The sequence below is a fragment of the Nomascus leucogenys genome, chromosome 10 (genome assembly GCF_006542625.1).
Source record: "Nomascus leucogenys isolate Asia chromosome 10, Asia_NLE_v1, whole genome shotgun sequence".
NCBI lineage: Eukaryota > Metazoa > Chordata > Mammalia > Primates > Hylobatidae > Nomascus > Nomascus leucogenys.
The window spans coordinates 51,052,974-51,125,062 of record NC_044390.1 but is presented as its reverse complement, the minus strand read 5'-3'; the positions used below and the strand labels follow the sequence as shown (position 1 = coordinate 51,125,062).

At 42.1% G+C, this 72,089-nt stretch overlaps 1 protein-coding gene across 1 annotated transcript; it reads left to right on the top strand.

The window, feature by feature from the left end:
* The first annotated feature begins 16,905 nt into the window (after positions 1 to 16,905).
* LOC100592035 (zinc finger protein 93-like) lies at positions 16,906 to 49,560 on the top strand. The gene is given in 5 exon segments (XM_030820304.1): positions 16,906 to 17,105; positions 31,830 to 31,956; positions 33,089 to 33,184; positions 46,240 to 48,614; positions 48,616 to 49,560. Coding segments are annotated over 5 exon segments (2,790 nt in total). The 5' UTR covers positions 16,906 to 17,102; the 3' UTR covers positions 48,805 to 49,560.
* Positions 49,561 to 72,089: the final 22,529 nt, after the last annotated feature.

The following is a 72,089-nucleotide window of genomic DNA, read 5'->3' as shown; positions in this document are numbered from 1 at the left end:
TACTAGTGACAAAGGGACAGACAGCCAAGGAAGAATCCCACTCCACCTGCTGAGGGGAGTTGGCTCCTAAAATCCTGTCCGACCCAAAAGCAGAGGATTCATGGCAAGAAATGGTGCCAGTGGCCCCTGCTTTCACCAAGAAGGGAGGCCTCCCACCCTGAGCCCACTGTGCCCGAGCTTCCACAAGGCCTTCATACCCCTAGGCCACCCAGAGTAGAAAAGAAAGGATGTGAGACCTCGGGAGAAACCCTTCCCTTGGCAGCCCATTTGAGTCCTAGAACTGGGATACAAATGCCCCTGAGAGAGCAATGGTATACTGGGATAGATGAGGATGGGCATATGGTGGAAAGGCATGCCTTTATGTACCAACCCTTTACCTCTGCCAATCTCCTCAATTGGAAAAACAATATCCCATCCTATACCGAAAAGCCTCAAGCTATAATTGATTTGCCTCAAACTATTATCCAGACCCACAACCCCACCTGGGCTGATTGCCACCAGTTGCTTATGTACCTCTTTAACACAGATGAAAGGAGGTGAGTGCCCCAGCAACTAAGTGGCTGGAAGAACATGTTCCAGCTGATTACCAAAACTTTCAAGAGTATGTGAGGATCTAATTACCAGGAACAGACCCACAGTGGGACCCAAATGAAAGACAGGGTATGCAAAGGCTAAACCGGTACAGGGAAGCCCTTCTGGAAGGGTTAAAGAAGGGAGCTCAGAAAGCCACAAATGTAACAAAGTCTCTGAGGTCATTCAAGGAAAAGATGATAGGTCGGCACAATTCTATGAGAGAATATGTGAGGCCTATTGTATGTATACTCTTTTTGATCCTGATAGCCCTGAAAATCAGTGCATGATTAACATGGCTTTAGTTAGCCAAAGCGCAGAAGACATTAGAAGAAAATTGAAGAAACAGGCTGGGTTTGCAGGTATGGATACTTTACAGTTATTGGAGATAGCCAACCAAGTGTTCGTGAATAGAGATGCACTAAGCCGCAGAGAGAACCACAGAGAGAGCAAACACCAAGCCCGCTGACCTGCCAATCGCAGCTATTAGAGGGGTCCCCCCCAAAAGGGGCAAGAGAAGGGGGCCCCAGGAATAATACCCAGTCTGGCCGTCCATGCTTGCATCATAACCAGTGTGCTTACTGTAAGGAAATAGGACATTGGAAAGACTAGTGCCCCCAGTTGAAAGGGAAACAAGGCGACTCTGAGCAGGAGGCCTCAGACAAGGACGAAGGGGCCTTGTTCAATCTGGCAGAAGGGTTACGGGATGAGGGGGATGAGGCTCATGTACCCCCAAAGAGCCCATGGTCAGGATGACAGTCTGGGGCAAGGACATTGAGTTTCTTGTCAATACTCGCGCTGAACATTCAGTAGTAACCACCCTGGTTGCCCCCTTATCCAAAAAGATTATTGATATAATCAGAGCTACAGGCATTTTGGCAAAGCAAGCTTTCTGTTTGCCCTGGACCCGCACTGTGGGGGGTGGGGGGCATGAAGTGATTCACCAGTTTCTGTACATGCCTGACTGCCCCTTGCCTTTGCTAGGAAGGGACCTACTTAGCAAGCTGAGAGCCATCATCTCTTTTACAAAGCAAGGCTCTTTACAGCTAAAGCTACCTGGAATGAGAGACATCATGGCCCTTATGGCTCCTCAGGAGGAGGAATAGAGACTTCTTAACTGAGCCAGGCCAAGAGATAGGACCAGCTCTGGGTAAGCAGTGGCCACTGGTGCGGGCAGAAGACAACCCTCCAGGGTTGGCAATCAAGCAGGCCCCCGTACTCATAGAAGTTAAGCCTGGGGCCCAGCCGGCCAGGCAAAACAGTAGCCGGTCTGCAGAGAAGCTTTTGAAGGTATCCAGGTCCATCTCAAGTGCCTGAGGGCTTTTGGAATTATAGTCCCTTGTCAGTCTACATGGAAGTCTCCCTTCCTGCCTGTTCCCAAGCCGGGGACCAAGGACTACAGGCCAATACAGGATTTGTGCTTGGTCAACCAAGCTATAATGACTTTGCACCCAATGGTACTTAACCAGTACATGTTGTGGGTGTTGCTGCCAGCTGACGACAGCTGGTTCACCTGCCTGGACTTGAAGGATGCTTTCTTTAGCATCAGACTAGCTCTTTGAGAGCCAGAAACTGTTTGCCTTTCAGTGGGAGGATCTGGGGCCAGGTGTCAACACTCAGTACACTTGGACCTGGCTTCCCCAAGGGTTCAAGAACTCCCTCACCATCTTCAGGGAGGTGCTAGCTCGAGACCTCCAGAAGTTTCCTGCCAAAGACCTAGGCTGCGTGTTGCTCCAGTACATCGACGACCTTCTGCTGGGACACCCCACAGCAGTCAGATGCGCCACGGGAATGGATACCCTACTCCGGCACCTGGAGGACTGTGGGTATAAGGTGTCCAAGAAGAAAGCTCAGATCTACAGACAGCAGGTACATTACCTGGGATTTACTATCCGACGGGGGAGTGCATTCTGGGATCAGAAAGAAAGCAGGTCATTTGCAACCTACCAGAGCCTAAGATCAGAAGGCAGGTAAGAGAATTCTTAGAAGCCATGGGGTTCTGCAAGTTATGAATCCCAAACTTTGCAGTAGTGGCCAAGCCCCTGTATGGAGCCACAAAGGGGGGCAACAAGGAACCTTTCGAATGGGGGTCCCAACAGCAACAAGCTTTTCATGAGTTAAAAGAGAAACTCATGTTGGCCCCAGCCCTGGGGCTGCCTGACCTGACAAAGCCATTTACACTATATGTGTCAGAGATAGAAAAGATGGCGGTTGGAGTTTTGACCCAGACCGCGGGGTCCTGGCTAAGGCCGGTGGCCCACCTCTCTAAACAACTAGACAGGGTTTCTAAAGGTTGGTCGCCATGTTTGAAGGCCTTGGCAGCAACTGGCCTGCTAGCACGAGAAGTGGATAAGCTAACTCTTGGGCAAAACCTGAACATAAAGGCCCCCCCATGATGTGGTGACTTTCATGCATGCCAAAGGACATTGTTGGCTAATGAATGCTAGACTAACTAGGTACCAAACTTGCTCTGTGGAAATCCCCACATAACCATTGAAGTTTGCAATGACTTGAACCCTGCCACCTTACTCCCAATATCAGAGAGCCCAGTTGAACATAACTGTGTAGAGGTGTTGGACTCAGTTTATTCTAGCAGGCCCAACCTCCAAGACCATCCTCGGATATCAGTAGACTGGGAGCTGTATGTGGATGGGAACAGCTTTGTCAACCCACAAGGAGAGAGGTGTGCAGGTAACCCTGGACGCTGTCATTGAAGCCAAATCATTGCCCCAGGGTACTTTAGCCCAGAAGGCTGAACTCTTTGCTTTAATTCAGGCCTTAGAGCTAAGTGAAGGTAAGACTGTAAACATTTATACTGAAACTTGGTATGCCTTCTTAACCCTCCAAGTGCATGGGGCGTTATACAAAGAAAAAGGCCTGTTGAACTCTGGGGGAAAAAGACATAAGTATCAGCAAGAGATCCTGCAATGATTAGAGGCAGTGTGGAAGCCCCAAATGGAGGCAGTCATGCACTGCAGAGGACACCAGTGAGCTTCCACCTCGATTGCCTTGGAGAACTCCCGAGTTGACTCAGAGGCTCAAACAGCAGCATCCACCCCCTACTGGGCATCAGTCACAGCTCCCTCAGGCATCTGACATTGTACCTACTTATTCTAAAGAAGAGAAGGACTTTCTCCAGGCAGAGGGAGGGCAGGTGATAGAAGAGGGATGGATCTGGTTATCAGAAGAAAAGCCATGCCACAACTGCTAGGAGCCGCAGTTGTACTGGCTGTCCCTGAGATCACCCACCTAGGCCAAGAGTCGCTTGAAAAGTTGCTAGGCCAGTACTCCTACCTCTTGCATCTCTCAGCCCTTGCCAAAACAGTGGTGCAGCAGTGTGTTATCTGCCGGCAGCACAATGTTAGGCAAGGTCCAACAGTCCCGCCCAGCATACAAGCTTATGGAGCAGCCCCCTTTGAAGATCTCCAGGTAGACTTCACAGAGATGCCCAAATGTGGAGGTAACAAGTATTTGCTAGTTGTAGTGTGTACATACCCTGGGTGGGTGGAGGCCTATCCAACACGAACTGAGAACACTCATGAAGTAACCCATGTACTTCTCTCATCCCTAGGTTTGGACTGCCCTTATGTATCAGCACAATGGGCCAGCGTTTGTGACTGACTTGGTACAGAAGACAGCAAAGGTATTGGGGATCACATGGAAACTACATACCGCTTACCAACCACCGAGTTCCGGAAAGGTGGAGCAAATGAATCAGACTATCAAAAATAGTTTAGGTAAAGTGTGTCAAGAAACAGGATTAAAGTGGGTACAACTCTCCTTATGGTAATGTTTAAGTGTACCCCTTCTAAAAAGAACAGGATATTCCCCTCATGAAATATTATATCATAGGCCTCCTCCTATACTACGGGGACTCCCAGGTACTCCTCATGAGCTAGGTGAAATTGAGTTACAGAAACAGCTACAGGCTTTAGGGAACATAACACAAACAATTTCAGCCTGGGTAAATGAGAGGTGCCCCGTCAGCTTATTCTCCCTAGTTCACCCTTTCTCTCCAGGTGATTGGGTGTGGATCAAGGATTGGAACATAGCCCCCTTGTGGCCATGGTGGAAAGGACCCCAGATTGTCATCTTGACCACTCCCACAGCCATAAAGGTAGAGAGAATCCCAGCCTGGATCCACCATAGCTGCGTAAAACCTGCAGCACCTGAGACCTGGGAGGCAAGACCAAGCCCAGACAACACCTGCAATGTGACTCTGAACAAGATGACAAGCTCTGCTCCAGTCACACTCAGAAGCTGACTGGTGCTGGGCACGGTGGCTCACGCCTGCAATCCCAGCACTTTGGGAGGCTGAGGCGGGCGGATCACGAGGTCGAGAGATCGAGACCACCCTGGCCAACACGGTGAAACCCCGTCTCTACTAAAAATACAAAAAAACATTAGCCAGGCATGGTGGCAGGCACCTGTAATCCCAGCTACTTGGGAGGCTGAGGCAGGAGAATCGCTTGGACCTGGGAGGCGGAGGTTGCGGTGAGCCGAGATCGTGCCATTGCACTCCAGCCTGGGCAAAAAGACTGAAACTCTGTCTCAAAAAAAAAAAAGAAGCTGACTGGTCCATGCACGGCCAAAGCATGAGGATAGTTAGAAAGATGACAAAGCCGGCACATGTGCCTGTGCAGGATGAATGCAGTGGCTGAACACCAGGAAGGAATGTGCACTTGGAGTCTGGACATCTAAAACTTGATAAGACTAGTCTTTGAAACTTGGTCACTCCATTTGAGCGGAAGTGTGGCCTGATCACCCATGGCGTGCCTTTATTGGCACTTTGGTTTCGATTTTGGCTTGGACTTGGTTTGAATTGCTTGACAGGACGGATCTTCAGAACTTGCCCACTCCATCTGCGTGGAAGCGTGGCCTGATCACCCACGGAGTGCCTTTATCAGCACTTTGGTTTTGGTTTTGACTTGGACTGCTTGATACTTTGGTTTTGGTTGTGACCTGGCTTAGATTTCTGGATACTCTGATTTTGGTTTGGTGCAAACTGCAAAAGTGTGTGTGTGCCCTTTTTACCCATTCTTTGTTTTGTGGTGTGCGTGTAGAGTGACTGTGGTATTTTGTCTCTAAGCAGTGTAGGTCAGACAAAAATAAGCCCATCCTACTAGGAACTACCTTGAAAAATTTCAAGAAAAGGCCAGGCGCGGTGGCTCACGCCTGTAATCCCAGCACTTTGGGAGGCCGAGGCGGGTGGATCACAAGGTCAGGAGATCGAGACCATCCTGGCTAACACGGTGAAACCTCGTCTCTACTAAAAATACAAAAAATTAGCTGGGCGCAGTGGAGGGCGCCTGTACTCCAAGCTACTCGGGAGGCTGAGGCAGGAGAATGGCATGAACCAGGGAGGCATAGCTTGCAGTGAGCCGAGAGTGCCACTGCAGTGGCACTTGCTCCAAGCAGAGCTTGCAGTGAGCTTGCAGAGTGCCACTGCAGTCCAGCCTGGGCGAAAGAGCGAGACTCCGTCAAAAAAAAAAAAAAAAAAAAAGAAAAATTTCAAGAAAGAATTTAAGGGAGACTATGGAGTACTATGATACCAGGAAAACTTAAAACTTTGTGTAAGATAGACTGGCCAGCATTAGAGGTAGGTTGGCCATTAGAAGGAAGCCTGGACGGGTCCCTTTTTTCAAAGGTATGGCACAAGGTAACCTGTAAGCCAAGGAACCCACACCAGTTCCCGTACATAGACACTTGGTTACAGCTGGTTTTAGACCCCCCCATCCCCAACACACAGTGGTTGAGAGAACAGCAGCATAAGTGGCTGGCAGTGGCAAGGAAAGACCAGCAGAGAGAGAGAGAAAGGAAAGAGAGAGGAAAAGAGGCAAAGAGAGAGAGGAAAAGACAGACAAAGAGGGAGTCAAGAAGAGAGAGAGAGAGAAAGAAAGAGGCAGAGAGAGGAGGAGACAGAGGCAAAAGGAAAGTCAAAAAGAGAGAGACAAAGTCAAAGAGAGAAAGCAAGAAAGAGAGAGAGATACAAGTAGTTAGAAAAAAAAGTGTACCCTATTCCTTTAAAAGCCAAGGTAAATTTAAAACCTGTAATTGATAATTGAAGGTATTCTCCGTAACCCTATAACACTCCAATACCACTTTGTTGTCAGTGTAAACAAGGGCGTATCCCGAAAGCACTGAGGCCTTCCTATCAAAAATCCTTAACCCAGTAACCCCCGGATGGCCCAAATGGTTCAATCTGTAGCGGCAACTGCTTTGCTAACAACAACAAAAAAAGTAAAAAGAATAACTTTTAGAGGAAACCTCATCGTGAGCACACCTCGCCAGTTCAAAAATATCCTAAGGAAAAAAAGGGGGGAGGGTGGAATTTATATAAAAAGAGTATTATATGGTATACTCTTGTCCTGAAATAAATTAACTGGTTGTTTAAAGAAAGAAATATTTGTAATAAGTCAGAAAGTTGAGGCATGTCAAAGAATTGTCTGTGAAATTCAAGAAAGAGAAAAATGTTATAAAAAAGAATTTATTCAAAAAACGTTGTAGAACTCAAAAGTAACTAGGCCTCCTGAATGTAAAACTATTAAAAAAAAAACCAGTTTATGTGCAAGGTGTATAAGAAAAGTAAAATATACCTTTGGTAAAAGGATTATTATAAGGAGGCATAAGAATGTACATTTTTACCTACATTAAAAAGTTAAAAAAGTTATTGTTTTGAAGGTTTAAGCAAGTTTTAAAACATTAATTATAAAGAAAATTCTGTGTGTAAACATATTAGCTAAAGTTAAAGAAGTATCATCCAGTTTTTCTGTGAACTGGATATTAAAGTAAAAGCATAACAGGTTTTTCTTAAAGTACCAACCTGCTCTTTAGCAAAAATTATAAAAGGTTAAAAAGAGTCTATAAAATCTTACCTTATGGTCAAACATTAAAATTAGATAAATACGTCTACAAGGTTTTATTAAAATTAGGTTTAACATCAATAACACACTAATATAAAGACAAAATTTAGCTTATCTGGTATAAAAATCATACAAGAAGCATTGTTAAATGTAAAATGGTATTTGGCTTTCTTTCATTTAAAAACGAATAAAAATAGGTGCTAAAGGAAATTTCTCAGTAAAAAGACACTAAGGACTATAAAGTCCACTGCCAAGGTCCCCATATTTAAAACAGAAGGTCAGTTTCTTAAAAATTATATACTTGGTTTACCTTCCACTTTCCTTTCTCTCAAAAACTAAAAGTCTTTTAGCACATGTACCACCCCTAGAATTTCCGGTAAATCAGCACCAGCCTGAAGATCACGTTCTCATCAAAGGGTGGAAAGAAGGAAAACTTGAGCCAGCCTGGGAAGGACCCTACCTTGTGCTGCTAACCACCAAGACTGCTTTTCCTACAGAAAAAAAAAAAAAGGATGGACTCATCACACCCGAGTCAAGAAAGCGCCACCCCCTCCAGAGTCCTGGGCCATAGTCCCAGGGGAAAACCCTACCAAACTAAAGCTAAGAAAAGTTTAACTATTTTCATCTATTCTATTACTCTTTCTTCTTTCCTCATCCTATTGCTGACCATCTAGTTACTAACATAACCAAGTCAATTTCCCCGCAAACTATTGCATTTAATGCTTGCCTTGTTATACCCTGTGTAGACTTGCCAAATCAAAGACAGCTCTCTACTTCAGAAAAGTACTTCTGTCCCTCCTGACTCTCCTCAGACTGGGCATTAGTAAGCTAGGACCATTTAATCCAGGGAGATTTTGATAAAGACCCCAAGGTCAACCAGGAGTCTTGCCCCCCAATGTAGAGCTTTCATGCCATATTTGGTCCAACGTTCTGTGGACCACTAAAGAGCAAGGATGGACTGCCCCAACCAGTTTTTGTAATTTCCTAAAACCATACAACAGCAATGAGCTTTTCATGAGGCAGTTGGAGTTTTAACCCAGACTGTGGGGCCCTGGCCAAGGCCAGTGGCCTATCTCTCAAAACAACTAGACAGGGCTTCCAAAGGCTGGCCCCCAGGTCTAAGGGTCCTAGCAGCAACAGCCCTGTTAGCACCATTCATTTTACTAGAGGATCATAGAAGTTAAAGACTTAAAACAAACTTTAGCAATTAAGACAGGATACCAAGATGCTAACGCCTGGTTAAAATGGATCAAATATTCCATCTGCAGGTTAAACAAAAGCAATTGTTATGCTTGTGCACATGGCAGGCCAAAGGCTCAGATTGTCTCCTTTCCACTAAGGTGGTCCTCCAGTTGACCAGGTGTGGCCTGCATGGTAGGCTCTTTTCCAGTATTCTACAGCCTGGAGTAATAAGTCGTGCCAAGCTCTCTCTGCTATATCCCAAATTCTGGCACCCTGAGGGTCAGCCCCCAAGGGGCATCCAGCCTCTGTCTCCCAGCACTAAGTTCACTTCGTGTCTCTCACAACAGGGAGGAAACTTAGCATTCCTTGGAGACCTGAAGGGATGCAGTGAGCTTAAGAATTTTCAAGAGCTTATCAATCAGTCAGCCCTTGTTCATCCCTGAGCGGATGTGTGGTGGTATTGTGGTGGACCTTTACTGCACAGTCTGCTGAATAACTGGAGTGGCACTTGTACTTTAATCCAATTGGCTATCCCTTTCACCCTGGCATTTCATCAACCAGAAGGAAAAAAATAAGACATCGTAAAATGAGAGAAGCCCCTTAGGGGTGTTTTGACTCTCATGTCTATTTAGATGCAATTGGAATCCCATGAGGAATACCAGATCAATTTAAAGCCTGACATCAAATAGCTGCAGGATTTGAGTCAATATTTTGGTAGGTAACAGTTAATAAAAATGTAGATTGGATAAACTATATCTATTACAACCAACAGCAATGAGCTTTTCATGAGGCAGTTGGAGTTTTAACCCAGACCGTGGGGCCCTGGCCAAGGCCAGGGGCCTATCTCCCAAAACAACTAGACAAGGTTTCCAAAGGCTGGTCCCCAGGTCTAAGGGCCCTAGCATAATGGCCTTGTTAGCACAAGAAGCAGATAAACTAACCCTTAGGCAAAACCTGAATATAAATGCCCCCCATGCTGTGGTAACTTTAATGACTACCAAATGACATCATTGGTTAACAAATGCTAGATTAACCAAGTACCAAAGCTTGCTATGTGAAAATCCCCACATAACCACTGAAGTTTGCAACCCCCTAAACCCCACCACTTTGCTCCTGGTATCAGAGAGCCCAGTTGAACATAACTGTGTAGAGGTGTTGGACTCAGTTTATTCTAGTAGGCCCAACCTCCAAGACCATCCTTAAACATCAGTAGACTGTGAATGGTACATGGATGGGAGCAGCTTCGCCAACCCCTGCAAAGTGACTCGGAAAAAGACGACAAGACCTGCGTCAGTCACACCCGGAAGCTGACTGGTCCACACACAGCTGAAGCATGAGAAAACTCATTGCGGGACTCATTTTCCTTAAAATTTGGACTTGTACAGTAAGGACTTCAACTGACCTTCCTCAGACTGAGGACTGTTCCCAGTGTATACATCAAGTACTGAGGTAGGACAAAAGGTTGCTATGGTCCTATTATTATTATGATTTTTTTTGAGTTCCCTTAGTATTTATTGATCATTCTTGGGTGTTTCTTGGAGAGGGGGATGTGGCAGGGTCATAGAATAATAGTGGAGAGAAAGTCAGCAGATAAACACGTGAACAAAGGTCTCTGGCTTTCCTAGGCAGAAGTCCTTGCGGCCTTCCGCAGTGTTTGTGTCCCTGGGTACTTGAGATTATGAAGCATGCTGCCTTCAAGCATCTGTTTAACAAAGCACATCTTGCACAGCCCTTAATCCATTTAACCCTGAGTTGACAAAGCACGTTTCAGAGAGCACGGGGTTGGGGATAAGGTTATAGATTAACAGCATCCCAAGGCAGAAGAATTTTTCTTAGTACAGAACAAAATGGAGGCTCCTATGTCTACTTCTTTCTACACAGACATAGTAACAATCTGATCTCTCTTTCTTTTCCCCTCATTTTCCCCTTTTCTTTTTCGACAAAACCGCCATCGTCATCATGGCCCATTCTCGATGGTCACTGTCTCTTCGGAGCTGTTGGGTACACCTGCAGAAAGGCTGTCACTTCACACTTGGAAGGTTGCACTGCGGCCAGGCAGAGGTGCTCCTCACTTCCCAGACGGGGTGGCAGCCGGGCAGAGACGCTCCTCACTTCCCAGATAGGGGGCCGGGCAGAGGCGCTCCTCACTTCCTAGACAGGGTGGCGGCTGGGCAGAGGTGCTCCTCACATCCCAGGTCATGGGCGGCCGGGCAGAAGCGCTCCTCACATCCCAGATGGGGCGGCCGGGCAGAGGCGCTCCTCACTTCCCAGACGATGGGTGGCCAGGCAGAGACGCTCCTCACTTCCTAGACAAGGTGGCAGCCAGGCAGAGATGCTCCTCACTTCCTAGATGGGGTGGCGGCTGGGCAGAGGCTGTAATCTTAGCACTTTGGGAGGCCAAGGCAGGCGGCTGGGAGGTGGAGGTTGTAGCGAGCTGAGATCACGCCATTGCACTCCAGCCTGGGCAACATTGAACATTGAGTGAGACTCCGTCTGTAGTCCCAGCACTTCAGGAGGCCAAGGCGGGCAGATCACTCGAGGTCAGGAGTTGGAGACCAGCCTGGCCAACAGGGTGAAACCCTGTCTCCACCAAAAATACAAAAACCAGCCAGGCATGGTGGCGCGCGCCTGCAATCCCAGGCACCCGGCAGGCTGAGGCAGGAGAATCAAGGGAGCTCAAGGCAGGGAAGTTGCAGTGAGCTGAGATCACGCCACTACACTGCAGCCTGAGCAACAGAGGGAGACCGTCTCAACAAAAAGAAAGGAAAGAAAGAAAGGAACGAAGGAAGGAAGGACGGTCCTATTATTTTATAGTTATTATAAGTGTACTGGAACTCTAAAAAGAACTTGTTTGTATAATGTTATTCTATACAAGGTATGTAGCCCAGGAAATGACCAACCTGATGTGTGTTATGACCCATCTGAACCTCCCATGACCACAGTTTTTTAAATAAGATTAAGGACTGAGGACTTGTTGGGGCTCATAATTGATATGAGTAAAGTGTTAGCCAAAACAGAAGAAAAAGGGGTGCCCAAACAAGTCACCTTAAAATTTGACGCCTGTGCTGTCATTAATAGTAATAAGTTAGGAATAAGGTGTGATTCTCTTAATTAGAAAAAAGGCTATATAGCAGAAAATAAATACAACTGTCATAAATTACAACTGTGTGGAAATAAATGTAAATACTGGTCTTGTGTCATTTAGGCCACTTGGATAAAAAAAAAAATGAAAAAACCCAGCCCACCTTCAGAAAGGAAAAAATGGCCCTTCCTGTACTAAGGGACAATGTAACCCCTTAGAGCTAGTAATAACCAATTGCCTTGATCCTCGCTAGAAAAAAAGAGGGGCGTGTGACCTTAGGAATTGACGGGGCCAGACGGGATCCTCGAGTAAATATCTTGGTTCGAGGAGAAGTTGACAAAGGCTCTCCTGAGCCAGTGTTTCAAACTTTCTATGATGAACTAAATGTGCTAGTACCAGAAATTCCAGGAAAAACAAGAAATTTGTTTTTGCAATTAGCCAAGCATGTAGCCCAGTCTCTCAATGTCACTTCATGTTATGTATGTGGAGAAGCTGTAATAAGAGATCAATGGCCATGGGAAGCCCGAGAATTAGTACCAACAGCTCCTAATGAATCTTGGCTCAAAAGAATCACCCTGATAATTTCTGATCCTAAAAGCCTCAATTACTAAACAATATTGCATAGCTAGAGAAGGAAAATAATTCACTCACCCCGTAGGATGACTTAGTTGTCTGGGACAGAAACTGTATAATGGTACCACAAAAACAATCACTTGATGGAGTTCAAATCACACAGAGAGAAAATTTAGTAAATTCCCAAAGTTGCAAACTGTGTGGACCCACCTGGAGTCCCACTGGGACTGGACAGCCCCCACTGGATTATACTGGTTATGTAGGCATGGAGCTTATGCCAAATTACTGACCAGTAGGCAGGTAGTTGTGTTATTGGCACTATTAAACCATCTTTCTTCCTACTGCCTATAAAAACAGGCAAACTCCTTGGCTTCCCTGTCTATGCTTCCCATGAAAAGAGAATCATAGCTATAGGAAATTGAAAAAATGATAAATGCCCCCCTGAGAGACTCATACAATATTATAGGCCTGCTACTCAGGCACAAGATGGCTCATGGGGATACCAGACCCCCATTTACGTGATCAACTGAATCATATGGTTACAAGCTGTCTTAAAAATAATCACTAATAAAACTGGCAGAGCCTTGACTATTCTGGCCTGGCAAGAAACTCAGATAAGAAATGCTATATATCAAAATAGATTAGCTCTCGACTACTTGCTAGCAGCTGAAGGAGAGGTCTGTAGGAAATTTAACCTTACTAATTGCTGCCTACACATAGATAATCAAGGGCAAGTTGTTGAAGACATAGTTAGAGATATGACAAAACTGGCACATGTGCCCATGCAAGTGTGGCATGGATTTGATCCTGGGACATGTTTAGAAAATAGTTCCCAGGGCTAAGAGGATTTAAAACTCTTATAATAAAAGTTACAATAGTAATAGGAACCTGCTTACTGCTCCCTTGTTTGCTACCGTTACTTCTTCAAATGATAAAAAGCTTCATTGCTACCTTAGTTCACCAAAATGCTTCAGCACAAGTGTAACATATGTATCACTGTCAATCTGTCTTGCAAGAAAACATAGGTAGTAAAAATAAAAGTGAGAACTCCCACTATTGAGTGAGGGTCTCAAAGTGGGGGAATAAGGGAGGAGACCATCCCTCATATTGTCTTATGCCCAATTTCTGCCTCCAAAGAAAGAAAAAGTAAAAACTAAAAAGCAGAAATGAAATCCACAAGCAGACAGCCCGGCGCCACACCCTGGGCCTGGTAGTTAAAGATCAACCCCTGACCTAATCAGTTATGTTATCTATAGATTACAGACGTTATATAGAAATGCACTGTGAAAATCCCTATCCTGTTTTGTTCTGATCTAATTACCGGTGCATGCAGCCCCGAGTCATGTACCCCCTGCTTGCTCAATCAATCATGACCCTCTCACACGCATCCCCTTAGAGTTGTGAACTCTTAAAAGGGACAGGAATTGCTCACTTGGGGAGCTCAGCTCCTGAGACAGGAGTCTTGCTGATGCCCCTGGCCAAATAAACTCCTTCCTTCTTTAACTCAGTGTCTGAGGAGTTTTGTCTGTGGCTCGTCCTGCTACACCCTCTCCAGAATCATGGGCCATAGTTCCAGGGGAGAACCCTACCAAACTAAAGCTAAGAAAAGTTTACTTATCTTCCATCTGTTCTGTTACTCCTTCTCCTTTTTCCCCTTCTATTGCTAATCCTCTCGTTATTAATGTAACTAGGTTGGGCTCACCCTAAACTATTCCCTTTAGTGCTTGCCTCATTATGCCTTGTGAAAATCTCCAGAGTCAAAAACAGCTCTCAGCCTCAGAGAAATATCTCTGTCACTTTTGGACAAGAGGCTCCCCCTAACACAACTCTTGTTCTTTAACAAATGTGAAAAAAAAAAAAAACAGGCCTGCCACAGCTGGAATGATGTTTTATAAACAACCGAATATCAGGGCTGGACCTCATCAACAAGTGGTTGTATGTCCTTAAAGCCATATATTTGCTTTGCTAAAGGAAACACTCCTTCCAATTGCCAGTTTAACCAATGTAATCAGTGCAAATTTCTATTCTCACCCCAACTTCTACGGATCCTAACCCCACTTTGATTTGAGCTGCTTCTATGGCATAAGACCCAACTTGGCTGGCACAAATCTCAAAGGGTCTTTCAAAATGCGTTTAATCATCCCTCATGCTCTTCGCTCCCTTCCTTCTCTTCTCCTAAGCTCGTTTCTAACCAGACTGTCATATCTTCTATGCCCAGTGATAAGGCTAAAATAGATATCGTAAAAGTAACTAATTTAAGGCAAACTTTAACAATTAAAACAAGATACCAAGATACAAATGCCTGGTTAAAATGGATCAGATATTCTGTGCACACATTAAGCAAAAGCAATTGTTATGCTTGTGCATATGGCCAGCCAGAGGCCCAAATTGTCCCTTTCCCACTCAGATGGTCTTCTAGTTGACCAGGCATAAACTGTATAGTAGCTCTTTTCCAAGACCCCACAGCCTAGGGTAATAAATCCTGCTGAGCTCTCTCTCTGCTATTTCTTAAAGTCCAACACCCTGTGGGCCAGGCCCCAAGAGCCATCCAGCCTCCATCTCCTAGCGTCAATTTTACCTCGTGTCTCTCACGACAAGGGGAAAACTTGGCGTTTCTTGGAGACCAAATGGGATACAGTGAGCTTAAGCCTTTCCAAGATCTTACCAGTAAGTCTGCCCTTGTTCATCTTCGAGCAAATATATGGTGGTATTGTGGTGGACCATTACTGGACACTCTGCCAAGTAACTGGAACGGCACTTGGACTGTTGTCCAGTTGGCTATCCCTTTCACTCTGGCATTTCATCAATTAGAAAAAGAAAAACCACAACACCGTAAACTAAGAGAAGCCCCTTATGGGTCTTTTGACTTTCAAGTTTATTTAGACACAACTGGAGTCCCACAGGGGGTACCTGATGAATTCAAAGCCCAAGATCAAATAGCTGCAGGATTTAAATCAGTGTTTCCACGAGTAACTATTAATAAAAATGTAGATTAGATAGATAAATCACATCTATTATAATCAATATTGGTTTATTAATTACACCAGAAATGCTGTCAAAGAAATAGCCAACCAATTAAGGCCTACTAGCCAGATAACTTAGAAAACCAAAATGGCCCTGGACATAATATTAGCTGAAAAAGGTGGAATTTGTGTTATGATTAAAACTCAATGTTGTACCTTCATCCCAAACAATACTGCCCCCAATGGGAACATAACGAGGGCCTTACACGAACTTACCACTTTACAATGAATTAGCTAAAAATTCTGGCGTCAATAACACGTTTTCAGAATGGCTAGAGAGGTGATTCAGTAAATGAAAAAAAATCATAGCCTTAATTCTTACTTCTCTTACAGTTGTAATAGGTGTACTAATTCTTGTTGGGTGTTGTGTCATACCATGCATCCGTGGGCTAGTACAAAGACTTATAAAAACAACACTTACGAAAACCTCCCTTAGTTCTCCTCCACCTTATTCAGATAAACTTTTCCTTTTACAAGGTCAAGTCAAACAACAAAGCAAAGGTATGTTTAAAAAGTTTTAAAAAGCGTGCGGTCGCGGTGGCTCACTCCTGTAATCCCAGCACTTTGAGAGGCTGATGCGGGCGGATCACCGGAGGTCACAAGTTAGAGACCAGCCTGACAAATATGAAGAAGCCCCATCTATACTAAAGATACAAAATTAGCTGGTCATGGTGGCACATGCCTGTACTCCCAGCTACTCAGGAGGCTGAGGCAGGAGAATTGCTTGAACCTGGGAGGCAAATGTTGTAGTGAGCCAACATCGTGCCATTGCACTCCAGCCTAGGCAGCAAGAGCAAAACTCCATCTCAAAAAAAAAGTTTTTTTTAATTATAAAAATTAAAAGGGGGAAATTGTAAAATACAATAAAATTCCTCTTCAAAGGTTTAGTCTTAATCTTCTTGTTCTTTGTTCTCAAACTCAACTTTCTTGTTCTCCATGCCTCCTTGCCCCTAGTTACTGCAACAACCTTCCTTCCCGACAGCTCTAATCAATAACTCACATCTGTTCCCTTCATTACTCACTCTGCACCCTTTCCACCCTTCAAAACCACACGTCCCACCACTGTGACTTATACATGCCCCTTCCCTTCCTTATTTGGAAAAATATTTACAAATAGCCAATCGGGTCAGTTTAGATTGTGCGGTCCGACCCCAGCCCATGGGGGAGTAACACAGAGGTAGAGACTTTACGTTAAAAATAAAAACCCCCTTCCCTCCTTTGTTCAGGGTGCTCTTGCGATCGTGATTAATGCAAACAAAAACCTTCTGCAGAAGTAAATTGCCTTACTAAAAATACTTTTGCCTGAGTACTGGTTTCACTTTGCGACACCGAACACTTTACTTCCAACAGTATTATTAATATGACAACAAAATACTTCTACTCACCTTTTCAATACATTCAAAAAGAGAGAGTAAAAAAGAGATAGCATGTTCCCATGCTCTGGGGTGGACGTGGCTCAGCTTAGGGAGGATGCCCTGACTGAAAAGGCTGCAGCTTAGACTGTTACTCTTCTTCACTCAGCCCGGCATCTGATCTCATCTTCTGTCACTCAGGTCCTGAGGGGGCGGGGCCTAGGCATTATCCAATCAGGGACGCTGGGCTAGAAACGTCCAATCAGGCACACAGCCGGAAAGAACAGGGCGGCTTCTGGTTTGGCGGGTCCTTTGTCTCTCGGTGCAGCCGGAGCTCCAAGTCTCCTCTTCGCTACTCTGTGTCCTGTGCTTCTACAGGCCCAGCCTCTGTGGCCCTGTGACCTGCAGGTATTGGGAGATCCACAGCTAAGACACCAGGACCCCTGGAAGCCTAGAAATGGTGAGAGTGCCGGTCCCACATCCCAAGCGAGAGGGAGGGGCTGGTTGGAACCAGTGGGAAGTGATGGTGGCGGGACTCAGGTATCCCCGTAGTCAGCTCCACAATCTGCGCCGGAGTTCTCCTTGCCCAGCTCGGCCTCAGTTCCCTTCAGCCATAAGATGGCGGCTGCGCTGATAGCGCAGCCCCCAGGCGTCCTGTCTCTTGACTGCGCGGTGACTGTGCCCTGGCCTGGAGCCCTCCCTGGGCAGCTCCGCACCCGCAGCGCCGCTTCTCTCCCAGATTGCGCAGAGACCACGGGAGACTCGTCAGGGGAGAATCCTGACTCAGAGTGTGGGTTCACGAATGGGAAGAGCTTTAGTGCATTGGGTTCACAGTTTCTCTTTTCTCCTATTAAAAATTTATGGAGCTGGGCAAGGTGGCTCACTCCTGTAATCCCAGCACTTTGGGAGGGCGAGGCGGGCGGATCACTTGAGGAGTTGTTAGGGCAACTAAGTTTGTCTTCAAAGACTCAACTTCCTGGGCATAAGTTGTAAAAATTGTAAATCAACCCTACCTCTTCTTCTTCCCCATTCTCCTTTTCTCAAAACATTGCGCGTTTACCCTATTTGGAAAAAGTTTGTGTCTAGCCCAAACGGGATCAGTTTAGATTGTGCGGTCGGACCCCAGCCAATATGGGAAGGACACAAAAACCGGAACTGCGTTAGGGTTAAATTCCCCTTCCTGGCCCAGCGCGGTGGCTGATGCCTGTAATCCCAGCACTTTGTGAGGCCGTGGCGGGTGGATCACAAGGTCAGGAGTTCTAGGCCAGCCTGGCCAACATGGTGAAACCCCGTCTCTACTAAAAATACAAAAATTAGCCGGGGTTGGTGGCAGGCGCCTGTAATCCCAGCTACTTGGGAGGCTGAGGCAGGAGAATTGCTTGAACCTGGGAGGCGAGGTGCAGTGAGCCGAGATCTTGCCATTGTACTCCAGCCTTGGTGACAGAGTGAGACTCCGTCTAAAAAAAGAAAATAGACATCTTAAAATTTCCTTCCCTTATGTAAACACTGTGTTTGAGTAATTTCACGGATTTTTCAAACACTGAGTTTCAAAAACCAAGTGAATAACTCTGACATGACAAAGCTTGAACCTAGTGACTCCAAGCTAAGGCTAATATTAAGCCTAAAACAGAAGGTTTTTTTTTTTTTTTTTTTTTTGACAGTTTTGCGTTTTGGTCTTGTTGCCCAGGTGGAGTACAGTGGCGCGATCATGGCTCACTGAAATCTCCACCTCCTGGGTTCAAGCGATTCTCCTGCCTCAGCCTCTCAAGTAGCTGGGATTACAGGCATGCACCATCATGCCTGGCTAATTTTGTGTTTTTAGTAGAGACGGGTTTTCTCCATGTTGGTCAGGCTGGTCTCGAACTCCCGACCTCAGGTGATCTGCCTGCTTTGGCCTCCCGAAGTACTAGGATTACAGGCAGGAGCCACAGGGCCCAGCCAACAGGAGTTTATAAAGTCCTATTTAGCTTTTTCTGGGGAGTTTCCCCTGCAGATGTCCCAGCCTATTCACCGCAGCCATGGAAGGAGGCGTTATTCTGATAAAAGCTACAGAGCCCCAGAAAGCTGGGGCCCCACAAGCAGATGCAGTTAAGGTTAAGATGAAAGGAAGCTGGGAGGATCTTTTTTTTTTCTCTTTTTTCTTTTTGAGACGGACTCTCGCTCTGTCGCCCAGGCTGGGGTGCAGTGGCTCGATCTCGACTCACTGCAAGCTCCGCCTCCTGGGTTCACGCCATTCTCCTGCCTCAGCCTCCCGAGTAGCTGGGACTACAGACACCCACCACCACGCCCGGCTAATTTAAAAAAATTTTTTTAGTAGAGACAGGGTTTCACCATGTGAGCCAGGATGGTCTCGATCTCACGACCTCATGATCCACCCGCCTCGGCCTCCCAAAGTGCTGGGATTACAGGCGTGAGCCACCGCGCCTGGCCTTTGGGAGGATCTTACTGATGATGAAGTTGTCATTGTTTTGAGGAACATTTTAGACTTTGTAAAATAAAAACGTTAATTTATGTAAAAAATGAATTTCAAAAAAGTATTAGAACAGGAGGAAGTACCAACTAGCTATAAGATCTTTATGGCTTGCAAAAATGTAGGCAGAAAAGGGCTTTTCTCCCTAGGGAGGAGCAAACAAGATTAGAAAGGAGGTGGGAGGGGAATGGCAAATGGAGGGTGAAAAAGTCAGATTTTACATCAGAGAATGTCTCACCCTGAAATCACCATGTTCTTAGGAGGGATGTAAAGTGGGGCTATATGTTGACTCGGAGTGAGGGTAGCTCAAAGTTCAGGAGCCTGAGGGAGGGAGATAAACCTAAGTAAAGTTTGATGAGGAAATATTTTATTTTAGGCCTAGCCCTGTGGGTTATGCCTGTAATCCCAGCACTTTGGGAGGCCAAGGGGGGCAGGTCACGAGGTCAGGAGATGGAGACCATTCTGGCCAACGTGGTGAAACTCCATCGTTACTAGAAATACAAAAGTTAACTCGGCGTGTTGGCGCGCTCCTGTATTCCCAGCTACTCGGGAGGCTGAGGCAGGAGAATCGCTGGAACCCGAGAAGCAGAGGTTGCAGTGAGCCAGATAAAGCCACGGCACTCCAGCCTGGCGACAGAGTGAGACTCTGTCTGAAAACAAACAAAAAAACAAAAAAATATTTCAGGCCAGGCACGGTGGCTCACACCTGTAATCCAAGCACTTAGGGAGGCAGAGGCAGGCGGCTCACCTGAGGTTAGGAGTTCAAGACCAGCCTGGCCAACATGGTGGAACCCTGTGTCTACTGCAAATACAAAAACTAGGCGGGTGCTTGTAATCCTAGAAACTTGGGAGGCTGAGGCAGGAGAATTGCTTGAACCCTGCAGGCAGAGGTTGCAGTGAACTGAGATTGCGCCGCTGAACTCCAGCCTGGGCAACAGAGTGAGATTCTGGCGCACACACACACACACACACGGGAAATATTTTGACCACTGAAGACAAATTTGGCTGATTTTTTTTTTTTTTAATGAGAAATAGGAGAAAATGTGCAGAATGTGTGTCTGGCTGTGTGATAGGTAAGAAAAGAGAGCACTAAGTCATAAGGGAAAGAGTGTTTTTCTATAAACTGTTTATGGAGCACACAAAGGATGGAGAATTGTATTAATCACAAATATTTTCCAGGATTATCTATGTGTTTCATCTTTCCCCATCTCTTTTCTTTGTTCTATGCATTCTTCCTTTTGGCTTTTCCTGGGCTGCATCTTATATATGAAACCGGTAAACATAACTACAGTGTTTTGCTGAGTTCTGTGAGTAGCTCTACCAAATTGTTGAATTTCATGGAGGTGATAGGAGTCCTCAATTTTTAAACAGTAGCTCAGAAGCATAGATGGGCCCATGGGGTTTGTGGCTGGCATCTGCAGTGAGGACAGTGTTGTGGTACTGAGCCCTGAATCAGGTTCTGTGCTGACTGTGTGTGGTGTCAGAATTCAAATGTTAAGACAATGAGTTGGTGTTGGAGAATTGTTTGATGTTCAGCAAACTACAGATTTGGTGCCAGAAAAAAGATATCACGGAGGCCTGGCCTGGAATAAAACTCTGGGTGTTTAGGAATGGGAGGCTCTGCTCTCCTGTACACAGGCTGTCACACTGCCCATTGTCCTGCAATTCCAGGTCTTCTCCCAGGGTGACAGATGACTGAAAACTAAGAGAAAAGGAGCTCTGATGACAGACTCCCTTTTCTCACAGCTGCCACCACAGGATTCCCACCCACTCACAAAAACACACACACTAGACATTGACATGTCCACACTTCTCCCAGAACTACGCACTACCCTCAGGAACCTCACCGTGGCATTTTTGGTCTGTGTTTTTTTCGAAGAACCCACAAGTGTCTACAAGTCCCCTGGCATATCTCAACCCCCAGACACTGAATCTGCAGCAGCAACCTGTTTTCTCCACCAATCTAGGGTCTGGACCACCTGTTCATAATCCTTTCACCTATGTTGCGCTCTCTCCCACTCAGGGATTTTTTTTTCTTTTAGCTTTTATTTTTGGTTTGGGGTACACATGTGGGTTTGTTATACAGCTGAAATTATGTTATGGGGATTTGGTGTGCAGATTATTTTTTCACTGTGGTACTAAGCATAGCACCAAACAGGTATATTTTCTGATCCTCTTACTCCTCCCACCCTCCACCCTCAACTAGGCCTCAGTGTCTGTTGTTTTTCTCTTTGTGTTTATGTGTTCTTATTACTTAGCTCTCCCTTGTAAATAACAACATGCATTTGGTTTTCTATTTCTGCATTAGTTTTCTAAGAATAATGGTCTCCAGCTTCATCAATGTTATTGCAAAGAACATGATCTTTTTTTTTTTTAAATAGCCACAGAGTATTCCATGATGTTTATGTACCATATTTTGTTTTTACTAAATCTTTTATTTTTGGAGACAGGGTCTCACTTATGGCCCAGGCTAGAGTGCCATGGCATGATATTGGCTTACTTTAGCCTCAGCCTCCCAGGCTCAATGAATTCTCTCCTACCTCATCCTCCCAAGTAGCTGAAACTACACATATGTATTACCACACCTGGCCAATTTTTTTTTTTTCCATGGAGACAGAATTTTGCCATGTTGCCAGGCTGGTCTCAAACTTCTGAGCTCAGGCAATCCACCAGCCTCAGCCTCCCAAAGTGCTAGGATTACAGGCATGAGCCACCACATCTGACCATACCATATTTTCTTTATTCAGTCTACCATTGACAGGCATTTATGGCCTGTCCACGTCTTTGCTATTGTGAATAGTGCTGCAATGAACATGCATGTGGCTGTGTCTTTATAATATAATAATTTATATTTCTTTGGGTATTTCATGTGCGTCTGTGTGAAGAGACCACCAAACGGGCTTTGTGTGAGCAATAAAAGCTTTTAATCACCTGGGTGCAGGCGGGCTGAGTCTGAAAAGAGAGTCAGCGAAGGGAGATGGGGTGGGGCCGTTTTATAAGATTTGGGTAGGTAAAGGAAAATTACAGTCAAAGGGGGTTTGTTCTCTGGTGGGCAGGAGTGGAGGTCACAAGGTGCTCAGTGGGGGAGATTTTTGAGCCAGGATGAGCCAGGAAAAGAACTTTCACAAGGTAATGTCATCACTTAAGGCAAGGACCGGCCATTTTCACTTCTTTTGGGTGGAATGTCATCAGTTAAGGCAAGGACCGGCCATTTTCACTTCTTTTGTGATTCTTCAGTTACTTCAGGCCATCTGGGCATATAAGTGCAAGTCACAGGGGATGCTATGGCTTGGCTTGGGCTCAGAGGCCAGACAGGGTATATATACCCAATTATAAGGTTTCTGGGTCAAATGATAATTCTGTTTTTAGTTCTGTGAGGAATCGCCACACTGCTTTTTACAGTTGTTGAACTAATTTACACTCCCACCAGCAGAGTATAAGCATCTCCTTTCTCTGCAACCTTGCCTGTATCTGTTACTTTTTGACCTTTTAAAAATAGCCATTCTGACTGTATGCCTGCTTTTGAAAAGCATCTGTTCATGTTTTTTTTGCCTACTTTTTAATGAGGTTGTTTGGTTTTTCTTGTAAAATTGTTTAAGTTCTTAATAAATTCTGGATATTAGACCTTTGTCAGAGGCAAAGTTTGCAAATATTTTCTTTTATTTGATAGGTTGTCTGTTTACTCAGTTTCCTTTGCTGTGAAAACCTCTTTAGTTTAAATAGGTCCCATTTGTCAATTTTTGCTTTTGTTACAGTTGCTTTTTGTAGCTTCATCATGAAGTCTTTGCCAGTTTCTGTGTCTAGAATGGTATTTCCTAGTTATTTTTCAGGGTTTCTTTTTTTTTTTTTTTTTTTTTTTTTGAGATGGAGTCTCGCTCTGTCGCCCAGGCTGGAGTGCAGTGGCACGATCTTGGCTCACTGCAAACTCCGCCTCCCGAGTTCACGCCATTCTCCTGCCTCAGCCTCCCAAGTAGCTGGGACTACGGGTGCCCGCCACCACACCCGGCTAATTTTTTTTTGTATTTTTAGTAGAGCCGGGGTTTCACCGTGGTCTCGATCTCCTGACCTCGTGATCCGCCCGCCTTGGCCTCCCAAAGTGCTGGGATTACAAGCGTGAGCCACCGTGCCCGGCCTTGGTTTCTTATAATTTTAAGTTTTTCATTTTAGTGTTTAATTTTTCTTGAGTTGATTTTTGTATATGATGTAATGAAGGAGTCCAGTTTCAGTCTTCTACATAGTGCTAGGTAGTTATTTGAGCACCATTTATGAAATAAGTAATTCTTCCCACATTTCTCTCGTCAGCTTTGGCAAAAATCTGATGGTTGTAGGAGGATGGCATTATTTCTGGGCTCTCTATTCTGTTGGTCTTTTGCATTCATGGATTTTTTTATAACATCTTTTTCTCTTCTGCTTTTTCCCCCATAAAGATTCTTTCAAGTGCATCTAGTGTGCAAAATTCAGGTGTCCAAGAGTTCAAAAATTCTTTAAAAAGTTCCAAAAAAAATTTTGCTATTCTCCCTTTTCCTTAGGGATTTAGATTATACGTAGATGTTTTTTCTGCTTTTTAAAACATATCTGTAAATCATATTAACAGCTAAAGTTTTTGTAATTTTTTTCTGACCCCAGATTGTCTTTATCTAGTACTTCAGATTTATTGCTTTGTTTTGGCTTCTGAAAAGTTTATTTTTTCCATTTTTAGTCCTTCAAAATAGACACAGATTTGTTTAGATAAAAGCTCATTTTAAGAGCACACAGAAGCTTAGCACAAAAATAGGATTAAATATAGCAATACCGAATGATAAAAACTAAAACATACTAAGTTCCATTGACAGAAACCTGATTATTCAAGTTAATTATCAAATATTTGCAGGCTGAAGTGCTTATACTGCAAAAGCAAAAACAGTTCAGTGTGTAAACTGAACAGTGGAGTCTGTAATTGTACCTTGCTTTCTATTTATTACTTCAGAACAATTAGCATAGTTATGTGTAGTATTTGCGGACAACCTGCATTCATATAAATTTAACAGTTTTTTTTTTTTTTTTTTTGAGACAGAGTCTCACTCTGTTGCTCAGGCTGCAGTACAGTGGCATGATCTCAGCTCACTGCAGCTGCTGCCTCCTGGGTTCAAGTGAGTCTCCTGCCTCAGCCTCCCGAGTAACTGGGATTACAGGCATGCATCACCACACCTGGCTAAGCTTTTGTATTTTTAGCAGAGATGGGGTCTTACCATGTTCGCCAGCTTGATCTTGAACTCCTGACCTCAGGTGATTCACCCACCACAGCCTCCCAAAGTGCTGGAATTACAGGTGTGAGCCATAAACAGTATATTCTGCAATAGTATGAATATAAAGCCGCAATACTTATTTTGAATGAATTGCTTAAATGGTTATTTTAATATTGTTATTTATACTTTAGAAATATAAAGTGTTTTAACTGAAGTATAGTTGCAATTTTTTTAAATGCTACATACATTACTACTAGTACATTAAAATATTCATACTTATTTATATCTAATATCCAAAGAAAATTTACTACCAAAGTGTTACAGTAGATGTTAGTCTGACATGTTTATTACTTTATTCAATAGGGATCATTATGAGTCAACACAATTTTAATATCTTTTGTTTCACTAAATTGGAACGCTGCTGTTACAGGACAAAGACAGGTGATGTGGCCACCAAAAACCATAATATTCAGTTAACTATGTTACAAGCTCTAATATATTCCACTATATGAACACAGTCAGATTCTGTTTCTTCATGAAAAAGTGTTGTTGGAAGTTGACAGATGATTTCCATATAGAACCCCCATTCAATGGCTAGAAAATGAGACAGCAGCAGAGATGGAAAAGAAACTTTATAAAATTTTTCTGAAAATCTGTCCTCTTTCTTCGTAATGCTCATGTTTCTCATACTGAGAGTAGCTGTGCACTTTGGGTGTTTAGAAATAAATTACTTTTAGGGGCATATTTTCTGGCTGATGATCAATCTTATATCTAATCTGAGCTTTTTCTTAAGATCTTTTGAACTTTTTTCTTTCAAAATAATCTTGCTGGCCTGGTGCGGTGGATCACCTGAGGTCCAGAGTTCGAGACCAGCCTGACCAACATGGAGAAACCCCTTCTTTACTAAAAATACAAAAATTAGCCAGGCATGGTGGTGCATGCCTGTAATCCCAGCTACTCCAGAGGCTGAGGCAGGAGGATGGCTTGAACCCAGGAGGTGGAGGTTGCTGTGAGCCAAGATCGCACCATTGCACTCTAGCCTGGGCAACAAGAGCGAAACTCCATCTCAAAAAAAAAAAAAAAATCTTGCTCAGATGGAGATTTGGTTTTCTCTCTAATGCTTTGGGTGTCTGTTTCAGAAATCCTATTAGTATCCCATGGTGTCTGAATGAGGTGGGCTGTCACAGTGAGAACTTTTGAAGGTATGTCTATCTGGACTCATGCTGAAAATTCAGAAGTATTTTTTCCATGTCACCATTATAAGTAGAAACTGAGGCTGAAACACTGCTCACATTCCGATTATTGTGAAGGTGAAATTCTATCCACAACGCCTGCAGGCTCTCCTCCTGCAGCTCAGATGTCACTCTCTGATGTGACAGTAGAGTGCTGCTGTGGCAAATGGGGTTCACATAAAATGTGAGCTGTGCTCTCGGCTGTGCCTCAGTGGCAGATGGTAGAGGTCAAGAGAGGACACTAGCAACTAGGAGGAAGTAAACAGGAGTGCTGTAGCCCAGTGCCAGGGAGTACAGAGCCACTGCTCTAAAATGTAAATAGCCAAAAAGAACACTATTCAGCCATTTTTGTAGCAGAGTGAAAGCCTAGCTTCAGCAGGCACCTGGCTTCAAGCTGCTAAACCAACTCCTGTTATGACGATGTGAAAAGTTTATTTGTCATTGAATATAAGCAATTAGTGTACACAGATGGCCTCTTCAATATCCAGATGAATTTAGGATGAACTATATATGACATGGTGTTGAAAATTCTTCTGCTTGTGGACTAATTATGATGACCATCTTTCTGACTTTGAAGTCTCTTAAGCAGATTGATGATGATATATGTCACATTCAAGTTTAATTGTGTAATAAAACAATTTTCTTTCTGTTCTATTATTGTGAAGTTTCTCTGAAAATAGAGAAAATTTTTCTTTTAATTATTGTTTCCACAGAGTGTCTAGAATTACCAGACATGATATAAACACATAAGGTGCCAACCAGAATTTACTGTAGAGGGGACTTTCCCTCTCAGACTTTGAGTCAGCTCACACTTGTGCAGCAAAATGCATGCTGTCCCTTAAATATGCACGTGGAATTTTGTCTCTGCCTATTTGGTATTGATAGTTCCTCTACTGTCACTTCTAGAGAGGCTAGACCCAATTTCTACAAACTTCACAGGGCAGCAATTAATCATTTTACCTTTTTCAGTGACTCTTGTATCTTCAGATCTGAAACTGATTCAGAAACTATGGAGCCCAGAAACCCAATCAGAGTAACATGTGTGTACTGAGTAGACATGTAGACACGAGAATCTCCACTTTCCTCTTCCTCCTCTTGCTAAATTCTCACAAATGTACAGGTAAACACCTGTGGCTACTCCAGTCATTCAGGCCCTAAACTTGAAGCTCCAAATTTTGAATCCAGGTCTTGAGATTTGGGGGGAAGAAAAACTTATCTAAGAAATGCAAGTCCCTTTGGTTATGAAACTCAGACATTAAAATGAAAGTACTGTTATGTCTTTCTCCCCCCTTTGAACTATGTATTCATCTCTTGAAACTGTTCACTATTGCCACAAGTAATTATAAATTAAACTAATAATGCCACATTAGACACTATATCCTGTACCCTAAACTATAATAATATATATGTAATCAATAATCGATGTTACTTCTGTAAATAAATAAAAACTTCTGACAATCAACTTTGTATCAGCCCACTCTCTGTCCCTGTCATCTTGTCTTTACAAATCATCTTGTAACTGCTGGTAATCAAAATGCAGATTCCAGGCAACTTGAATCTTTGCTCCCAGGTTATAATCCTTAAGCTTGACCCAAGTAAACTGTCTACTTATTTTCATGTTCTGTCAGCTTTTTTTTTTCATGTAGACTCATCATTTAGAATGTGCTAGAGCAGCCTCTATGAGGGGATCTCTCCTTTGATTGTACTCCACTTGCTGTAACACCAAAGGATGCAGAGCCAGGTGGATCCTACCTGGAATCTGCAGTTAGGTCTGGCCTCTGCCTGGGATTTACAGGAAAGGACAGGAATTTGGATTGAGAATGTACAGAAAATGAACAAAAGTCATTTTCTGCATTGTGAATGTAAACATAGACATCTTACAGCCTCCATTTGGGAGTGTGGCTCTTTGAGATTTTCACATCTTGTTCATTGACCTGCTACAGTTATGTGAGGGGCTTCAGGAGAAAATAGACTCAGATGGCAGAATCTGTAAATGTAAATAAGCATCTTAGGAGTGAGAGATCGAGGCCACAAAGTATCCAGAGCCATGAACACAATTATATTTAGCTGTAAAATGTAATACTAGAGTAGAGTATTTTTTATCTTTCTCTTACCCAAGAGCCAGCAAATCAGAATGGGTGATCCAGGTTCTGGAGCTCCACCAGGGCAGTTCCATTTTCTATTTAGAGTTAGCCTGAGTCTCTCCAACCTGGCTTATCATTGGTCCATGAGGCCTGGGTCACTGGGAATTCTCTCACAATCACTCAGGTGTCTTTGAGGCATTTGAGGATGTCCAGAGCAGAATTTTGTCAGGCTGGCAAGAGTGGTTAATTCTGCTTCTGTCTCAGTGTAAGAGAAATGAGTCATCCTGTGTTTGTTCATCCCCTCATACAAGAGATATCTTTGGTTGGTACCCGGATGAGAGCTTCTCCAGTTTCCTGGTAATTGGATAATAAGGAGAAGATCTGGAGACCCAGATAGATAAACTAGCTCCTTCCACTTCATATGGGCATTAAAAAAATACATGAAGCAGTCATAGTTCCTACAATCCAGAAACTTTTAGTCTAGACTAGCAACTGGATAAATAATTGAAGTGTGCATCATATGGTTGGTATAATAAATAGATGTGTCAAAAATCTTGGGCTTTAGACCACTTTCTTTATATTGTTGTGACTTCTGATGTCTACACCTGAAGGGAGATTTATGAACAAAAGAATTGTTATAAATTCTTTTTTTTTTTTGAGATGGTATTGCACACTGTCACCTGGTCTGGCGTGCAGTGGCACGATCTCGGCTTACTGCAAACTCTGCCCCCCGGGTTCAAGTGACTTTCCCTTCTCAGCCTCCCGCATAGCTGGGATTACAGGTGCCTGCCACTGCATCTAGCTAATTTTTGTATTTTTTCTAGAGGCGGGGTTTCATCATCTGGATCAGGCTGGTCTTTAACTGCTGACCTCGTTCTGCACCCACCTCGGTCTCCCAAAGTCTTGAGATTACAAGTGTGAGCCACCGCGCTGGGCCGTATATTTTCTTTTACCTTGCTAACTGTAGATATTTATTTTCTAATAAAATTACCCTAGAAAACCTTAAGGGATTTGTTTAAATTGTATACTAGTATATAGTATAAAGTTGTCAGGGCAGTGATTAGAAAAGATAAAAACTACAGAAACTCTGGGATTTCTTTTAGGTAAGCTTAGAAACAAAACAAAACTGGAAGTACCCTAGTTGCATAGAGAACAGAATTCTACATAGGGTTCTCACCCTGCCCCAAATGTGTTCAGATTCATCCTTTTTGGAGACCATAGTTAGGTCTGAACCTACCCTGGAGTATTGCCTTACAGAACTCATTATAGGAGATCAGAGTTTTGGCTGCTGAATCCTGCTGCCTTTCTAGAGCTGGTGCTCACAATTTCCTGAAATTCAAAGGCAGATAAATCAGAAAAATAAAATATGTATTGTAAGGTCTTTGTTTTTAAATTTTCTATTAAAACCAGTGCTTGCAGAGACATTGTATTTAGCAACTTGTTTTCTATTCCTGCAGATCCAGTAGTTGCTCCACAAGTCAAAAAAAAAAATATAAAGAGAATGAAATTTTCTCTAGATTACATTAAACTCTTCTTCTCTGTATCTCTTTCATCTGTCTATATTTAGCTTTTATTCTATACAATTTTTTAAAAAATTTCATGACAGAGAAACAAGAAAAAATGAAAATGGGCCCTTTATCTAAATCCTGAAAATTATGAAACAGTACAAGCTCCCGGGGTGTTAAGAGAATTAAATCATATAATGTGTTATGCCCAGCACCGTGCCCTGTATCATACTCTAGCACATAGTACCTGCTTAATAAACATTGCATTAGTACATGTGTACATGTTCTTTTTAAAATACAGACTTATTCAGATATTGCTGTCTTCTGTTTCCTTGTAAATTTTAAAGAGCCAGCAAAAAATATAAAACTTTTAAATGGAATGGGCTGTCCTTATTTTTACTAGAAGTATTTGGTTATGGCAAGAGTGCTAAGTGTAAGGGACCCTGTGCTGTTCTGCTTTCTCTTAACTAATACTAATAATGAGCCAGGGGGGAGCAACATCAGCATTGACAGGGGACTTGTTTAAAACACTCATTCATAAACCCTTTTCAAACCTGCAGAATCACATTACAGAATGTGCGGCCACAATTATCAAGTGATTTATAAGCTTATTAAAGCTTGAGAGGCAATGCTTAGCTTAGTGATTATCAGCCCAGGCTTCTCATTAGGATCACGTGACCAATTTGCTGAAATCTCTTGTGCCCTCCCCACAGCTTCTGTTTATTGTTGTGGGTGGAAGCATCCATGTTTTTTTAATGAAGTGCCTCACGTGACTCTAGGGTGATGCCAGAATCAAGTATAAGAACTTTAAGAGAGTTAAGTTCCACCTATGCACTAGTGGGTGGTCACAGGGCCTATTCTATTTGAGTTTGGTAGGGACAGGTAAGTGTGGTGCATATTTCCATTACTGTAGCAAAAGTTGCTGGTGTCTATGGCAGGGGAGGGCACCTGAGGACAGGAAAGGAGAGACTTATATTTTTATCTTATGGAGTAGCTCATTGTTCCCGAATGTCTTTTGTTTTAAAGGATAGAAATGGGTGGTTTTTCTGTCTTTTTCTGCCAGATGATGTCATGCTGGCAGATAAACATGTGGTACACCTCGAATTACACCTGCATCTGGAGAATATGCATTTAAAGGTGTACAACATGTTTATCCAGATGCAGGTGTAATTCGTACAGAGAATCTCATCTGAGAAGAAACTCCAGGGAAGGAGGAGAAAGAAAAAAATGGCTTTTCTTCAGGTAAACGTGTCAGATGAAGAGCTGTGTCCACTCTGCCTCCTGGACTGCCATGCGTTTAGTACTCACAAACCTTTACTTCTCTACTTGTGTTTTTCCTCCCTGAGTTTGATTTAACTACTTCTTAAAATTCCTATGATAGTCAAGGGTCTTTGAAAAATATTTCTTTTTTATATCCCAAAGATTTGTCTACATTCTGTATGTCATAGCTTCTTATATGCCATGCAGAATTATCAGCAATAATTTATGATCCACAATATTAAAAATATTCCCTTTGTGGCTGTTGAACACAGAAAGATGTGGATACTCAAGATTTCTGTTGGAGAAAACTGTGGTCCTTAGTAAAGATGGTAAAGTAAAAGCCTTCACTCATATGTTCCATTAGCTGTATGCAGAACAGAATTCAGAAAATGCTTATTTAAATGGGATGGAATTTATTACCCAGAAAGTTCTGAAAAAAATTATTAGGAGATACCTGCTCTCTAGGGTGCTAAATGAAGCCTACTTAAAATTACTACTAAAAATTACAGAATGTAGGAGTTAACTGTATTTTGGAGTTTGCATAAAACTGATGTTTCTTTATGGTTAAATTCAGATTATAATTTACATTATTTGGGAGGAATATTTCAACAGTGATGCTGTGTTCTGTGTGCATTAACACATCAGAAAAATTTGTCCTAGTGCAGTTAATGGTTAATGATTCACTTGGTGAAGTAGCTCTCTGACAGATTTTTTCACTATAGTTAATTATTTTTCTCTTCATTATTAAGCATCCTTATGCAGCAGATTTGCATAAACCATCACATTTAATCTGGCAGTTGTCCTTTTTTCTTTTCCTTTCTACATAATTTTCTATGGAAAATGAAGGGTGTTATCTTTGTTTACAGGCCAGAAAAACTTGGAAAAACATAGGCTCTTCCACTTACTGGATGTTTGACAAAATATCCTTCTCGGGCCAAAAACATTGACATTTTTGGCGAGCTTGTTAGAAATTCAAAAAATCAGACTTCGTTCCAGATCTTCTGGGAAAAAACCCCCGCATAACAAGGTCTTCAGCTTATTGTACATATTAAAATTTGAGAGGTGACTTCTAGCTCAACATGTCTTTTCCATATGAAAAATATTCACATCTCATTCTGTATGATGTAAATATAGCACTCAAAAATGTACATGTTCATGTTTATGCCCTTAATTTTATACTTTATTATCTAGGAAAATATCATATATGAACTGATGTTGTGGATCTAATGCTGCGCTTTTTTTCTCAGAGAATACATTAGAGAATATTTCTGTGTTGAAGATTATTTTATTGGATAATTTTAGTCCTATAAGTCAGAACCACTTCTCTTTACTCTCTCATTTCACCTGAAGTCAAATTAAAAATTCCACCCATGGCCACTTGGTAAAAATATGTGCGTGTGTTTTCCAGGGACCATTGCAATTTAGAGATGTGGCCATAGAATTCTCTCTGGAGGAGTGGCATTGCCTGGACACTGCACAGCGGAATCTATATAGGAATGTGATGTTAGAGAACTACAGTAACCTGGTCTTCCTTGGTGAGGATAACTTTAATACATAATTCATAATATACCCTAAAGGTTTTATTTCTCTTTTTTGTAGAATGTTTTTTAGTAATTTATTCTTTGGATAAAGGAGTTTCAGATACATTTTTTCCAGAAAATCTTCGGAATTTGTTCATTTAGAAAAGAATTTCTTCAGTGCCTCTCGCCTGTAATCCCAGCACTTTGGGAGGCTAAGGCGGGGGGATTGCCTGAGGCCAGGAGTTCGAGACCAGCGTGGCCAACATGGTCAAACCCCATCTTTACTAAAAATGCAAAAAATCAGCCAGGCGTTATGGCATGAGGCTGTAATCCCAGCTACTTGGGAGGGTGAGGCAAGAGAATTGCTTGAACCCAGGACGCGGAGGTTGCAGTGAGCCGAGATCGTGCTGTTGCACTCCAGCCTGGATGACAGAGCAAGATTACTTCTCGAGAAAAAAACAAAAATTTCTTCAAGATGTTTCATCTTAATCCAATCTTTCCACATTCCTGAGTTGAGCTGTATTCTTCACTCTAAATTAATGGTAATCACAGAAATTTACTGACATAAAATATTGTAGCCCCCACCTGAAAATCTAAATGCTACCACCAATTTTTGATTCAGTGGTACCAGGTAGTAAAATTAAGAAACCTACAAATTGGAAGTATTTTCTTTTTCCTTTTTTTTTTTTTTTCGCCCAGGCTGGAGTGCAGTGTCATGATCTTGGCTTACTGCAACCTCCGACTCCCAGGCTCAAGCAATTCTCCTGACTCAATCTCCCGAGTAGCTTGGACTACAGGCGTGCGTTACCATGCTCTGCTAATTTTTGTATTTTTAGTAGAGATGGGGTTTCACTATGTTGGCCAGGCTGGTCTCTAACTCCTGACTTCGTGATCCACCCACCTTGGCCTCCCCCTGACCTCGTGATCCACCTGCTTTGACCTCCCAAAGTGCTGGAATCACAGGCGTGAGCCACTGCACCTGGCAAATTGAAAGTATTGTTTAAATATCTATAAATTCCTGTTATAAATTTGTATTTTGGTATTAATTTACTAGAATATTTTATCACATCGTCTTTGCTAAGCACATTACTAGCTTGTAATTGGAGAACATGAGCAAGATTCATGTTATTTATTCTTAACAAAACAGGTATTGTTGTCTCTAAGCCAGACCTGATCACCCGTCTGGAACAAGGAAAAAAACCTTTGACTATGAAAAGACACGAGATGGTAGCCAACCCCTCAGGTAGGTGTGAGTGAAAATGAATACAACAGACAACACAGTAAGAGGTCCCAAGGTAAAGAGAAAGCCAGTCCTTAAAATGTGATTCGGGAAGCTGTGTTCCAAAGGAAATAGTTCCTGGGCAGCTGTTTTTTGTTTTTGTTTCTGTTTCTTAATTTTGCTCTCACAAAGGGACATCTTCTGTCTTATGCTTTTAAATTGTCTAAGGATTCTACTTTTGTTTTGGTGAGCTTCCTTCAAGTTCACAGTGAGAGCCAAAGTCCTCTTCATGGCATATAAGAGATTGCACAATCTGGCTGCTTTTCCGTTCTCTTGGGGACACAAAAATATCTGCATGATTTTGAGAAACTAAAACTACTTTTTATTTCTGTTTTTGCATCGGGTCTAAGATGTGTGAGAGTAGTTTCTATTGCATTTTTTTGTTCATTTTTCTTTATAGTCCATTCTATTTTTATCACTACATAGTTTTTCAATATAGTTTGCAATTAAACATATGATATGCTTCTGCTTTGTTGTTTTTCCTCAAGATTGCTTTGGCTATTCACACTTTATTGTAGTTTCATGTAAATTTTAGAATTGTGTTTTCTATTACTGTGAAAAAAATACCACTGCAATTTTGATAAGAAGTTTATTGAATCTGTAGATTACTTTGGATAATATGACACTTTAATAATACTTATTCTTTCAAGTCATAGACATAAAATATTTTAAAATTTATTTGGATCTTCTAATTTTTTTATTGTAAAGATTTTTTATCTCCTTAGTCAATTTTTTTCCCAGAAGTGTTTTTAATGCTACATTAAATAAGATTTTTCTTCCTCTATTTTATCAAATAGTTTCTTTTAAGTGCATGAAACCATTCATATACTTGTGTGTTAATTTTCTATTTTGGTAATTTACTATTTACTGAGTGTATTTATTAGTTTAGACAGCTTTATTTATTTATTTATTTTTATTTTTTGACAGTTTCCCTCTTGTTGCCCAGGTTGGAGTGCAGTGGCACGATCTCAGCTCACCACCACCGTGCCTGGCTAATTTTGTATTTTTAGTAGAGATGGGGTTTCACCATGTTGGTCAGAGTGGTCTCAAACTCCCGACTTCAGGTGATCTGCCCACCTTGGCCTGTCAATGTGCTGGGATTACATGCATGAGCCACCATGCCTGGCTAGAGAGTTTTTAATATACTGTTTATGGTTTCTAAAATATGAGATTGTGTGATCTACAAACAGCAACTTTTTACTTATTTTTCTTTGATTTCAGTGACTTTCTTTCCTTCCTTTCTTCCTTCTTTCTTTTTTTTTCTTTTTTTTTATTATACTTTAAGTTCTAGGGTAGATGTGCACAACATGCCAGTTTGTTACATATGTATACACGTGCCATGTTGGTGTGCTGCACTCGTTAACTCGTCATTTACATTAGGTATATCTCCTAATGCTATCCCTCCCCCCTCCTGCCACCCCACAACAGGCCCCAGTGTGTGATGTTCTCCTTCCTGTGTCCAAGTGTTCTCATTGTTCAATTCCCACCTATGAGTGAGAACATGCGGTGTTTGGTTTTTTGTCCTTGCGATAGTGTGCTGAGAATGATGGTTTCCAGCTTCATCCATGTCCCTACAAACGACATGAGCTCATCATTTTTTATGGCTGCATAGTATTCCATGGTGTATATGTGCTACATTTTCTTAATCCAGTCTATCATTGTTGGACATTTGGGTTGGTTCCAAGTCTCTGCTATTGTGAATAGTGCCGCAATAAACATACGTGTGCATGTGTTTTTATAGCAGCATGATTTATAATCCCTTGGGTATATACCCAGTAATGGGATGGCTGGGTCAAATGGTATTTCTAGTTCTAGATCCCTGAGGAATCACCACACTGACTTCCACAATGGTTGAACTAGTTTACAGTCCCACCAACAGTGTAAAAGTGTTCCTGCTTCTCTACATCCTCTCCAGCACCTGTTGTTTCCTGACTTTTTAATGATCACCATTCTAACTGGTGTGAGATGGTATCTCACTGTGGTTTTGATTTGCATTTCTCTGATGGCCAGTGATGATGAGCATTTTTTCATGTGTCTTTTGGCTGCATAAATGTCTTCTTTTGAGAAGTGTCTATTCATATCCTTTGCCCACTTTTTGATGGGGTTGTTTGTTTTTTTCTTGTAAATTTGTCTGAGTTCATTGTAGATTCTGGATATTAGCCCTTTGTCAGATGGGTAGATTGCAAAAATTTTCTCTCATTCTGTAGGTTGCCTGTTCATTCTGATGGTAGTTTTTTTTTGCTGTGCAGAAGCTCTTTAGTTTAATTAGATCCCATTTGTCAATTTTATCTTTTGTTGCCATTGCTTTTGGTGTTTTAGACATGAAGTCCCTGCCCATGCCTGTGTCCTGAATGGTTTTCCCTAGGTTTTCTTCTAGGGTTTTTATGGTTTTATGTCTAAAATTTAAGTCTTTAATCCATCTTGAATTAATTTTTGTATAAGATGTAAGGAAGGGATCCAGTTTCAGCTTTCTACATATGGTTAGCCAGTTTTCCCAACACCATTTGTTAAATAGGGAATCCTTTCCCCATTTCTTGTTTTTGTCAGGTTTGTCAAAGATCAGATAGTTGTAGATGTGTGGCATTATTTCTGAGGTCTCTGTTCTGTTCCATTGGTCTATATCTCTGTTTTAGTACCAGTACCATGCTGTTTTGGTTACTGTAGCCTTGTAGTATAGTTTGAAGTCAGGTAGCATGATGCCTCCAGCTTTGTTCTTTTGGCTCAGGATTGTCTTGGCAATGCGGGCTCTTTTTTGGTTCCATATGAACTTTAAAATAGTTTTTTCCAATTCTGTGAAGAAAGTCATTCTTCTTCACAGAAGTAGCTTGATGGGGATAGCATTGAATCTATAAATTACCTTGGGCAGTGTGGCCATTTTCATGATATTGATTCTTCCTATCCATGAGCATGGAATGTTCTTCCATTTGTTTGTATCCTCTTTTATTTTGTTGAGCAGTGGTTTATAGTTCTCCTTGAAAAGGTCCTTCACATCCCTTTTAAGCTGGATTCCTAGGTATTTTATTCTCTTTGAAGCAATTGTAAATGGGAGTTCACTCATGATTTGGCTCTGTGTTTGTCTGTTATTGGTGTATAAGAATGCTTGTGATTTTTGCACATTGATTTTGTATCCTGAGACTTTGCTGAAGTTGCTTATCAGCTTAAGGAGATTTTGGGCTGAGATGATGGGGTTTTCTAGATATACAATCATGTCATCTGCAAACAGGGACAATTTGACTTCCTCTTTTCTGAATTGAATACTGTTTATTTCCTTCTCCTGCCTGATTGCCCTGGCCGGAACTTCCAACACTATGTTGAATAGGAGTGATGAGAGAGGGCATCCCTGTCTTGTGCCAGTTTTCAAAGGGAATGCTTCCAGTTTTTGCCCATTCAGTATGATATTGGCTGTGGATTTGTCATAAATAGCTCTTATTATTTTGAGATATGTCCCATTAATACCTAATTTATTGAGAGTTTTTAGCATGAAGGGCTGTTGAATTTTGTCAAAGGCCTTTTCTGCAGCTATTGAGATAATCATGTGGTTTTTGTTGTTGATTCTGTTTATATGCTGGATTACATTTATTGATTTGTGTCTGTTGAACCAGCCTTGCATCCCAGGGATGAAGCCCACTTAATCATGGTGGGTAAGCTTTTTGATGTGTTGCTGGATTCGGTTTGCCAGTTTATTGAGGATTTTTGCATCGATGTACATCAGGGATATTGGTCTAAAATTCTCTTTTTTTGTTGTGTCTCTGCCAGGTTTTGGTGTCAGGATGATGCTGGCCTCATAAAATGAGTTAGGGAGGATTCCCTCTTTTTCTATCGATTGGAATAGTTTCGGAAGGAATGGTACCAGCTCCTCCTTGTACCTCTGGTAGAATTCAGCTGTGAATCCGTCTGGTCCTGGACTTTTTTTGGTTGGCAAGCTATTAATTATTGCCTCAATTTCAGAGCCTGTTATTGGCCTATTCAGAGATTCAACTTCTTCCTGGTTTAGTCTTGGGAGGGTGTATGTGTTGAGGAATTTATCCGTTTCTTCTGCATTTTTTAGTTGATTTGCATAGAGGTGTTTACAGTATACTCTGATGGTAGTTTGTATTTCTGTGGGATGGGTGGTGATATTCCCATTATCACTTTTTATTGCATCTATTTGAGTCTTCTCTCTTTTCTTCTTTATTAGTCTTGCTAGCAGTCTATCAATTTTGTTGATCTTTTCAAAAAACCACATCCTGGTTTTATGAGTAAACATTTCTATTATTGTTTCAAAGTTCCATATTAGTGTGTTTTCTCAGTGTAGGGTTTTTTTTTTTTTCAAGACAGAGTCTCACTCTGTTGCACAGGCTGGAGTGCAGTGGCTTGATCTTGCCTCACTGCAACCTCTGCCTCCGGGGTTCAAGGGATTGTGGTTCGTGCCTTGGCCTCCCAAAGTGCTAAGATTACAGGTGTGAGCCACTGCACCCAGCCTCATTGTAGGTTTCTTAACATTAGTTTCTTGTGTTTTTTGGTTTTACTTATGTATTATAATTTTAGACAATTTGCAATTCTGTTTGTACACTTTAAGTCAATTTGAGGTTTAATTAAGAGATAAATTATGCATGTCTATCAATCAGATTATATATGTATATGTGTATATCTATAAATATGACTCCAATTTTAGTTATGGCTTATATTCTTTCTTAGCTGATTTTCGATGGTAGTTTTATCTTGTCTTAAGTGAGTAGTCATGGAGATAGTCTTATTTTCACCATGTGTTTAATGATGAATATATATTTCTTTTTGCGAAAGAAACACTTTTGTGATTTGAAGGTAATTTTCAAAAAGATTTATAATTCTGTATTTTTTTCAGTTTTTCTTTGAAAACATTGTTTTAAAAACACATAACATAAAATTTACTATCTTAAATTTATTTAAGTGTATATTTCAGGGCCAGGTGTGTTTGTGGTGCTCATGTGTAATCCCAGGATTTTGGGAGGTCAAGCCAAGAGAATCCCTGGAGCCCAAAAGTTTGAGACCAGCCTGGGCAACATATGGAGACCCCTCTCTATGGAAGAAATTTAATAATAGCCAGGAATGGTGGTGTGCAGCTATGGTCCCAGCTACTTGGGAGATTGAAGGGAGTCAAAATTGTGCCACTACACTCCAGCTTGGGTGACAGAGTGAGACCCTATCTCAAAAAAAGCTGTTTATTTCATGCATGTTAAGTATATTCATGCTGTTATGCAAAAGACTTCTAGAAACTTAACATCTTGTAAAACTTAAATTCAATATCCATTAAGTAACAATTGCTCATTTTACCCTCTCTCCATACCTTGAAAGACAAGCCTTCTACTTTCTGTTTTTATGATTTTGACTACTTAAGATATCTCATAAGTGGAATCATACAGTATCCATAATTTTGTTACTGGATTAATTCAGGTGACATAATATTCACAAGGTTCATCTAAAAAGGTGACAAGATTATTCTCTTTAAGGTGGAATAATATTCCATTGTATGTATATGTTACATTTTTTAATATGTTTATAAATCAAGAGACATCTAGGGTGCTTCAGCCTATTGGCTTTTGTGAATACTGATTACAATAAACATGGATTTGCTTTGCTGCCCAGGCTAAAGTGCAGTGGTGCAATCTCAGCTCTCTGCAACCTCTGCCTTCTGGTTCAAGCAATTCTCATACCTCAGCCTCCCAAGTAGCTGGGATTACATGTGCATGCCACATGGCCAAGCTAATTTTTGTATTTTTAGTAAAGATGGTCTTTAGCATGTTGACCAGGCTGGACTTGAACTTCTGACCTCAGGTATCTGCCCACCTCACCCTCCCCAATTGCTAGTATTACAGGCTTGAGACACTGCCCCTGGCCTGTGTTACATGTTTTGGATATAGATTTATAAATACTTTCTTTCATTTATGTATTTTTCTGTCTAAGTAGTTTATTTAAAATATGTTTTTGTATCATTCAAGAAAATAAGCCAACTTAATGTTAAGAAATCAGCTTCATCAGTGTTCAGTTTTTGAAGAGATTATTTTTCTCTATTTTGTAAATTTTGCAACTTTGTGGAAAATAATTTGATCATATACAAAATGGTTCATTTCTGAGCTCTCTGTTCTTTCATCTGTTTATCTTTGTGTCAGTATCATATTGTTTATGTTACTGTAGCTTTTAACTGTAGGTTGTATTGTTATCTTTAAAAAATGAAATTTTTGACCCCTGAGCAAGAATATATTGAAGAGTGTGTTTCATATTCACATATTTTTGAATTTGCCAGTTTGACTTTTGCTTTTTAATTTCTAGTTTTATTCAGGTTTTATTAGAAAGCACCCAGTGCATAATTTTAGTGTTTTTAAATTGATTTGTTGTTGTTGTTTTGAGACAAGATCTTACCGTCACCCAGGCTGCAGTGCAGTGGCAGAATTTTACCTTATTGTAGCCTCAACCTCCTGGGCTCAAGTGATTATTCTTTCACCTCAGTTTTTTGAGTATCTAGGACTGTAGACATGCACTACCATGTCTGGCTAATTGTTTGCTTGTTTGTAGTGTTAAGATCTCACTATGTTGCCCAGGATTGTCTCAAACTTTTGACACCAGTGGATCTCCCAAAGTGTTAGGATTATAGGCAAGAGCTATGGCACCAAGTCAGTATTTTTAAATTTAATAAAACTTGTTATATGTCCTAACAGAATGCAAATAAGAATATTATGTATTATCCTGGTTTTGACTGGAGAGTTTTGTGTGTGTCTGTGAAGCCTAGTTGGTCTATAATATGGTTTGGATGTCCTTGTTGTCCAAATCTCATGCTGCAATATAAATGCTCAATGTTGGCTATGGGACCTGGTGGGATACGTTTGGGTCATTGGGGGCAAATTTCTCATGAATGGCTTGGTACATCCTCTCGGTAATCAAAAAGTTTACACTCTATCAATTCAAATAAGAGCTGGTTCATTAAAAGAACGTGACTCCTTCACCTCATACTTGATCTGTCTCTTACCATATAATATGTCCAGTTACTCTTTACCTTCCACCTTCATTTTAAGCTTTCTGAAATCCTCACCAGAAGCAGATGCTGGCACACACTGCTTATACACTCTGCCAAGCTGTGAGCCAAATAAACAATTTTTCTTTATAAATTATGCACTCTCAAGTATTTCTCTATATGCAAAAGAATCAATATAGTCTATAATGTTGTCTAAGTTTTTTGGTTGTTATTTTTTACCTGAATTTTCTATTATTGCAAACTGGGTCTTGATGTCTACAATCATTATGTTGCTATGTATATGTTGCTTCACTTTTATTAGTATTTGCTTTATATATTTTGGAGCTCTGATGTTATACATACATATACATATAGATAGATAAATATTATAGTTATACATTCCTGCTAAATCAACTCACTTTACCATCATATAATGTAGGCACCATCCCCACAGGATCAGTGGGTTTTTCTCCCTGTGTGCGGAGATGAGAGATTGTAGAAATAAAGACACAAGATGAAGAGATAAAAGAAAAAACAGCTGGGCTCAGGGGACCACTACCACCAAGACACAGAGACCGGTAGTGGCCCTGAATGTCTGGCTGCGCTGTTATTTATTGGATACAAAGCAAAAGGGGCAGGGTAAAGAGTGTGAGTCATCTCCAATGATAGGTAAGGTCACATGGGTCACATGTCCACTGGACAGGGTGCCCTTCCCTGCCTGGCAGCCAAGGCAGAGAGAGAGAGAGGGAGAGAGAGAGACAGCTTATGCCATTATTTCTGCATATCAGAGACTTTTAGTACTTTCACTAATTTTGCTACTGTTATCTAAAAGGCAGAGCCAGGTGTACAGTATGGAACCTGAAAGTGGACTAGGAGCGTGACCACTAAAGCACAGCATCACAGGGAGGCGATTAGGCCTCCAGACAACTGTGGGCAGGTCTGACTGATGTCAGGCCCTCCACAAGAGGTGGAGGAGTAGAGTCTTCTCTAAACACCCCCAGGGAAAGGGAGACTCCCTGTCCCAGTCTGCTAAGTAGCGGGTGTTTTCCCTTGACTCTGACGGGTGTTTTTCCTTGACTCTGACGCTACCCCTAGACCATGGTCTGCTTGGCAACGGGCGTCTTCCCAGACGCTGGCGTTACCGCTAGACCAAGGAGCCCTCTGGTGGCCTTGTCTGGGCATAACAGAAGGCTCACACTTGTCTTCTGGTCACTTCTCACTATGTCCCCTCAGCTCCTATCTCTGTATGGCCTGGCTTTTCCTAGGTTATGATTATAGATCAAAGATTATTATAATATTGGAATAAAGAGTAATTGCTACCAACTAATGATTAATGATATTCATATATAATCGTATCTAAGATCTATATCTGGTATAACTATTCTTATTTTATATTTTATTATGCTGGAACAGCTCATGTCCTTGGTCTCTTGCCTTGGCACCAGGGTGGCTTGCTGCCCACAATATAATATCAATTTTGTCTTGTAGAAGTACTTGACTTAAAGCATATTATGCCTAATATAATTATGACCACCTTACTCAATTGTGATTACTATTTTCATGGAATATACATTTTTTTCATTCTGTTACTTTCAGCCTATTTGACTCAATGCTAAAGTAAGTCCTTTGTAGGCAGCATACTGTATGCTTTTTTAAAAAAAAACACTTAGGCATTCTATATCTTTTTCTTTATATAATTTTATTTATATATATATTTATATGTGTATTTATTTATTTGTTTTATTTGGTTTGTTTTTGAGATGGAGTTTCACTCTTGTTGCCCAGGCTGGAGTGTAATGGCATGATCTCAGCTCACTGCAACCTTCACCTCCCAGTTTCAAGTGATTCTCCTGCCTCAGCCTCCTGAGTAGCTGGGATTACAGGTGCATACCACCATGCCCAGCTAATTTTTTGTATTTTTAGTAGAGACGGGGTTTCACCATGATGGCCAGGCTTGTCTTGAACTCCTGAATTCAGGTGATCTGCCTGCCTCAGCCTCCCAAAGTGTTGGGATTACAAGCATGAGCCACCGTGCCCAGCCTCATTTATTTTTGAGATAGTGTCTCACTCTGTCAACCAGCTTATTTGTATTTTTTGTAGAGACAGAGGTTTGCCATGTTGCCCAGGCTGATCTTGAACTTTTGGGATCAAGTGATCAGCCCACCTTGACCTTCCAAAGTCCTATGATTACATTTCATTTCATTAGGTAGTTTAATCTATATTTGAAATGATTGGTTAAAGAAATGAAGTTGTTATTACCACTAATATTGTTATTGTTTTATGTGTTTCTAGTAGTTATATTTTTCTCATTTTCTGTATTACTTACTTAATTTTCATTTAATTTTGTACTGGCATGCTTTGATTATATTTTATATTCTTTTGCATACTTTCTATAAATAATATCTTTGTAATCATCTCAAAAACTGGAGATTACATACATCTTAAAGTTAAAACAATATATTTTAATCTCATAACAACATCAGTTGAATATAAAACTATGCCTGTATATTTTCCAGTTTGTTATTGATATTAAAATTATTTTATATGGTGTATCTACAGGTACATGCCTGTTATTGCAGCACTTTGGGAGGCTGAGGTTGGTGGATCCCGAGGTCAGGAGATCGAGACCATCTGGCCAACATGGTGAAATCCCATCTCTACTAAAATACAAAAAATTAGCCAGGCATGGTGGCCTATGCCTGTAGTACCAGCTACTCAGGAGGTTGAGGCAGGGGAATCACTAGAACCCAGGAGGCACTCCAGCCTGGGAGACAGAGTGAGACTCCATCTCAAAATATGTATTTCCAAATATTCAGTTTGGTCTTATTATATTGACATTGTTATGCAGCATATCACTAGAGTGTTTTTATCTTGCAAAGCTACATCTCAATACACATTAAACAACTACCATTCTTTGTATTTTGTGGTTCTTTTCAAACACCACTCTGTTTTCTTTTTCTTTTTTTTTTCATATGTCAAACTAACAAAGATTTTACTTGTAAATTACTCAGCATTGGTGAGGGTACAGGTACAGTTTTATCCTCTTGCTAGGCATATGAACTAAAACAATGTTTCTGGACGATACTTGGAAATACATATCAAAGTGTTAAAATAGGCACACCAGATGGCTGGAGAATGCTTACATTCCTGAAAGCCTTAAATTCAGGCACAAGCCATGAAGGAGTTTTCCTGAGGACAATCCTGGGAATCCTGAGACTAGCCTGGAGTTAGGAATACCCAATTTTTATCAAAAGGACCCAGCTGCCACCCCATCAGAATTCCTGTTGCGATTCAACAATTTGATCTATAAAGATTTTCCTCTATAGGAAAATTGGGAGCCAGCTGTTCTGAAAGTTGGATTCCTTGGCATATGCTTTGCTATTGTAGGTAATAATTCTACTCAGTCCTAAAACATCATTTTGAGTTTTTATTTTTCTTTCACAAAACGTATTGGTTTCTTGATGAGAAAAAATGGCATTTAAAAATGATTTTTTAAGAAAGAAAATATTTCATGATTATCTCCAGAAAAACTAGTTTTGGATGTTCTATAGTTAACAAAACAAAAACTCTACATATCTCTATAGATTGGGTCTGTCTTTGGTGCCCTATTCTAATTCACCTATTTGTTGCAGTTGCTTAAGAATCTCTATTTGTAGAAGAGGTGACAACTAGTCAATTTTGCCAGTTAGAACATTCAGCTAAAGTGTCAGTAAATTTATTTTATTTATATTTTTATTTATTTATTTATTTTATTATTGTACTTTAAGTTTTAGGGTACATGTGCACAATGTGCAGGTTTGTTACATATGTATCCATGTGCCATGTTGGTGTGTGCTGCACCCATTAACTCATCATTTAGCATTAGGTGTATCTCCTAATGCTATCCCTCCCCCCTCCCCCCACCCACAACAGTCCCTGGAGTGTGATGTTCCCCTTCCTATGTCCATGTGTTCTCATTGTTCAATTCCCACCTATGAGTGAGAACATGCGGTGTTTGGTTTTTTGTCCTTGCGATAGTTTACTGAGAATGATGATTTCCGTTTCATCCATGTCCCTACAAAGGACATGAACTCATCATTTTTTATGGCTGCATAGTATTCCATGGTGTATATGTGCCACATTTTCTTAATCTAGTCTATTGTTGTTGGACATATGGGTTGGTTCCAAGCCTTTGCTATTGTGAATAGTGCTGCAATAAACATACGTGTGCATGTGTTTTTATAGCAGCATGATTTATAATCCTTTGGGTATATACCCAGTAATGGGATGGCTGGGTCAAATGGTATTTCTAGTTCTAGATCCCTGAGGAATCACCACACTGACTTCCATGATGGTTGAACTAGTTTACAGTCCCACCAACAGTGTAAAAGTGTTCCTGTTTCTCCACATCCTCTCCAGCACCTGTTGTTTCCTGACTTTTTAATGATCGCCATTTTAACTGGTGTGAGATGGTATCTCACTGTGGTTTTGATTTGCATTTCTCTGATGGCCAGTGATGATGAGCATTTTTTCATGTGTCTTTTGGCTGCATAAATGTCTTCTTTTGAGAAGTGTCTATTCGTATCCTTTGCCCACTTTTTGATGGGGTTGTTTGTTTTTTTCTTGTAAATTTGTCTGAGTTCATTGTAGATTCTGGATATTAGCCCTTTGTCAGATGAGTAGGTTGTGAAAATTTTCTCCCATTCTGTAGGTTGCCTGTTCATTCTGATGGTAGTTTTTTTTTGCTGTGCAGAAGCTCTTTAGTTTAATTAGATCCCATTCATCAATTTTATCTTTTGTTGCCATTGCTTTTGGTGTTTTAGACATGAAGTCCTTGCCCATGCCTATGTCCTGAATGGTAATGCCTAGGTTTTCTTCTAGGGTTTTTATGGTTTTAGGTCTAACATGTAGGTTTTTAATCCATCTTGAATTAATTTTTGTATAAGGTGTAAGGAAGGGATCCAGTTTCAGCTGTCTACATATGGCTAGCCAGTTTTCCCAACACCATTTGTTAAATAGGGAATCCTTTCCCCATTGCTTGTTTTTGTCAGGTTTGTCAAAGATCAGATAGTTGTAGATATGTGGCGTTATTTCTGAGGGCTCTGTTCTATTCCATTGGTCTATATCTCTGTTTTGGTACCAGTACCATGCTGTTTTGGTTAGTGTAGCCTTGTAGTATAGTTTGAAGTCAGATAGCATGATGCCTCCAGCTTTGTTCTTTTGGGTTAGGATTGACTTGGTGATGCGGGCTCTTTTTTGGTTCCATATGAACTTTAAAGTAGTTTTTTCCAATTCTGTGAAGAAAGTCATTGGTAGCTTGATGGGGATGGCGTTGAATATATAAATTACCTTGGGCAATATGGCCATTTTCACGAGATTGGTTCTTCCTACCCATGAGCATGGAATGTTCTTCCATTTGTTTGTATCCTCTTTTATTTCATTGAGCAGTGGTTTGTAGTTCTTGAAGAGGTCCTTCATGTCCCTTGTAAGTTGGATTCCTAGGTATTTTATTCTCTTTGAAGCAATTGTGAGTTGTGAATTGTGAATTTGAAGTTCACTCATGATTTGGTTCTCTGATTGTCTGTTATTGGTGTATAAGAATGCTTGTGATTTTTGTACATTGATTTTGTATCCTGAGACTTTGCTGAAGTTGCTTATCAGCTTAAGGAGATTTTGGGCTGAGGCAATGAATACCACTCTGTTTTCTGTTTCTAAGAGTATAACTGCTTTATGTATCTCATCCAATCTCTGTCTTTTTGTGGCTGGGTCATTTTATTTTGCATAATGTCATCAATATTTATCTTAATAGTTGTTACAGTATTTTCTGCTTTTTGAAAGCTGAGTGATAATTCCGGTATTTTTGTGTCTACTGAATGATTTGGTGACACAAATTTGGATTATGCTATTTTGATTTGTATGTTTTTGTTACATTTATATGTCAGGAAGAAATTACAGCTTGTGGTATTTTACTATGTCATCTTATGTAGTTTGTATAATTTTATAGGTTAGATTTGTAAAGTATATTTTTCTGAGTCTAGCAATTGAAGCAATGTGTTTTTATTGTTTCTTTCAGTTATATGTTCTCATTTTGCCCAAGACCTTTGGCCAGAGCAGAACATAAAAGATTCTTTCCAAAAAGTGATGCCGAGAAGATATGAAAAACATGGACATGGAAATTTACAGTTAATAAAAAGGTGTGAAAGCGTGGATGAGTGTAAGGTGCACACAGGAGATTATAATGGACTTAACCAATGTAGTACAACTACCCAGAGCAAAGTATTTCAATGTGATAAATATGGGAAAGTCTTTCATAAATTTTCAAATTCAAACAGACATAATATAAGACATACTGAAAAAAAACCTTTCAAATGCATAGAATGTGGCAAAGCTTTTAACCAGTTCTCAACCCTTATGACACATAAGAAAATTCATACTGGAGAGAAACCCTACATTTGCGAAGAATGTGGCAAAGCCTTTAAGTACTCCTCTACCCTTAATACACATAAGAGAATTCATACTGGAGAGAAACCATACAAGTGTGATAAATGTGGCAAAGCCTTTATTGCATCCTCAACCCTTAGTAAACATGAGATAATTCATACAGGAAAGAAACCCTACAAATGTGAAGACTGTGGCAAAGCCTTCAACCGATCCTCTATCCTTACTACACATAAAAGAATTCATACTGGAGAGAAACCATACAAGTGTGATAAATGTGGCAAGGCCTTTATTGCATCCTCAACCCTTAGTAAACATGAGATAATTCATACGGGAAAGAAACCCTACAAATGTGAAGAATGTGGCAAAGCCTTCATCCGGTCCTCAATCCTTACTACACATAAGATAATTCATACTGGAGAGAAGCCCTACAAATGTGAAGAATGTGGCAAAGCCTTTAAGTACTCCTCTTTCCTTTCTACACATAAGAAAATTCATACTGAAGAGAAACGATACATATGTGAAGAATGTGGCAAAGCCTTCAAGCAGTCCTCATACCTTAGTACACATAAGATTATTCATACTGGAGAGAAACCCTACAAATGTGAAGAATGTGGCAAAGCTTTTAACCAATCCTCAACACTTACTACACATAAGAAAATTCATACTAGAGAGAAGCCCTACGTTTGTGAAGAATGTGGCAAAGCCTTTAAGTACTCCTGTACCCTTACTACACATAAGAGAATTCATACTGGAGAGAAACCATACAAGTGTAATAAATGTGGCAAAGCCTTCATTGCATCCTCAACCCTTAGGAGACATGAGATCATTCATACAGGAAAGAAACACCACAAATGTGAAGAATGTGGCAAATCCTTCATTTGGTCCTCAATCCTAACTATACATAAGAGAATTCATACTGGAGAGAAGCCCTACAAATGTGAAGAATGTGGCAAAGCCTTTAAGTACTCCTCTATCCTCAGTTTACATAGGAGAAGTCATACTGGAGAGAAACCCTACAAATGTGAAGAATGTGGCAAAACCTTTGCTGCATCCTCAACCCTTAGTAAACATGAGATCATTCATACTGGAAAGAAACCCTACAAATGTAAAGAATGTGGCAAAGCTTTTAACCAGTCCTCATCCCTTACTAAACATAAGAAAATTCATACTGGAGAGAAACCCTACAAATGTGAACAATGTGGCAAAGCTTTTAACCAATCATCGACACTTACTAAACATAAGAAAATTCATACTAGAGAGAAGCCCTACGTTTGTGAAGAATGTGGCAAAGCCTTTAAGTACTCCTGTACCCTTACTACACATAAGAGAATTCATACTGGAGAGAAACCATACAAGTGTAATAAATGTGGCAAAGCCTTTATTGCATCCTCAACCCTTAGTAGACATGAGATCATTCATATGGGAAAGAAACACTATAAATGTGAAGAATGTGGCAAAGCCTTCATTTGGTCCTCAATCCTAACTAGACATAAGAGAATTCATACTGGAGAGAAGCCCTACAAATGTGAAGAATGTGGCAAAGCCTTTAAGTACTCCTCTGTCCTTAGTTCACATAAGAGAAGTCATACCGGAGAGAAACCCTACAAATGTGAAGAATGTGGCAAAGCCTTTGCTGCATCCTCAACCCTTAGTAAACATGAGATCATTCATACTGGAAAGAAACCCTACAAATGTAAAGAATGTGGCAAAGCTTTTAACCAGTCCTCATCCCTTACTAAACATAAGAAAATTCATACTGGAGAGAAACCCTACAAATGTGAAGAATGTGGCAAAGCTTTTAACCAGTCCTCATCCCTTACTAAACATAAGAAAATTCATACTGGAGAGAAACCCTACAAATGTGAAGAGTGTGGCAAAGCTTTTAGCCAGTCCTCAACCCTTACTAAACATAAGAAAATTCATGCTAGAGAGAAACCCTACAAATGTGAAGAATGTGGCAAAGCTTTTCACCTATCCACACACCTTACTACACATAAGATAATTCATACTGGAGAGAAACCGTATAGATGTAGAGAATGTGGCAAAGCTTTTAACCATTCTGCAACCCTTTTTTCACATAAGAAAATTCATTCTGCAGAGAAACAAACCATACAAGTGTGATAAATTTGGCAAAGCCTTTATTTCACCCTCAAGCCTTAGTAGACATGAGATAATTCATACTGGGGAGAAACCCTAGAAATGTGAAGAATGTGGCAAAGCCTTCAAGTGGTCCTCACACCTTACTATACACTGAGAATTCTGAACTTACTCTGTAACCATCCCAAACTCCTCCCAGCCACAGTCTGGCAGAGGTCCTGCCATTCCAGAGACCTGGAGGAAGCGGCCCATTTACAGCCATGTAGGCAGGCCTGCAGACCTTGGCCTTTACTATGGTCCCTGAAGTGGTTCAATGACTCAGTTTCAGTTACCTGAGCCACAGCTTAAAGTCAGTTCTGCCTATATAGAAACCCACACAGTTAACCTGAGGAAATGCTCTCTGGTACTCACTGAAAGCCATACTCATCCACATCCTGATACAAGGCCCACCATATGCAGACCTGACTGCCAGAACATGCCCTAGTGTCTGCCCTACAGAGCAAAGTCCTGAAGGATATGCAGTCTGTCCAAAAATAAAATGGGAATTACAACTACCCAAGCCCCTGTAACAAGCCAGCTAAAGGTGGACTCTAGTGCAGACCCAGCAACCTTGTGACCAAGCTGGAACCCCTCATCACTATAAATTCAGAGGGCATCTCATCACCCTAAGGGCCCATCGAAAGAAGATCTTCTAATATCAGTTTATGAAAACTTGAAAAGGTGTTTGCTCCATCAAATTCAGACACCAATACAAAACTATATTGTGCCCATTGTCAGTGGTTCTATTTTAATGTAGCACTATAAGTGTGTGGCAGAAGAACTAGTCAAAGAAATAAAAATAACCGTTGAAATTGAAGAAAAATAAAATGTCACTGTTTGTAGATCATACAATCTTATATTTGAAAAACCTTAAACAGTACATTAAAACCTGTCTAAACTAATAAATACGCTGAGTAAATTAGCAAAATATAAAATCAACATACATGTATATGTATGGTTTTATACACTTAAACTATCTAATTAAACAGAGGAACACACTGGGCACTTTGGCTCATGCCTGTAATCCCAGCACTTTGGGAGGCCGAAGCGGGTGAATGATCTGAGGTCAGGAGTTTGAGATCAGCCTGGCCAACATGTTGAAATCCCATCTCTACTAAAAATACAAAAATTAGGTGGGCATGGTGGCTAGCACCTGCAGTCCAAGCTAGTTGGGAGGCTGAGGGAGAATTGCTTGAATTCGGGAGGTGGAGTTTGTGGTGAGCAGAGATTGTGCCATTGCACTCCAGCCTGGGCAACAGTGCCAGATTCCATCTGAAAAAGAAAAAAAAAAGGAAGAAAAAAATTGTATTTACTATAGCATTAAATAATAAATTTCTGGCCAGGCCTGGTGGCTCATGCCTGTAATGTCAGCACTTTTGGAGGCCAAGGTGGGTGGATCACGAGGCCAGGTGATCAAGACCATCTTGGCCATGGTGAAACCCCATCTCTACTAAAATATAAAAAATTAGCTGGGCATGGTGGCACATGTCTGTAGTTTCAGCTAATTAGGAGTGAGGCAGGGGAATTGCTAGAACCCAGGAAGGTGGAGGTTTCAGTGAGCTGAGATCATGCCACTGGACTCCAGCCTGGAGAAAGAGCAAGACACTGTCTCAAAAAATAAGTAAATAAATAAATCTCTGAGAAAATAATCAAAAAGTTAAAAAATCTTGGCTGGGCGTGGTGGCTCATGCCTGTAATCCTAGCACTTTGGGAGGCCAAGGCAGGTGGATCACCTGGGGTCAGGAGTTCGAGACCAGCCTGGCCAACATGGAGAAACCCCATCTCTACTAAAAATACACAAAAATTAGCTGGACGTGGAGGTGCATGCCTGTAATCCCAGTTACTCGGGAGCCTGAGGCAGGAGAATCGCTTGAACCCAGGAGGCGGAGGTTGCGGTGAGCCGAGATTGCGCCATTGCACTCCAGCCTGGGCGACAAGAGGGAAAACTCCGTCTCAAAAAAAAAAAAAAAAGTCTTTACAATGAAAATATCAATAAAAAATTAGAGAAAATCCAAATAAATATAAAACATTTTATCTCTGGGTTGAAAGAATAAATATCATTAAAGTACCATATTATCCAAAGTTATCTACAGATTCAATAAACTTCCTATCAAAATTTGCAGTGGTATTTCACAATAATGGAAAATACTATTTTAAAATTTATATGAAACTAAAATAAACTTTGAATAGCCAAAGCAATCTTGAGGAAAAAAAAGCAGAAGGATATCATACTTATAATGTCAAGCTGTATTTCAAGACTGTATAGTAATAAAAACCGAATGGATTGTGCAAAAAAATGAACAAAAATGCAACAGAAACTATCACATATTTCAGACATGATGAAAAAAACTTAAAAAATAGTTTATCAAAATCATGCAGATAATTGTGTGTCCCCAAAACAGTAGAAAAGCAGCCAGATTGTGCAGTCTCTTATATACCATGAAAAGGACTTTGGATCTCACTGTGAACCTGAAGGAAGTTCACTGAAAGAAAAGTAGAATCCTTAGAGAATTTAAAAGCATGACAGAAGATGCCCGTTTGTGAGAGAAAAATTAAAAACAGAAACAAAAACAAAAAACAGCTGCTCAGGAAATATTTCCTTTGTAATACAATTTCCCAAATCACATTTTAAGAACTGGCTTTCTCTTTGACTTTGAGACTTCTTAACCTCTGTTTTCTGTTGTATTCATTTTCACTCATACCTACCTGGGGGGTTGGCAATCATCTTATGTCTCTTCAGAGCCAAAGATTTTTTTCCTTGCTCCAGATGAGTGATCAGGTCTGGCTTAGAGACAACAAAAGTGTTGTATTAAGAATAAATAACATGAATCTTGCTCATATTCTCCAATTACAAGCTAATAATGTGTTCAGTAGAGAGGATGTGATAAAATATTCTAGTAAATTAATACCAAGATACTAATTTATAACAGAAATTTCTAAATATTTAGAAAATGCTTTCAATTTGTAGGTTTCTTAATTTTACTATCTGGTACTACTGAATCAAAAATTGGTGGTGGCAATTAGATTTTCAGGTGGGGGCAATAATACTTTGTCACTAAATTTTTGGAATTACCACTAATTTAGAGTGAATTATACAGCTCAGATCAGGAATGTGGAAAGTTTGGATTAAGATGAAACATCTTGAAGAGATACTTTTCTGTATGAGCAAATTTTGATGATTTTCTGAAAAAAGAGGATCTGAAACTCTTATGCAAAGAAGAAATTACTAAAAAAGTTCTACATAAAAGAGAAATAAAACCTTTAGGGTATATTATGAATTACATCTTAAAGTTATCCTCAACAAGAAAGACCATATTTCCATAGTTCTCTAACATCACATTCGTATACAACTTCCACTGTGCAGTGTCCAGGCAATGCCACTCCTCCAGAGATGATTCTATGGCCACATCTCTAAATTGCAGTGGTCCCTGAAAAGCACACACACATTTTTACCAAGTGGCCAGGGGTGGAATTTTTAATTTGACTTAAGGTGAAATTAGAGAGTAAAGAGAAGTGGTTCTGACTTATAGCACTGACTAAAATCCAATAAAATAATTTTCAACACAGAAATACTGTTCTCTATGATAAAAAAAGCACCATAAAATCCAGAACAACAGTTCATATATTTTATTTTTCTAGATAATAAAGTATAAAATTAAGGACATGAACACGAACATGTACATTTTTGAGTGCTATATTTACATCATACGGAATGAGTTGTTAATAATTTTCGGATGGAAAAGACATTCACTTAGAAGGCACCTCTCAAATTTATTATGTACAATAAGCTGAAGACCTTATGCAGGTTTTTTTTTTCCAAGAAGATCTGGAGTAAGTCTGATTTACGTATTTATTTCCTTTTTTATTTGAGACAGAGTTTCATGCTTGCCCAGGCTTCTGTGCAGTGGCATGATCTTGGCTCACGGCAGTGTCCCCCTCCTGGGTTCAAGCAATTCTGCCTCAGCCTCCTGAGTAGCTGAGATTACAGGCATGTGCCACCATGCCCAGCTATTTTTGTATTTTTAGTAGAGACAGGGTATTCTCCGTGTTGGTCAGGCTGGTCTCAAACTCCCAACCTCAGGTGATCTGCCTGCCTTGGCCTCCCAAAATGCTGCGATTACAGGCATGAGCCAGGGCTCCCCGCTGATGTTTTGAATTTCTAACGAGCTCACCAGTAATGCTAACGTTTTTGGCCTAATAACGATGTTTTGTCAAACATCCAGTAAGTGGTAGAACCTGTGTTTTCCCAGTTTTTCTAGCCTGTAAACAAAGATAAGAGCCTTCATTTTCTAAAGAAAAATATGTAGAAAAAATAAAAGGACAACGGCCAGATTAAATGTGATCATTTGTGCAGAGCAGCTGCATAAAGATAATTATGAAGAGAAAAATAATTATCTCTATAGTGAAAAAAATCTACCAGAGAGCTATTTCGCCAAGTGAATCATTAACCATTAACTGCACAAGGACAAATTTTTATGATGTGCTAATGCACACAGAAGAACACAGCATCACTGTTGAAATATTCCTCCCCAAAACAGTAAACTAGAGTCTGAATTTAACCATAAACAGCAGTTTATGCAAACTTCAAAATACAGGTAACTCCTATGTTCTGTAATTTTTAGTAGGAATTTTAAGTAGGCTTCATTTAGCACCCTAGAGGTATCTCCTAATAATTTTTTTCAGAACTTTCTGGGTAATAAATACCATTCCATTTAAATAAGCATTTTCTTAATCTTGTTCTGCATAGAGCTAATGGAACACACAGATGGAGCCTCAACATTACATGTTCTCCACCTTTACTAAGGACCCCAGTTTTCCCCAATAGAAACCTTGAATATCCACATCTTTTCATGTTTAACAGGCACAAAGGGAACATTTTTAATATTGCAGATCATAAATTCTTGCTGAGAACTCTGCATGACATATAAGAAGCTATGACGTACAGAATGTAGAGAAGTCTGTGAGACATAGGACAGAAACGTTTTCCAGAGACCCTTGACTATCATAAGAATTTTAAGAAGTAGTTAAACCAAACTCATTAGGGAGGAAAAACACAAGTAGAGAAGTAAAGGTTTGTGAGTACTAAACACATGGCCATCCAGGAGGCAGAGTGGACACAGCTCTTCATCTGACACATGTTTACCTGAACAAGAGCCATTTTTTTTCTTTCTCCTCCTCCTCCTCTGGAATTCCTTCTCAGATGAGATTCTCTGGACAAGTTACACCTGCATGTGGAGAATACGCCTTTAATGGTGTCAGTACCACGTGTTTACCTGCTAGCATGCATCAACTGGCAGAAAAAGACAGAAAAATTCACTTATTTCTGTCTTTTAAACAGAATAGATTCAGGAATAATGAGCTGCTCCATGAAGACAAAAATATAAGTTTCTCCTTTCCTGTCCTCGGGTGCCCTCCACTGCCAGAGACTCCAGCAATTTCTGCTGCAGTAATGGAAATATGCACCACACTGACCTGTCCCTACCAAACCCAAACAGAACAGGCCCTGTGACCACCCTTTAGTGCAAAGGTGGAACTTAACTCTCATGAATGTATTTTGCAGCCCTCATACTTGATTCTGGTCTCACCTTAGAGTCACATGAGGTCCTTCATTAAAACAACATGGATCCTTCCACCCAGAACAATAAACAGAAGCTGTGGGGAAGGCACAAGTATAAATCACTTGGTAATTTTGGCCCCACTTTATGTAAGGTGATTCTGCAGGTTTGAGAAGGGTTTATGAAAGAGTGTTTTAAAAAAGTCCCCTGTCAATGCTGATGTTACTCCCCTTTGGCTCATTATTAGCATTAGTTAAAGCAGGCAGAGCACAGGGTCCCTTACACTTAATACCCTTGTCACAACCAAATACTTCTTGTGCAAATAAGGACAACCCATCTCCATCCTAAAGTTTTATATTTTTTGCTGGCTCTTTATAGAGGAAACAGAAGGCAGCAATGTTTGAGTAAGTCTGGGTTTAAAAAACAATGTACACATGTACTACTGCAATGTTTATTAAGCAAGTACTATGTGCTCAAGAGTATGATACAGAGCACTGTGCTGGGCATAACACATTATGTGATTTAATTCTCATAACACCCTGGGAGCCAGTACTAAGGGTTTAGTAATTTTCAGGATTTAGATAAAAGGCCCAGCATTTTTATTCTTGTTTCTCTGTCATCAAATTTTTTAAAAAGTTGGAAGAAATAAAAGCTGAATATAGACAGATAGAAGAGATATAGAAAGGATGAGTTTAATGCAGTTTAGAGAAAATTTTATTCTGTTTATGTTTACTTTTTTGTTACTTGGGGAGCAACTACTGGATCTGCAGGAATAGAAAACAAGTTGCTAAATAGAATGTCTCTGCAAGCACTGGTTTTAATAGAAAACTTAAAAGCTAAGACTCTGTAATACATACTTGATTTTTCCCATTCATCTGCTTTTGGGATTCAGGAAATTGTGAGCAGCAGCTCTAGAAAGGCAGCAGGATTCACCAGCCAAAACTCTGATCTCTACTAATCAGTTCTGTGAGGCAAGACTCCAGGGTATGGTCAGACCTAAATAAGGCCTCCAAAAAGAATATATGTAAACAAGTCTGGGGCAGTGTGAAGACCCTATGTAGAATTCTGTTCTCTATGTCACTGGGGTACTACCAGTTTTGTTTCTTCTAAGCGTCCTAAAAGAAACTTAAATCCAACAGTTTCAGTAACTTAAATATTTTCTAGCCACTGCCCTGTCAACTTTGTACTATATACTAATATGCAATTTAAACAAATCCCTTAAGGTTTTCTAGGGTAATTTTATTGGAAAATAAATACCGTACACTTAACAAGTGAAAGAAATAGAAATTATACGGCCCGATGCGGTGGCTCATGCCCATAATCCCAGCACTTTGGGAGGCCAAGGCAGGTGGATTATGACGTCAGGAGTACAAGACCAGCCTGACTGAGATGGTGAAACCTCATCTCTACTAAAAGTACAAAAATTTGCCAGGCGCAGTGGCATGTGCCTGTAATCCCAGCTACTCGGGAGGCTGAGTCAGGAGAATCACTTGAACCCGGGCAGCAGAGGTTGCAGTGAGCTGAGATCACGCCACTGAACTCCAGCCTGGGACACAGAGTGAAACTCCATCTGTACATCCTCAAATGCCTCAAAGACACCTAGGTGATTGTGAGAGAATTCCCAGTGACCTGGGGCTGATGGCCCAATAATAAGCCAGGCTGGAGACTTAGGCTGATTCTACATAGAAAATGGAACTGCCCTAATGGAGCTCCTGAACCTGGATCCCCCGTTCTGATTTTCTAGCTCTTGCAAGAAAGAACAAAAATACTCTACTCCGGTATGACATTTTACAGGTAAATGTAGTTGTGGTCATGGCTCTGGATACTTTGGGGCCTTGGTCTGTTACTGCTAAGATGCTTATTCACACTTATGGATTCTGCCATCAGATTCTATTTCCTCCTGGAGCCTCTCACATAGCTGTAGCAAGTCAATGTACAAGATGTGAAAAATCTCAAAGAGCCACACTCCCAAATGGGGGCTATGTCTATGTTTACATTTCACAATGCAGAAGATGTCTTTTGTTTGTTTTCTGTACATTCTCAATCAAAAGTCCGGCCCTGTTTTGTAAATCCCAGGCAGAAGCCAGACCTTATTGGCAGATTCTAGGCAGGATCCACCTGGCTTTGCATCCTTTGGTGTTACAGAAAGTGAAGCACAATCAAAGGAGAGATACCCTCATAGAGCCTCCTCTAGCACATTCTAAATGATAAATCTACATGAAAAAAAAGAAAAAGCTGAGACAACATGAATATAAGTAGACACTTTATTTGGGTCAAGCTTAAGAGTTATAACCTGGGAGCAAAAATTCAAGTTGCCTGGAATCTACACTTTCATTAGCAGCAGTTACAAGAGGATTTGTAATGACAACAAGAGAGGGGCAGAGAATGGGCTGATACAAAGTTGATTGTCAGAAATTTTTATTTACAGAAATAACATTGATTATTGATGAGATATATATTGTATATATATGGTTATGGTTTAGGGTACGGGATATAGTGTCCAATGTGGCATTATTAGTTTAATTTATAGCTACTTGGGGCAATAGTGTACAGTTTCAGGAGATGAATACATAGTTCAAATGGGGAAGACAGACATAACTACATTTGCATTTTAATGTCTCTCTGAGTTTGATAACCAAAGGACTTGCATTTTCCAGATAAATTTTTTTATTTCCCAAATCTCAAGACCTGGATTCAAAATTTGGAGCTGCAGATTTAGAACCTGAATGGCTGGAGTAGCAGCAGGTGTTACCTGCACATTTGTGAGCATTTCAGTAAGAGGAGGAAGGGGAAAGTGGAGATTCTCATGTCTACATGTCTACTCAATGCACACATGTTACTCTGATTGGCTTTTTGGGCCCCATGGTGCCTGAATCAGTTTCAGGTATGAAGATACAATGATTGATTGGTGCCTCGTGGAGTTTGTAGAAATCTGGATCTAACCTCTCTAGAAGTGACTGTAGAGGACTATAGATACCATATAGGCAGAGACACAATTCTGCCTGCATATTTAAGGGACAGTGTGCACTTTGTAGCACAAGTTTGAGTTGACTGGAAGGCTGAGAGGGAAAGTCCCCTCTAGAGTAAATTCTGGTTTTCACCTTATGTATTTATATCATGTCTGCTAATTCTAGACTGTGCTTGGAAACAATAATTAAAAGAAAATTTTTCTCCAGCCTCAGAGAAACTCCACAATAATAAAATAGAAAGAAACATTTTATTACACAATTGAACTTGAATGTGACATGCATCATAGTCAATCTGCTTAAGAGACTGCAAAGACAGAAAGATGGTCACCAAAATTAGTCCACAAGTAGAAGAATTTCCAGCACCATGTCATACATAGTTCATCCTAAATTCACCTGGAGATTGAAGAGGCCATCTGTGTATGCTAATTGCTTATATTCAATGACAAACAAACTTTTCCTATCTTCATAACAGGAGATAGCTTAGCAGCTTGATGCCAGGTGCCTGCTGAAGGTAGGATTTCACTCTGCTACAAAAATGGTTGAATAGGGTTCTATCTTTATTTGGCTATTTACATTTTAGAGCAGTGTCTCTGTACTCCCTGGCATTGGGCTACAGCATTCCTGCTTGCTTTCTCCTGGTTGCTAGCGTCCTCTGTTGACTTCTACCATTTGCTACTGAGGCACAGCCCAGAGCAGAGCTCATATTTTATGTGAACCCCATTTGCCACAGCAGCACTCTAGTGTCACATCAGAGAGTGAGGCCTGAGCTGCAGGAGCAGAGCCAGCAGGCCTCATGGGTAGAATTACACCTTCACAATAATGGGAATGGGAGCAGTGTTTCAGCCCCAGTTTCTATTTGTAATGGTGAAATGGAAAAAATACTACCGAATTCCCAGAATGAGTCCAGATAGAGATGTTAGGGACAAGCTGCCACAGGAAAATGCAGCTGACCCGTACCCTGAATACTCTGCAGCTGCATTCCTAAGCCCTTATCTAGGTGCCACAGTAGAGTCTGCAGTCATGGTACATCATGCAAACCCTAATTACAGCCATATGGGCAGCATGGGGGGAGGTCATGGGAAATATGAACAAACCTTAATTACACATTCCTGTAAATTCCTGTTTTTCACCTAGCTGCCGCCATAAATGTCACAAGATGAGGTGTTGCAAGTTCGTGGTAAACTGATAAACTGCCTTTGTGCCTGATCCTAACTGATAAACTATCTAGCGGCAAAGTTAACTCCCTTAAGCCCCTCTCATCTCACATAAACCCCTCATTTTGTAAGCTCAGGGCTACCTCCCCTGATTGCTGCGGACCAGCCCAGTAGGTTGATAAACTAACTTGCCTGACTTTGGGTCTACTTGTCCTTTCTCTCAGCCAACCTTACATTTTGGTGTCAAAACCTGGGAAGAGGTAGACTGTGGCCGGGCGTCCCTAGAGGACTTTCTGTCTCTCTCACTCCCTCCCTCCTCCCAGGCTTGCTGGTCACTGTGCGCTGGAGCCTAGGTGCCTTCTCCCTCTCCTGCCACCCCCTCCTAGCCACCCTCCCCTTCCCAAACCTGCTGAAGACCCAAAGGATCTCCCAGACTCTCCCATTTGTGGTGGCTTCATTCACCTTCAGAGCCTCCACAGGGCTAAGAGAGAGAGTCTTGCCATTTACCCGGAACTCTTGACTGTCTCTGCATTCCCAAAAGACCCAGCACTGAGCCAAGGGCTTTCTTCAGCCTCCAGTCCTCCGGTTTCTCCATTTCAGGAGGCAACTAACTCCTACATTCCGGACAGGGCTTGTGGGACAGGGGACGCCCTCACCCGCCATCCTTGTCAACTGGCAGTCTCTTCTTCCTCTACCCCCTCCTCTATTTACCGTGGGAGCTTCTCATTCTACCCCTCCTAAAACCACCCCCCTTGGGTATCTTTTGCACAACCTCAATGCTCTCAGCTTCCATTCAGGGGTCCATCCTAAGAGGCTTATTTTCTACCGTAATACTGCCTGGCCTCAATACAAATTGGACAATGGCTCCCAATCACCCGAAAATGGCACTTTTGATTTCAACATGGTTAGAGACTTAGACAACTTTTGCCACCGCAGTGGGAAAAGATTCCTTATGTTCAGGCTTTCTTCACTCTCCATAGCCACCCTTCTCTCTGCCAGTCCTGTTCTACTTTCCAAATCCTCCTTGCCCGCTCTAAACCTGATTTGCCTCCTACCACCCTCCCCACAACCCCAGCCGATGACTCATCCCCTACTACCCTCCCCATCGCCCCAGCTGATGACTCCTCTTCCTTTGACCCCGCCAATTTCCCCCCTCCCTGTCAATATCATGATCCTCTGCCAGAGCATCATGATCCTCCTCTGTATGCCCCTGCTCTGGCTCTACTTCTTTCTCCCCCTCTCTCCAACAACCCTCCTTCTGACTCTGAGTCCTCCTCATCACCACCCCTTACCCACTCTCAGGCCCAGAAGCCAGCTCCCTTGTTGCCCCTTTGGGAAGTATCAGGGGCCAAAGGGATCATCTGTGTCCACATCCCCTTCTCCCTTTCCAATCTCTCCCAAATTGAAAAATGTCTCGGATTTTTCTCCTCTGATCCTGATACCTATATCAAAGAATGTAAGTATCTTACCCAGTCTTATGAACTCACTTGGCATGATCTCTATATTATCCTCTCTTTTACCCTCCTTCCGGAAAAGAAGGAAAAGTGTGCGGCTCACAGCCCAGGCGCATGCCGATGATCTCCATCAGCAAGATTTTACCAAGCCCATAGGAGCCGCTGCAGTACCCTGGCAGGAGCCTCCTTGGGAGTACCAACCCACAGGCCCCAGCCAGGCATCCCATAATCATATGATTACTTGCCCCATTGCAGGCCTAAACAAGGCTGCCCACAAGGCTGTAAACTTTAAAAAGCTCAAAGAAATCTCCCAAAATGTCAATGAAAACCTTGCCCAATTTTTTTTTTCCTGTCTTATGGAGGCTCTCCAAAAATATACCCATGTTGACCCTGCCTCCCGAAAAGGAGCTATTGTTCTTAATACCCATTTTATCTTCCAATCTGCCCCCAATATTTAGCACAAACTTAAAAAGGCTGAAGATGGCCCTGAAACCCCCAACGAGACCTCCTTAATCTGGCTTTCAAAGTCTTCAATAACAGGAATGAGCAAGATAAATTAGATAAAGCCCAAAGAGATCTTGCTAAATACCAGCTTCTAGCAGTGGCTATCTGCCAACCTAGCCATAGTACCCAAGGGCACAAAAGACCCAATAGCATTAACTCTCCCAGGCCTTTTTTTAAGTGGAGCAAAGAAGGCCACTGGGCATGAGCATGCCCTAATCCATGAATGCCAAAAAGCCCTTGCCCAGTCTGCCAGCAGACAGGCCACTGGAAGTCTGTCCTGTTAACAGGCAGACAGAAAAGCCTGTACCCCAAAACCACCACCCTTTTAGACAAAAGGTGAAGTACAACTTGCATTCCCGCAGCTCCTCAGTCTAGCCACTGAAGACTGACAAGGCCCGGGGCCCCTGGCCCCATCTGCCATCACTGCATCAGAGCCCAGGGTAACTCTACTAGTAGCAGGTAAGCTGATCTGTTTTTTAAATCAATACTGGGGCCACCTACTCAACTATGCCTGAATTCTCAGGACCAACTCATCCCTCCCAGGTCTCAGTTCTAGGGGTTAATGGACTCATCTCGCTTCCACGCACCACCAAGCCTCTTACCTGTTCCCTATTTCATACCATTTTCTCACACCCTTTTCTTATAATTCCCTGTTGCCCTAACCTCATCTTAGGCAGAAACCTCCTAACCAAATTAAAGGCTTCCATTACCTTCCTCTGTTCCCCACAACCAGACTCTCACCTACTCCTTTCTGCTACTGAACCAGCCCTGGACCCCTCTCCCCAGTATCCACTCTCCTCTTCTCTGGTTAATACAACAGTGTGGGATACTACTACCCCTTCCCTAGCTACACACCATGACCCTATCGAAATCCAGCTAAAAGATGCCTCCAAATTCCCCAACATCTCTCAATATCCCATCTCAGTCGTTCATCAAAAAGGCTTACAGCCCATCATAAACAAACTCCTTTTGCACAGCCTTCTCAGACCAACTCATTCTCCGTATAATACCCCCATACCTCCTGTTAAGAAGGCAAATGGCTCCTATCAACTAGTCCAAGACCTCTAGGCTATCAATCAGGCAGCCCTTCCCATCCACCCAATACTTCCCAACCCTTATACACTCCTTTCTCTTATTCCTTCCAACACAACCTACTACATGCCATCGATCTGAAAGATGCCTTTTTTGCTATTCCCTTTCACCCTGAACCCCGAGATCTTCTTGCTTTCACCTGGACTGACCCTGAAACCCTCCAGTCTCAACAACTTACTTGGAAAGTCCTCCCTCAAGGCTTTAGAGATAGTCCCCATTTATTTGGGCAAGCTGTGGCCCAAGACCTCACATCCCTAAACCTCTCCCCTTGTGGGCTCCTTCAGTATGTGGACGACCTCCTCCTCTGCAGCCCCTCCCTAAAAGACTCTCAAACCCACACTACTGCCCTCCTAAACTTCCTTGCTGATAAAGAATATAGGGTTCCTCCTCTAAGGCACAACTCTCCACCCCAACAGTAACTTACTTAGGAGTCCAACTCTCCCTCGGAGCCCAAGCCATGACCCCAGCATGGACAGATTAACAGTCTACCTCCACCCTCCTCCAAAAGTGAAATCCTTTCTTTCTTAGAACTAGCAGGCTTCTTCAGAATATGGATCCCTAATTTTGCCCTCCTAGCCCGCCCTCTTTATGAGGCAGCCAAAGGCCCTCCAAATGAGCCCCTAAATCCTTCACACAACATAATCCCCAGCTTCCGCAAACTAAAGGCAGCTCTTGTAACTGCTCCTGCTCTATCTTTGCCCAACGTCTCTCAGCCTTTCACCCTCTACATAGCTGAAAACCATGGAATAGACCTTGGCGTCCTTGGTCAACAAAAAGGAAGTCCTCCCTCCTTCACTCTTATAGCTTACCTTTCTAAACAACTAAACAACACCACCTGAGGATGGCCAGCCTGCCTCAGAGTCCTAGCAGCAGCCACCACCCGAGCCTTAGAAAGCAAAAAACTAACATTTGGCCAAGACATCACCATATATAGCCCCACATGATCTACAAGATCTTCTCTCCTCCCAAGTACTGAGCACCTTTTCTCCTTCCCACATCCAACTACTCCATGCTCTTTTTCTTGAGAATCCTGAGTTCTGCCTTTCCAAAAATGCTCCCCTCAGTCCTGCATCTCTACTTCCAATATCTTCCCCTTCTCCCATCCACTTCTGTACTGAACTCCTTGATCACCTGCTGCATCATTTTCCCAATATCTCCCCAGAACCTCTTCTTGATCCTGATGGCCAGCTATTTATAGATGGCTCCTCCTCCAAGTCAGTCAATTCCAATAAAATTGCTGGATATGCTGTAGTCACTCTTGACAGAGTAGTTAAAGCTAAGCCCCTACCCCCTGGAACCTCCTCCCAAAAGGCAGAACTCATAGCTCTTACTAGGGCCCTAACCCTTTCAAAAGGCAAATGGGTCAACATTTTTAGAGACTCTAATTATACCTATCACATTCTTCATTCTCACACCACCATCTGGCAGAAAAGAGATTCCTTACTGCCAAAGGAACCCCCATTACAAACGGCCCCCTTATTTACCAACTCCTCCAGGCTGCATGCCTCCCAACTTAGGCAGGGGTTATCCACTATCAAGGACATGAAACAGGATGAGATGAAATATCAAAAGGAAATAGAAAAGCCAACGAAGCTGCAAAAGGAGCCTCCCTCTCATCAGCCCCTGCCCCCCTCCTCCTTGTTACCTCAGCAATCCAACCCAGGTACTCCTCCACCAAGAAGGCTTTGCTACCACAGCAAGAAACCTCCTTTCAATGGGACTGGATAGTCAAAAGTCAAAAGCTCATCCTCCCCTAAGAACGAACCAAAGAAATTCTAACATCTCTTCACCAATCCTTCCATATCGGTGCACATTTCCTGTACCTACTCCTTTGCCCTTATTTCTCCTCCCCCCACCTATTCATCTCACTAAGACACATAACCTCAAACTGTCATATATGGTCTGTTACTTCCTCCCAAGGGGCCCTCCACTCTCCCCCTATTCCCACACATCAGCTCAGAGGAACAGTCCCAGGGGAGGACTGACAAGCAGACTTCACCCACATGCCTCCTGTCAAGAAGACAAAATTTCTTGTTACTCTTATAGACACCTTCTCTGGGTAGGTAGAGCCATTATCTACCTCTTCAGAAAAGGCCACAGTAGTCTCTCAAATCCTTACAACAGAAATCATCCCTATATTTGGTCTCCCTCACTCCATACAATCAGACAATGGCCCTAGCTTCACCTTCCAGATCACACAACAGGTTTCTCAGTCCCTTGGTGTCCAGAGGTGCCTCCATATCCCATAATGGCCCCAGTCATCCGGAAAAGTCAGAAGGGCAAATGGGATCCTTAAGGCTCAGTTAACTAAACTCAAGCTTAAAGTCCAAAAACCGTGGACCTCCCTTTTGCCCATAGCACTGGCCTGCATCAGAACAAGTCTGAAATCACCCTTCTTCCTTAGCCCATTTGAGTTAATGTATGGACGCCCTTTCTTCTTACAAAACAGGCCTCTCGACTCCCAGCTAGGAGAATATCTCCCAACCTTCTCCCTTATCCGTCATCTCCTCTGTGAACAGATCAAGCCCTTCCAAAACCCCACAAAGGCCCCACCGACTGGACTCTCCTACCAGGAAAGTATGTCTTCCTAAAAACTCTTAACCCAACAAGGCTAAAACCAAGGTGGGAAGGCCCTTTTCAAATTATCCTTACAACCCCCACTGCAGCCAAACTCAGGACATGCCTCTTGGTGCCATCTTTCCAGGCTAAAAAGGGCTCCTGCAGTGCCTACCGAACAACAGACTGTCCTCCACCAATCTTCCAGCACCCTCCTTGGTCCAACCAAACTCTGCCTCACACCCATCCCTGAAGAAGGCCCATGAGCAGTAACTCTTTTACATATCACTTCTGCCCCTGCTACAGATGCCAAGGTCCTTGTGACAAGGAACAGCCTCTCCCTATAGCATACCAAATGTTAGAATCCCTCTCTTCTCTCCCCATTTCCACATGAGGAAAAGTCTTTACCCACCTATACCTTGCCCATCTGCAAGGAGAATTTGACCATCCATGGTATGCTATCAGTCACCTCATAGACCCCCTAGAAGAAGCCACCTCCCTGTATGGATCCTATCAGCTCCTCCCTCCAACAACAGATTCTGATTCTTCCTTGGATTCCTAAATCTTTTGATGGCCAGCCCCATGGCCTCTACCTCCTCAGGGTTCCTTCTCACTTCTACAACTCTCGAACGATCGCTCAGCCTCACTCACTTTTTGTTACTGAGCTCCAATTCGACACTTGCTTCCAGTTTCTGGACATGTTTTTGCCTTTCCTCTACTGCCTACTCAGCTATCCCAATCTCTCAGCCCTGGGACCATATTCCCATTCACTTCTCTTACAACATCCAAAAGGGACCTGCCTTTGTAGACAGAGCCCTCACTCTCACTGGAAACTATCTCACTGCCCTCGCTGACAGAGCTACCAAGCTTCTCTTCACCTATATTGCCAACTACGATGACTCAAAACTCCCATACCCCACCATCCAAGGTCTCATAACTCTCCATACCACAAGACTTGGCCAAGCCCCCTTATGCATCACCTCTTCCAATGGACACGTACACGTAGGCACCCTCCCTCCCTCTGCCTGTAACTCAACCTGAACCATCTCTCACCCTTCCTCCCATATCTCACTCTGAGTGGATTATTCAGTCTCCCCTGAAGCCAACGGTCTCTTTACTCAGCCTTTCTGAATTTCCTCCCTCCCACCTCTCAGACGTGGAAACCCCTTCCTTGGACAGGAGTGCTCAGAGGGGTCTCTCTTTCTCACTCTGGGTTGCTGAAGCTGAGCCAAGTCCCTCCAAGTGGGGAACCTACACGCTGCAACACCTATTCTCAATCCATCTGTCTGTTTGCATAAATACATCAGGCATCTTCCTTCTCTGTGGGTCCACAACATACTTCTGTCTCCCTACTAACTGGACAGGCACTTGCGCCCTAGTCTACCTTACTCCCAACATTAACATTGTCCTTTCAAACCAAGAATTCCCTGTTCCAGCTACAATCCATGCCCACTCAAAAAGAACAATACAGTTGATTCCCTATTCACAATAGCAAAGACATGGACAGGCCCTAAATGCTTATCAATGGATAAAGGAAATATGGTATGGTCAGATGTGGTGGCTCATGCATGTAATCCCAGCACTCTGGGAGGCCAAGGCAGGTGGATTGCCTGAGCTTAGAAGTTTGAGACCAGCCTGGGCAACAGGGCAAAATCCTGTCTCCATGGAAAATACAAAAAGAGAAATTGGCCAAGTGTGGTAAAGCACATGTGTAGTCCCAAGTACTTAGGAGGATGAGGTAGGAGACAATTGCTTGAGCCTGGGAGGTTGTGGCTAAAGTAAGCCAATATCATGCTATGACACTCTGGCCTGGGCAATAAGTGTGACCCTGTCTCCAAAAATAAAATAAAATAAAAGATTTAGTAAAAATAAAATATGGTAGTAAACATCATGGAATACTCTGTGGCCATTAAAAAAAAAAAGTGATCATGTCCTTTGCAAAAACATCAGTGAATCTGGAGACCATTATTCTTAGAAAACTAACGGACAGCCTGGGCATGGTGGCTCATGCCTGTAATCCCAGCGCTTTGGGAGGGAGGTGGGCAAATGACCTGCAGTCGGGAGTTTGAGACCAGCCTGACCAACATGGAAAAAGCCCATCACTACTAAAAATACAAAATTAGCAGGGCATGGTGGCATGCACCTCTAATCGCAGCTAGTAGGGAGACTGAGGCAGGAGAATTGCTTGAACCTGGGAGACGAAGGTTGCAGTGAGCCAAGATTGCACCATTGCACTCCAGTCTGGGCAAAAAGAGTAAAACTCCATCTCAAAAAACAACAAAAAAAAGAGAAAACTAATACAGAAACAGAAAACCAAATGCATGTTATTTATACATAAGAGCTAAATAATAAGAACACATGAACCCAAAGAGAAGAACAACAGACACTGAGGCCTAGTTGAGGGTGGAGGGTGGGAGGACTAAGAGGATGAGAAAATAGACCTGTTTGGTGCTACGGGTAGTACCTCAGTGACAAACTAATCTGCACACCAAACCCCCATGACATAATTTTAGCTGTAAAACAAAGACACATGTATACCCCGAACCAAAAATAAAAGCTAAAAGAAAAAATATCCCTGGATGGGAAAGAGTGCAATGTAGCTGGAAGGACTGATTTTCGCTACAGATTGTGGCCCAGGTGGGGATGTACTGATTTATTTCTGTGTGAATGCAGGCAGATGAGATTATGAACAGGTGGCCCAGAACCTTAGGTTGGTGGAGAAAACAAGTTGCTGCTGCAGATTCAGTGTCTGGGGGTGGGGATATGCCAGGAGACTTGTAGACACTTGTGGGTTCTTGGCAAGAAACACTAGGATCAAAAATGCCGTGGTGAAGTTCCTGAGGGTGGTGCCTAGTCCTGGGAGGAGTGTGGACACGTCAATGTCTAGTGTCTGTGTGTTTGTGAGTGGGTGGGAATCCTGTGGAGGCAGATGCAAGACACGGGTGTCTGTTCTCAGAGCTCCTTTTCTCTAAGTTTTCAGTCTTCTGTCACCCTGGGAGAAGACCTGGAATCAGGACAATGGGCAGTGTGACAGCCTGTGCACAGGAGAGCAGAGTCTCCCATTTCCAGAAACCCAGAGTTTTATTCCAGGCCAGGCCTCCATGATATGTTTTTTTCTGGCACCAAATCTGTAGTTTGCTGAACACCAAACAATTCTTCAACACCAACTCATTGTCTAACATTTGAATTCTGACACCACCCAGAGTCAGCAGAGACCCTGATTCAGGGCTCGGTCCCACAACATTGTCCTCACTGCAGATGGAAATCACAAACCCCATGGGCCCATCTATGCTTCGGAGCCACTATTTAAAAACTGGGGACTCCCATTGCCTCCCTGAAGTTCAATAATTTGGTAGAGCTACTCACAGAACTCAGGAAAACACTGTAGTTATGTTTACTGATTTAATATATAAGATGCAGCCCAGGAAAAGCCAAATGGAAGAAATGCATAGAACAAAGAAAAGACATGGGGGAAGATGAAGCACATAGATAATCCTGGAAAGTATTTGTGATTAATACAATTCTCCATCCTTTGTGTGCTCCAGGAACAGTTTATGGAAAGAAACACCCTTCCCATTATGACTTACATAGTCCTCTGTTTTACCTATCACACAGCCAGACACACACTCTGCAGATTTTCTCCTTTTTCGCATTAGAAAAATCAGCTGAATTTGTCTGCAGTGGTCAAAATAATTTTTTTTTAATGGAGTCTCGCTTTGTTGCCCAGGCTAGAGTATAGTGACGTGATCTCGGCTCACTGCAACGGCTGCCTCCCGGGTTCAACCAATTCTCCTTCCTCAGCCTGCTGAGCATCTGGGATTACAGGCGCCCACTGTGACGCCTGGCTAATTTTTGTATTTTTAGTAGACACAAGGTTTCACCATATTGGCCAGGCTGGTCTCGAACTCCTGACCTCAGGTGATCCGCCTGCCTCGGCCTCCCAAAGTGCTGGGATTACAGGCATGAGCCACCTCACTTGGCCTAAAATAAAATATTTCTTAATCAAATTTAAGTTTATCTCCCTCCCTCAGGCTCCTGAACTTTGAGCTACCCTCAGTCTGAGTCAACATACAACCCCATTTTACGTCCCTCCTAAGAGCATGCTGATTTCAGGGTAAGACATTCTCTGATCTAAAATCTGACTTTTTCACCCTCCATTTGGCATTCCCCTCCCACCTACTTTCTAATCTTGTTTGCTCCTCCCTAGGAAAGAAAGCCCTTTTCAGGCTACATCTTTGCAAGCCACAAAGACCTTCCTTATAGTTAGTTGGTACTTCCTCCTGTTGCAATAATTTTTTGGAATTTATTTTTTTTTACATAAATCTAACATTTTTATTTTACACGGTCTAAAAAATGCCTCAAAACAGTAACTACTTCATCATCAGTAAGAACCTCCCAGTTTCCTTACCTTAATCTTAACTTCATCTGCCTGTGGGGCCCCAGCTTTCCAGGGCTCTGTAGCTTCTCTCAGAATAAAGGCTCCTTCCATGGCTGGGGTGAGCAGGCTGGGACATCTGCAGTGGAGGTTCCCCAGAAAAAGCTAACTGGGCCTTTAATAACCTTCTGTTGGCCGGGCTTGGTGGTTCATGCCTGTAATCACAACACTTTGGGAAGTCGAGGTGGGCGGATCACCTAAGGTCGGGAGTTTGAGACCAGCCTGACCAACATGGACAAATCCCGTCTCTACTAAAAACACAAAATTAGCCGGGCGTGAGGGTGCATGCCTGTAATTCCAGCTACTCCAGAGGTTGAGGTAGGAGAATCGCTTTAACCTGGGAGGCAGAGGCTGTGGTGAGACAGATCACACCATTGCACTCCAGCCTGGGTAACAAGAGTGAAACTCCATCACACAGACACACACACACACACACACACACACACCCCAAAAACAAAAAACAAAACAAACAACTCTCTGTTGCATGCTTAATATTAGCCTTAGCTTGGAATCACTAGGTTCAAGCTTTAATTTCCATGTCAGAGTTATTCACTTTGTTTTTGAAAGTGTTTGAAAATTCCAGTGAAATTACTCAAACACAGTGTTTATATAACGGAAGGAAATTTTAAGATGCTTACTTTTTTTTTCTGAGATGGAGTCTTGCTCTGTTGACCGGGCTGAAGTGCAATGGCATGATCTCAGCTCACTGCAACCTAAGTTTCCTGGGTTCAAGCAATTGTTGTGCCTCAGCCTCTTAAGTAGCTGGGATTACAGGTGCTTGCCACCATATCGAGCTAATTTTTGTGTTTTTAGTAGAGACTCGGTTTCGCCATGTTGGCCAGGCTGGTCTACAACTCCAGAACTCGTGATCCACTGGCCTCAGCCTCTTAGAATGCTGAGATTACAGGCGTGAGCCTCCGGGGGTCCGACGCACAATCTCGGTTGGCTTACCCTTAAGCTTTTTCCAAATAGGGTAAACTCGTGATTTTGCGAGAAAAGAAGGGGAAAGAAGAAGGGATAGGGTTGATTTACAACTTTTACAACTTATGACCGGGAAGTTAAGTCTTTGAAGAGGAACTTAGTTGTCCCAACAACTCCTTACCTCAAGTGATCCACCCACCTTGGCCTCCCAAAATGCTGGGATTACAGGCATAAGCCACCTAGGCTGGCCCCATAAATTTTTAATAGGAGAAAAGAGAAACTGTCAGCCCCATGGTCCAAAGCTCTTCCGATTCATGGACCCACACCCCGAGTCAGGATTCTCCCCTGAGGACCCTCCCGTGGTCCCTGCACAATCTGGGAGAGACACCGTGCTGTGGGTGCAGAGCTGCCCAGACAGGGCTCCAGGCCAGGGCACAGTTGCTGTGCAGGGAAGAGGCAGGACACCCAGGTGTGGGGAAAAGGAAGAGAGATCAGATCGTTACTGTGTCTATGTAGAAAAAGGAAGACAAAAGAAACTCCATTTTGATCTCTAGTAAGAAAAATTGTTCTGCTTTGAGATGCTGTTAATCCATAACTTTCGTCCCTACCCTGTGCTCACAAAAACATGTGTTGTATTGACTCAAGGTTTAATGGATCTAGGGCTGTGCAGGGTGTGCTTTGCTAAAAATATTTTTGCACGCAGTATGTTTGGTGAAAGTCATCGCCATTCTCCATTCTCTATTAACCAGAGACACAGTGCACTGCGGAAGGCTGCAGGGACCCCGGCCCAAGAAAGCCTAGGCATTGCCCAGGTTTCCACTGACTGAGATAGCCTGAGATATGGCCTCATGGGAAGGGAAAGACCTTACAGCCCTCGAGCCCAACACCAGTAAAGGGTCTGTGCTGAGGAGGATTAGTGAAGAGGAAGGCCTCTATGCGGTTGAGATAACAGGAAGCCATCTGTCTCCTGCACGTCTCTGGGAATGGAATGACTTGGTGTAAAACCGACCATACATTCTATTCTGAGACAGGAGAAAACTGCCATATGGCTGGAGGCGAGACATGGCGGCAGCAATACTGCTCTGCTACTCTTTACCACACTGAGATGTTGATGTAAAGTTAAACATAAATCCAGCCTACGTGCACATCCAGGCACAGCACCTTTCCTTAAACTTTTATATGACACAGAGTCTTTTGCTCACATGTTTTTCTGCTGACCCTCTCCCCACATTCACCCTATAGTTATGCCACATTCCCCTCGCCGAGATAGTAAAGATAGTGATCAATAAATACTGAGGGAACTCAGAGACCAGCGCAGGCATGGGTCCTCACCCACTGAGCGCCATCCCCTGGGCCCACTTTTCTTCCTCTGTACTTTGTCTCCATGTCTTATTTCTTTTCTCAGTCTCTCATCTCCACCTTGCAAGAAATGCCCATGGGTGTGGAGGGGCAGGCCCCCTTCACCCGGGATTCTGGCTGTCAGCACAGCCACCGTCTTATGGCTGAAGGGGACTGAGGCCAAGCTGGGCAAGGAGAACTCAGGGTGCAGATTGTGGAAATTACTGTGGGGAGGCCTGAGTCCCACCACAGCCACTTCACCCCGGTTTCAACTAGCCCCCCCTCACTCTCAGGATGTCGGACTGGCACTGTCACCGTTTCTAGGCTTCCAGGGGGTCCCGGAGTCTTAGCTGTGGATCTCCCAATACCTGCAGATCAGAGGGACACAGAGCCTGGGCCTCTAGGAGCAGACGACAGAGAGCAGTGAAGACGAGACCTGGAGCTCCGGATGCAGCAAGAGACAAAGGCCCCACCAAACCCATAAGTCGTCCTGTTCGCTGCAGCTCCATACCTGATGGTTTGATGATTTCCTGCCCAGCATCCCTGATTGGATAATGCCTAAGGCTCCACCCCTTCAGGCGCTGAGTGACAGAAGATGTCATCAGATGCTGGGCTGACTGAAGAAAGAGTGACAGCCTAAGCTGCAGCCTTTTCAGGCAGGGGTTCCTCCCTGAGCTGAGCCAGGCCCACCCCAGAGCTTGGGGAAATTCTCTCTCTTCTTTACTCTCTCTTTCTGAATTTATTCAAAAGGTGAACAGAGGTATTTTGCTTTCATATTAATAATATATAAAATATTTGTTCAAGAGAAAATCAACTTTTGCTTTGGTAGTAGTGTATTTTGAATACTAAAGCTAATTTTAATAACCTTATAAATAAATCAAATTTGTCATTTTTGACCTCTTGAGATTTACACATATATTTTGTAATCTCTTGTAATTTTTTTAACTTTTTATATTTTGTTTTTACCTACATTCTTTTTATTATTTCAATTTGAAACAACCTTTAAGTAATTTCAAATTGTTATGGGAGATAGAAAGAAATCATTTAGGGCCAGGCATGGTGACTCACGCCTGTAATCCCAACACTTTGGGAGGCCAAGGTGGATGGATCACTTGAGGTCAAGAGTTTGAGACGAGCCTGGCCAACATGGTGAAACCCCATCTATATCAAAAATACAAAAAATTACCCAGGCGTGGTGGTGCACACCTGTAGTCCCCGCTACTCTGGAGGGTGAGGCAGGAGAATCAATTGAACCCAGGAGGCAGAGGTTGTGTAATGGCCCAAGGGGTTCACCTTGCCCTTTGCCTAGACGGAGCCAATTAATCAAGACGGGAATTTGTGGAGGAAAAGTTAAATATTAAATTTGAA